The following is a 65,000-nucleotide window of genomic DNA, read 5'->3' as shown; positions in this document are numbered from 1 at the left end:
CCCGGGTGACGGGCTCCTGTCTCCCGGGGACGGGGAGGAAGCCAAAGCCAACCGGATCGCCACCATCCTGATGAGAGGGAGAAAATATGAACTAATAAACCAACACATAAAAGACTCCATATTATGCTAATTTCCAGGTTCATCGTGGGTATTTACAGGTTGTAAAAACACCATATATTTGTTGTACTGCACATTGCTGCAGCTCCTCTTTTCACCTCCTGTGTCCTGGTCTCTGTTTTAGCTACAGAGTGAGACATCTCACTGCTGGAACATCTTTTGTCAGTCTCAACATGCTCAGTAGCCTAGGTAAGACTACATGCTCAGTAGCTAGGTAAGACTACATGCTCAGTAGCTAGGTAAGACTACATGCTCAGTAGCTAGGTAAGGACTACATGCCTCAGTAGCTAGGTAAGACTACATGCTCAGTAGCTAGGTAAGACTACATGCTCAGTAGCTAGGTAAGACTACATGCTCAGTAGCTAGGTAAGGACTACATGCTCAGTAGCTAGGTAAGACTACATGCTCAGTAGCTAGGTAAGACTACATGCCTCAGTAGCTAGGTAAGACTACATGCTCAGTAGCTAGGTAAGACTACATGCCTCAGTAGCTAGGTAAGACTACATGCTCAGTAGCTAGGTAAGACTACATGCCTCAGTAGCTAGGTAAGACTACATGCTCAGTAGCTAGTGTAAGACCACATGCCCAGTAGCTAGGTAAGACACATGCTCAGTAGCTAGGTAAGACTACATGCTCAGTAGCTAGGTAAGACTACATGCCCAGTAGCTAGGTAAGACTACATGCCCAGTAGCTAGGTAAGACACTACATGCCTCAGTAGCTAGGTAAGACTACATGCTCAGTAGCTAGGTAAGACTACATGCTCAGTAGCTAGGTAAGGACTACATGCTCAGTAGCTAGGTAAGACTACATGCTCAGTAGCTAGGTAAGACTACACAGCTCAGTAGCTAGGTAAGGACTACATGCTCAGTAGCTAGGTAAGACTACATGCTCAGTAAAGCTAGGTAAGACTACATGCTCAGTAGCTATGTAAGACTACATGCTCAGTAGCTAGGTAAGACTACATGCTCAGTAGCTAGGTAAGACTACATGCTCAGTAGCCAGGTAAGACTCACATGCTCAGTAGCTAGGTAAAGACTACATGCTCCAGTAGCTATGTAAGACTACATGCCCAGTAGCCAGGTAAGACTACATGCCGCTCAGTAGCTAGGGTAACACGCTACGCTCAGTAGCCAGGTAAGACTACATGCTCAGTAGCCAGGTAAGACTACATGCTCAGTAGCTAGGTAAGACTACATGCTCAGTAGCTAGGTACGGTACTCACATGCCCAGTAGCTAGGTAAGAATTACATGCTCAGTAGCTAGGTAAGACTACATGCCCAGTAGCTATGGGTAAGACTACATGCTCAGTAGCTAGGTAAGACCACATGCCTCAGTAGCCAGGTAAGACTACATGCTCAGTAGCTAGGTAAGACTACATGCTCAGTAGCTAGGTAAGACCACATGCTCAGTAGCTAGGTAAGACTACATGCTCAGTAGCTAGGTAAGACTACATGCTCAGTAGCTAGGTAAGACTACATGCCCCAGTAGCTAGGTAAGACACAATGCTCAGTAGCTAGGCAAGACTACATGCTCAGTAGCTAGGTAAGACTACATCTCAAAGTAAGCTAGGTAAGACCACATGCCCAGTAGCTAGGTAAGACTACATGCTCAGTAGCTAGGTAAGACTACATGCCCAGTAGCTAGGTAAGACTACATGCTCAGTAGCTAGGTAAGACTACATGCTCAGTAGCTAGGTAAGACTACATGCTCAGTAGCTAGATAAGACTACATGCTTAGTAGCTAGGTAAGACTACATGCTTAGTAGCTAGGTAAGACTACATGCCCAGTAGCTAGGTAAGGACTACATGCTCAGTAGCTAGGTAAGACTACATGCTCAGTAGCTAGGTAAGACTACATGCTCAGTAGCTAGGTAAGACTACATGCTCAGTAGCTAGGTAAGACTACATGCTCAGTAGCTAGGTAAGACTACATGCTCAGTAGCTAGGTAAGACTCACATGCTCAGTAGCTAGGTAAGACTACATGCTCAGTAGCTAGGTAAGACTACATGCTCAGTAGCTAGGGTAAGACTACATGCCTCAGTAGCTAGGTAAGGACTACATGCTCCAGTAGCTAGGTAAGACTACATGCTCAGTAGCTAGGTAAGACTACATGCCCAGTAGCTAGGTAAGACTACATGCCTCAGTAGCTAGGGTAAGACTACATGCTCAGTAGCTATGGTAAGACTACATGCTCAGTAGCTAGGTAAGACTACATGCTCAGTAGCTAGGTAAGACTACATGCCCAGTAGCTAGGTAAGACTACATGCCCAGTAGCTAGGTAAGACTACATGCTCAGTAGCTAGGTAAAGACTACATGCTCAGTAGGCTAGGTAAGACTACATGCCCAGTAGCTAGGTAAGACTACAGCTAGTAGTAGCTGGGTAAGACTACATGCCCAGTAGCCAGGTAAGACCACATGCTCAGTAGCGCAGGTAAGACCATATGCTCAGTAGCTAGGTAAAGACTACATGCCCAGTAGCTAGGTAAGACTACATGCTCAGTAGCTAGGTAAGACCACAGCCCAGTAGCTCAGGTAAGACTACATGCCTCAGTAGCTAGGTAAGACTACATGCTCAGTAGCTAGGTAAGACACATGCTCAGTAGCTAGGTAAGGACTACATGCTCAGTAGCCAGGTAAGACCACGCCTACATGCCAGTAGCTAGGTAAGACTACATTCGTAGCTAGGTAAGACTACATGCTCAGTAGCTAGGGTAAGACTACATGCTCAGTAGCTAGGTAAGACTACATGCCTCAGTAGCTAGGGTAAGACTACATGCTCAGTAGCTATGGTAAGACTACATGCTCAGTAGCTAGGTAAGACCAATAATGCTCAGTAGCTAGGTAAGACTACATGCTCAGTAGCTAGGTAAGACTACATGCTCAGTAGCTAGGTAAGACTACATGCTCAGTAGCTAGGTACGACTACATGCTCAGTAGCTAGGTAAGACTACATGCTCAGTAGCTAGGTAAGACTACATGCTCAGTAGCTAGGTAAGACTACATGCTCAGTAGCTAGGTAAGACTACATGCTCAGTAGCTAGGTAAGACTACATGCTCAGTAGCTAGGTAAGACTACATGCCCTCAGTAGCTAGGTAAGACTACATGCTCAGTAGCTAGGTAAGACTACATGCTCAGTAGCTAGGTAAGACTACATGCTCAGTAGCTAGGTAAGACTACATGTTCAGTAGCTAGGTAAGACTACATGCCTCAGTAGCTAGGTAAGACTACATGCCCAGTAGCTAGGTAAGACTACATGCTCAGTAGCTAGGTAAGACTACATGCCTCAGTAGCTAGGTAAGACTACATGCTCAGTAGCTAGGTAAGACTACATGCTCAGTAGCTAGGTAAGACTACATGCCCAGTAGCTAGGTAAGACTACATGCTCAGTAGCTAGGTAAGACTACATGCCCAGTAGCTAGGTAAGACTACATGCTCAGTAGCTAGGTAAGACCATATGCTCAGTAGCTAGGTAAAGACTACATGCCTCAGTAGCTAGGTAAGACTACATGCTCAGTAGCTAGGTAAGACTACAATGCTCAGTAGCTAGGTAAGACTACATGCTCAGTAGCTAGGTAAGACTACATGCTCAGTAGCTAGGTAAGACTACATGCTCAGTAGCTAGGTAAGACTACATGCCTCAGTAGCTAGGTAAGTAAGACTACATGCTCAGTAGCTAGGTAAGACTACATGCTCAGTAGCTAGGTAAGACACATACGCTCAGTAAGCTAGGTAAGACTACATGCTCAGTAGCTAGGTAAGACTACATGCTCAGTAGTGTTGGTAAGACTACATGCCCAGTAGCTAGGTAAGACTACATGCCCAGTAGCTAGGTAAGACTACATGCTCAGTAGCTAGGTAAGACTACATGCTCAGTAAGCTAGGTAAGACTACACGCTCAGTAGCTAGGTAAGACTACATGCTCAGTAGCTAGGTAAGACTACATGCTCACAGTAGCTAGGTAAGACCCTACATGCCCAGTAGCTAGGTAAGACTACATCCTCAGTAGCTAGGTAAACTACATGCTCAGTAGCTAGGTAAGACTACATGCTCCGTAGCTAGGTAAGACTACATGCTCAGTAGCTAGGTAAGACTACATGCTCAGTAGCTAGGTAAACCGACAATATGCTCAGTAGCTAGGTAAGACTACATGCTCAGTAGCTAGGTAAGAATCTACAGTGCAGGTAAGACTACATGCTCAGTAGCTAGGTAAGACCACATGCTCAGTAGCTAGGTAACTACCATGCTCAGTAGCTAGGTAAGACTACACTCAAGTAGCTAGGTAAGACTACATGCTCAGTAGCTAGGTAAAGACTACGTGCTCAGTAGCTAGGTAAGACCTACATGCTCAGTAGCTAGGACGACTACAGCTCAGTAGCTAGGTAAGACTACATGCTCAGTAGCTAGGTAAGACCTTACGCTCAGTAGCTAGGTAAGACTACATGCTCAGTAAAGCCAGGTAAGACTACATGCTCAGTAGCTAGGTAAGACTATATGCTCAGTAGCTAGGTAAGACTACATGCTCAGTAGCTAGGTAAGACTACATGCTCAGTAGCTAGGTAAGACTACATGCTCAGTAGCTAGGTAAGACTACATGCTCAGTAGCTAAGTGACTACAGCTCAGTACTAGGTAAGACTACATGCGTCAGTAGCTAGGTAAGACTACATGCTCAGTAGCTAGGTAAGACTACATGCTCAGTAGCTGTGTAAGACTACAGCTCAGTAGCTAGGTAAGACCTACATGCCATAGCTAGGTAAGACTACATGTCATAGCTAGGTAAGACTACATGCTCAGTAGCTAGGTAAGACTACATGCTCAGTAGCTAGGTAAGACTATATGCTCAGTAGCTAGGTAAGACTAATGCTCAGTAGCTAGGTAAGACTACATGCTCAGTAGCCAGGTAAGACTACATGCTCAGTAGCTAGGTAAGACTACATGCTCAGTAGCTACAAGTACTATAACATGCTCAGTAGCTAGGTAAGACTACATGCCTCAGTAGCTAGGTAAGACTACAGCTCAGTAGCTAGGTAAGACTACATGCTCAGTAGCGCAAGACTACTACGCTCAGTAGCTAGGTAACTACATGCTCAGTAGTACAGGGTAAGACATGCTCATAGCTAGGTAAGACCTACATGCCAGTAGCTAGGTAAGACTACATGCTCAGTAGCTAGGTAAGACTACATGCTCAGTAACTAGGTAAGACTATATGCTCAGTAGCTAGGTAAGACTACATGCTCAGTAGCTAGGTAAGGACTACATGCCTCAGTAGCTAGGTAAGACTACATGCTCAGTAGCTAGGTAAGACTAATGCTCAGTTGTAGGTAAGGACTACATGCTCAGTAGCTAGGTAAGACTACATGCTCAGTAGCTAGGTAAGACTACATGCTCAGTAGCTAGGTAAGACTACATGCTCAGTAGCTGGGTAAGACTACATGCTCAGTAGCTAGGTAAGACTACATGCTCAGTAGCTAGGTAAGACTACATGCCCAGTAGCTAGGTAAGACCACATGCTCAGTAGCTAGGTAAGACTACATGCTCAGTAGCTAGGTAAGACTACATGCTCAGTAGCTAGGTAAAGACTACATGCTCAGTAGCTAGGTAAGGACTACATGCTCCAGTAGCTAGGTAAGACTACATGCTCAGTAGCTAGGTAAGACTACATGCTCAGTAGCTAGGTAAGACTACATGCTCAGTAGCTAGGTAAGACTACATGCTCAGTAGCTAGGTAAGACTACATGCTCAGTAGCTAGGTAAGACTACATGCTCAGTAGCTAGGTAAGACTACATGCTCAGTAGCTAGGTAAGACCACGCTCAGTAGCTGTGTAAGACTACATGCTCAGTAGCTAGGTAAGACTACATGCTCAGTAGCTAGTAATACAACTGCGCAGTAGCTAGGTAAGACTACATGCTCAGTAGCTAGGTAAGACTACATGATCAGTAGCTAGGTAAGACTACATGCTCAGTAGCTAAGTAAGACTACATGATCAGTAGCTAGGTAAGACACATGCTCAGTAGCTAGGTAAGGACTACATGCTCAGTAGCTAGGTAAGACTACATGCTCAGTAGCTAGGTAAGACTACATGCTCAGTAGCTAGGTAAGACTACATGCTCAGTAGCTAGGTAAGACTACATGATCAGTAGCTAGGTAAGACTACATGCTCAGTAGCTAAGTAAGACTACATGATCAGTAGCTAGGTAAGACTACATGCTCAGTAGCTAGGTAAGGACTACATGCTCAGTAGCTTGGTAAGACTACATGCTCAGTAGCTAGGTAAGACTACATGCTCAGTAGCTAGGTAAGACTACATGCTCAGTAGCTAGGTAAGACTACATGACAGTAGCTAGGTAAGACTACATGCTCAGTAGCTAGGGTAAGACTACATGATCAGTAGCTAGGTAATCCCAGAAAAAGTGATTTTTTTTCTAATATGGGCACTTTAATACTACATACTAGGACTACAGTTGAAAATTAGCCGACTGGCTAACACTGGCGCATTTACAGAAATGTTGATTAATGTGCATTAATGTCCTAATCAAAATAAACTTAACTTACTTAACCCTCCTCCTATTGTCCTCAAGTCAAGTCTGACCCCAAATTGCCCAAATATAACATGGACGGTTCAACGCAGCGCTCTTCGCAATTAAAATGTTTAAGAAAACGTCAAAGAATGCTGACTGAAATGACAAAAGCGCCAAAAAAAACATTGGAAAAAAAGCGACTAAAGGCATTGAAAAGCCTAGAAAACAGCAGAATGAAGCTTTGAATAAAGCGCCAAAACGACAAGGCACTAACAACGTTATAAAAAGAGACCAAAACGGTAAAAAGTGCATCGAAAAATGTGTCGAAAAAGGTGTCCTGCTTGTGCTCCTTGGCAACCGTGTGGAGGGAAGGGGGGTGTTGTGCACGATCACAGAAGGCTTGTATCATGTGGACATCGTCACGATGGACACTAACTGACACTAACTGACACTACTCTGGATCATCAGAGAGAAGCAAGGCCATGTCATCACTATCGCTGACACGTTGACATATTTTAGGGGTTAAAAAAAACTAATTTTGGATTTCTACTTTAGGGTCGAATTAGTCAGATCTGTGTGTGTGCATTCCTTAAAGCTGCCCTGCCATGCGAAACCGTTTTAACTTGCATTTTTTTTTTTTATATTTTAGGTCCATATGTGTGTGTGTGTTATGTGGTGAATGTGAAAATGAACTGCTGCCTCCTCTGTCAGCTCTAAGCAGAGAAATCGGGCCAATCACAACAGCCGGTCAGTCTGACATCATGCTGCCTGAGCTCATTACTATTCATGAGCTCGCCCAGTTGCGCTGGGGTAAAGGATTACTGACAGCCAGGCTCTCATTGGCTAGCTGTTAGCCCAATCGGATTCAAACAGCTCAGCTCGTTGAATATTAATGAGAACTGGCACAAATCGAGCCGAGTCTTCCCGCAGGCTTTCTATACGATGGCTTGAAACAAGGTAACCAAGGTTACAGAGTCCATGGTGAGAACTTCAGACATCACCATAAAGTCTGTGGATTCTTCCTCTGTGCCGAAATGTTCGCGGTGTGCCTCCCTGTGAGCCCACTGTCTCCTCCAGTTCGCCCTTGCTCCAGTAAAAGGTCTTTAACCTCCTCCGTTAGCACACTTTGGCTCCTTCCGATCCTTCCTTTTCGTGCTCCTAATTTGTCATTTTCATTTCCCAAGACATCTCCTCATTTCCTTCTCTGTCGGCTCAGTTTCGTGGCTTCCTCGGCGCCCTTAAATCTCCGCTGGGCCCTCGTTCATGTCGACGTGCACGCTGAACTGCCTACAGTGCAGTCGGATGGAGGGAGGGATGATAGAGGGAGAGAGGGTTAGGGTTAGAGGGAGGGATGGATGATAGATAGATAGAGGGAGAGATAGATAGAGGGAGGGAGAGATGGATGGATGGATAGATAGATAGATAGAGGGAGGGAGAGATGGATAGATAGATAGATAGAGGGAGAGATAGATAGAGGGAGGGAGGGAGAGATGGATGGATAGATAGATAGAGGGAGGGAGGGAGGGAGAGATGGATAGATAGATAGAGAGAGGGAGGGAGGGATAGATAGATAGAGGGAGAGATAGATAGAGGGAGGGAGGGAGAGATGGATAGATAGATAGAGGGAGAGATAGATAGAGGGAGGGAGGGAGAGATGGATGGATAGATAGATAGATAGATAGAGGGAGGGAGGGATGGAGGGAGGGAGAGATGGATAGATAGATAGAGGGAGAGATAGATAGAGAGAGGGAGAGATGGATAGAGAGAGGGAGAGATAGATAGATAGAGGGAGAGAGAGATGATAGATAGATAGATAGAGGGAGAGATAGATAGAGGGAGAGATGGATAGAGAGAGGGAGAGATGGATAGATAGAGAGGGAGAGATGGATAGAGAGAGGGAGAGATGGATAGATAGAGAGAGGGAGAGATGGATAGAGAGAGGGAGAGATAGATAGATAGAGGGAGAGAGATGATAGATAGATAGAGGGAAAGATAGATAGAGAGAGGGAGAGATGGATGGATGCAGTTTGTGGTTAGACTGATGGGTGGAGCTGCCCTTGACGGAGGAGGAAATGTGATCTGTTTTTCCTCATCAGTGTGTGAAAGCTGCCTCACCGGCCGATCGGTGTGTGAAAGCTACCTCACCGGGCCGATCGGTGTGTGAAAGCTGCCTCTACTGGCCGATCGGTGTGTGAAAGCTGCCTCACCGGCCCGATCGGTGTGTGAAAGCTACCTCATCGGGCCGATCGGTGTGTGAAAGCTGCCTCTACTGGCCGATCGGTGTGTGAAAGCTGCCTCACCGGCCGAGCCACTCCGGTTACTTCAGTGTCCCTTTCAGACCCGAGTTACTGTCTCGTCCTGCTCAGGGTTTAGTTTGGGGAGTTTTGGTCTGTCTGTCTCTCTCTGTCTTTCTGTCTCTGTCTGTCTTTCTTTCTGTCTGTCTTTCTTTCTTTCCGTCTGTCTTTCGGTCTTTCTTTCTGTCTCTCTGTCTGTCTTTCTTTCGGTCTTTCTTTCTTTCTTTCTGTCTCTGTCTTTCTGTCTCTGTCTGTCTTTCTGTCTGTCTTTCTTTCTTTCCGTCTGTCTTTCGGTCTTTCTTTCTGTCTCTCTGTCTGTCTGTCTGTCTGTCTGTCTGTCTGTCTGTCTGTCTGTCTTTCTTTCTTTCTTTCGGTCTTTCTTTCGGTCTTTCTTTCTGTCTCTCTGTCTGTCTTTCTGTCTGTCTGTCTTTCTTTCGGTCTTTCTTTCTTTCTTTCTTTCTTTCTGTCTGTCTCTGTCTTTCTGTCTCTGTCTGTCTGTCTTTCTGTCTGTCTGTCTTTCTTTCGGTCTTTCTTTCTTTCTTTCTGTCTGTCTCTGTCTTTCTGTCTCTGTCTGTCTTTCTGTCTGTCTTTCTTTCTTTCCGTCTGTCTTTCGGTCTTTCTTTCTGTCTCTCTGTCTGTCTTTCTGTCTGTCTGTCTTTCTTTCGGTCTTTCTTTATTTCTTTCTGTCTGTCTGGCTATCTTTCTGTCTGTCTGTCTTTCTTTCGGTCTTTCTTTCTTTCTGTCTGTCTCTGTCTTTCTGTCTTTCTGTCTCTGTCTGTCTTTCTTTCTGTCTGTCTTTCTTTCTTTCCGTCTGTCTTTCGGTCTTTCTTTCTGTCTCTCTGTCTGTCTTTCTGTCTGTCTGTCTTTCTTTCGGTCTTTCTTTCTTTCTTTCTGTCTCTGTCTTTCTGTCTCTGTCTGTTTTTCTTTCTCTCTGTCTTTCTTTCTGTCTGTCTTTCTTTCGGTCTTTCTTTCTGTCTGTCTGTCTGGCTATCTTTCTGTCTGTCTGTCTTTCTGTCTTTCTTTAACAGCCCGATTGAAGCACAAGTAGACACTCTCTTTGAGCCCCCTGAATGTTTGTTTTTTTTACCTCTTTTGGGGAGTGGGTTGTCTTTAATATGTTTTAGAGGGGAACAAATCTACCTCTTCCTAAATATTTACACCTAGCACTGGCCTTGGAAAAGCATGCCAGTGGAAGAAAGGCTCACCTGCCTCTCAAAATAAAAAATAAAAAAACAGAGAGAAAGAAAAGCCGCTTCTCGCAACGTGCAAATCACTGTTGTCACGGCTGCAGTATTTTGTATTATTTCCCACATAATTACAGAGTGCTGCCGCGCTCCGAACAACCCCCGGTACACAAATACCGTACGAGTAATTACAAGGCTGCGTGGAGGCGAGCTGAGCCCGGCACACAACGGGACGCAGCCAGGCGGCTCGTGGCTCTGAGTCCTCAAGGCCGATGCAGCGATGCAGCAAAACACGACACGCTTCTGCTTTTTCTTTCTCTCTTTCCCCCTTTTCTTTTCTTTTTTCGGAGCCGGCAGCTCCGCGCCGACATGGAAACGCTTCGGCCTGCAGCTCCCGTCTCGTTTCCAGTCGTCTTATCGTCCTCGTTTTCTTGCATCTTTCTCTCGTTTAATTTCACCTTCCTCCTTCCCAGCGCTGCAGTGTTAACTAATGCACTCCAGTACTGTACTTTTAAGTACATATTTAAGGGTACTTGTACTTTACTTTCAGTCTTTTTCTTTTCATTAATAATAATAATAATACATAAGTTTTATATAGCGCTTTACGTGGAACTCAAAGACGCTTTACAAACAAAAGAAAGAAAGAAACAAACAAACAAGATAATTAAATTATGGATAGGCCAATTGAAACAAGTGAGTTTTGAGCAGTTTTCATGCCTACTTTCTACTTCTACTCCGCTACATTTCAGAGAGAAATATTGTACTTTGCACGTTAAGATTCCTGCACACAGAACACATGTAGTTTATACAATCTGATGTTTTATTATGAATGAAACTAGCCGACAATATAACGGCCTACAAGGGCGTAACTGTGTGTGTGTGTGTGTGTGTGTGTGTGTGTGTGTGTGTGTGTGTGTGTGTGTGTGTGTGTGTGTGTAGTTTGAGATCTCCAACTATCTAGGGAGGTCCCGGGACATGTCTGCATGGATGAGAAAACATTACATTACATTACATGTCATTTAGCTGACACTTTTATCCAAAGCGACTTCCAATTTAGTGCTTTCAACCCCTGAAGGTGCAAACTCCAGACAACAAGTAGTAAGAGCAAGTACATTAGCTTTAAATAAGTAAAACTACAAAGAGCCAAATGAAAGTGCAGCTTCAAGAAATATACTTTTTTTAATTATTTTTTTATTTCGAGGTGTAGTCGGAAGAGATGTATTTTTAGCCTTCGCAGGAAGATAGGCTTGTAGGCTTTCGGCCTTTCCTGATGTCAATGGGGAGCTCGTTCCACCACTTAGGATTTTCGCGTTTATTTCGTGTACAGGTCACGATTTTCTCGTTTATTTTGTGTACAGGTCACGATTTTCTCGTTTATTTCGTTCACAGGTCACGATTTTCGTGTACAGGTCACGATTTTCTCGTTTATTTCGTGCGCAGGTCACGATTTTCTCGTTTATTTCATGTACAGGTCACGATTTTCTCGTTTATTTCATGTACAGGTCACGATTTTCTTGTTCATTTCGTGCACAGGTCACGATTTTCTTGTTTATTTCGTGCACAGGTCACGATTTTCGTGTACAGGTCACGATTTTCTCATTTATTTCGTGTACAGGTCACGATTTTCTTGTTTATTTTGTGTAAAGGTCACGATTTTCTCGTTTATTTCGTGCACAGGTCACGATTTTCGTGTACAGGTCACGATTTTCTCATTTATTTCGTGCACAGGTCACGATTTTCTCGTTTATTTTGTGCACAGGTCACGATTTTCGTGTACAGGTCACGATTTTCTCGTTTTTTTCGTGCACAGGTCACGATTTTCGCGTTTTATTTCGTGTACAGGTCACGATTTTCTCGTTTATTTCGTGTACAGGTCACGATTTTCGCGTTTATTTCGTGTACAGGTCAGGATTTTCGCGTTTATTTTGTGTACAGGTCACGATTTTCTCGTTTATTTTGTGTACAGGTCACGATTTTCTCGTTTATTTCGTGTACAGGTCACGATTTTCTCGTTTATTTCGTGTACAGGTCACGATTTTCTCGTTTATTTTGTGTACAGGTCACGATTTTCTTGTTTATTTTTGTGCACAGGTCACGATTTTCTCGTTCATTTCATGTAGAGGTCACGATTTTCTCGTTTATTTCGTGCACAGGTCACGATTTTCGTGTACAGGTTACGATTTTCTCGTTTATTTTGTGTACAGGTCACGATTTTCTCGTTTATTTCATGCACAGGTCACGATTTCGTGTACAGGTCACGATTTCGTGTACAGGTCACGATTTTCTCATTTATTTCGTGTACAGGTCACGATTTTCTCGTTTATTTCGTGCACAGGTCACAATTTCGTGTACAGGTCACGATTTCGTGTACAGGTCAAGATTTTCTCATTTATTTCGTGTACAGGTCACGATTTCCTCGTTTATTTCGTGCACAGGTCACGATTTTCTCATTTATTTCGTGTACAGGTCACGATTTTCTCGTTTATTTCGTGCACAGGTCACGATTTCGTGTACAGGTCACGATTTCGTGTACAGGTCAAGATTTTCTCATTTATTTCGTCTACAGGTCACGATTTCTTCGTTTATTTCGTGCACAGGTCACGATTTTCTTGTTTATTTCGTGTACAGGTCACGATTTTCTCGTTTATTTCGTGCACAGGTCACGATTTTCTCGTTTATTTTGTGTACAGGTCACGATTTTCTCGTTTATTTTGTGTAATACAGTAATGATTTTCGTTATTTCTCGGCACAGGTCACGATTTTCGTGGTGTTCAGGATACGATTTTCTCGTTTATTTCGTGCACAGGTCACGATTTTCGTGTACAGGTGACGATTTTCTCGTTTATTTCGTGGTAAGATGGGACGCATTTTCCGTTTATTTCGCGGTACACAGGTCACGATTTTCGGTATTGTATCACCGATTTTCTCGTTTATTTCGGTACAGGTCACGATTTTCTTGTTTATTTTGTGTACAAGGTCACGATTTTCGCTTTATTCCGCGCGTATCAACGATTTTCGTGGTACTAAGCACGATTTTCTCATTTATTTCGCGTAACAGGTCACGATTTTCGCGTTTATTTTGTGCACAGGTCACGATTTTCGTGTATTGGTCACGATTTTTCGTTTTTTCGGGTACAGGTCACGATTTTCGCTTTATTTCGGTAGTACAGGTCACGATTTTCTCGTTTATTTCGTGGTTACAGGTCAATGATTTTCGCTTATTTCGTGTACAGGTCAGGATTTCGTTTATTTTTGTACAGGTCACGATTTTCTCGTTTATTTCGTGCACAGGTCACGATTTTCGTGTACAGGTCACGATTTTCTCGTTTATTTCGTGTACAGGTCACGATTTTCTCGTTTATTTCGTGTACAGGTCACGATTTTCTTGTTTATTTCGTGCACAGGTCACGATTTTCTCGTTCATTTCATGTAGAGGTCAAGATTTTCTTTATTTTGCGGCACAGGTCACGATTTCGCGGTACAGGTTACTGATTTTCTCGTTTATTTTTGTGTACAGGTCACGATTTTCATTTATTTGGCGCTAACAGGTCACGATTTCAATAGTATCAATGATTGTACAGGTCAAGATTTTCTCATTTATTTCGTGGTACAGGTCACGCATTTTCTCGTTTATTTCGGTACACAGGTCACACTTTTTTGTAACAGGTCACGATTTCGTAGGTACAGGTCAAGATTTTCTCATTTATTTCGTGGTTTGCGCACAGGTCACGATTTTTTAATAGGTACTAGGTCTAACATTTTCGTTTATTTCGGGTACAGTCAACATTTTCTCGTTTTGTACAGGTCACGATTTTCCGTTATATTCCCGTACAGGTCACGATTTTCTTTGTTTATTTTGCGTAATAGGTCACGATTTTCGTGTCATTTCTGTCACAGGTCACGCATTTTCATGTATACAGGTCAATGATTTTCGTTTATTTCGTAGTACTAGGTCACGATTTTCCTTTATTTCTGAATACAACAATTTTTTCCTTTTGTTTATTCTGTGGTACAGGTCATGATTTCCTCGCTTATTTTGTGTACAGGTCACGATTTTCTCGTTTCTTTGTGTACAGGTCACGATTTTCTCGTTTATTTCGTGTACTGTATCACGATTTTCTCTATTATGCGTCACGGTCAACGATTTTCGTGTACAGGTCACGATTTTCTCGTTTATTTCGTGTATAGGTCACGATTTTCTTGTTTATTTTGTGCACAGGTCACGATTTTCGTGTACAGGTCACGATTTTCTCGTTTATTTCGTGTACAGGTCACAATTTTCATGTACATGTCACGATTTTCTCGTTCATTTTGTGTACAGGTCACAATTTCCTTGTTTATTTCGTGTACAGGTGACGATTTTCTCGTTTATTTTTTGTACAGGTCACAATTTTCTCGTTTATTTCGTGCACAGGTCACGATTTTCGTGTACAGGTGACGATTTTTTCGTTATTTCGCGTCCACAGGTCAAGATTTCGCGGTACAGGTCACGATTTTCCGCTTATTTCGCGTGTACAGGTCACGATTTCTTTGTTTATTTCGTGCACAGGTCACGATTTTCTCGTGCATTTCGTGCACAGGTCACGATTTTCATGTACAGGTCACGATTTTCTCGTTTATTTCGTGTACAGGTCACGATTTTCTTGTTTATTTCATGTACAGGTCACGATTTCCTTGTTTATTTCGTGTACAGGTCACGATTTCCTCGTTTATTTTGTGTACAGGTCACGATTTTCTCATTTCTTTTGTGTACAGTTCACGATTTTCTCGTTTATTTCGTGCACAGGTCACGATTTTCTCGTTTATTGCGTGCACAGGTCACGATTTTCGTGTACAGGTCACGATTTTCTCGTTTATTTCGTGTATAGGTCACGATTTTCTCGTTTATTTTTGTGCACAGGTCACGATTTTCGTGTACAGGTCACGATTTTCTCGTTTATTTCGTGTACAGGTCACAATTTTCATGTACATGTCACGATTTTTTCGTTCATTTCGTGTACAGGTCACAATTTCCTTGTTTATTTCGTGTACAGGTGACGATTTTCTCGTTTATTTTTTGTACAGGTCACAATTTTCTCGTTTATTTTGTGTACAGGTCACGATTTTCGCGTTTATTTCGTGCACAGGTCACGATTTTCGTGTACAGGTGACGATTTTCTCGTTTATTTCGTGCACAGGTCACGATTTTCGTGTACAGGTCACGATTTTCTCGTTTATTTCGTGTACAGGTCACGATTTTCTTGTTTATTTCGTGCACAGGTCACGATTTTCTCGTTCATTTCGTGCACAGGTCACGATTTTCATGTACAGGTCACGATTTTCTCGTTTATTTCGTGTACAGGTCACGATTTTCTTGTTTATTTCATGTACAGGTCACGATTTTCTCGTTTATTTCGTGTACAGGTCACGATTTCCTCGTTTATTTTGTGTACATGTCACGATTTTCTCGTTTTTTGTGTACAGGTCACGATTTTCGCTTATTCGCGGGTACAGGTCACGATTTTCGCTTATTGCGCGGTAATAGGTCACGATTTTGCGGTACAGGTCACGATTTTCTCGTTTATTTTGTGTATAGGTCACGATTTTCCTTTTATTTTTGTGCACAGGTCACGATTTTCGTGTACAGGTCACGATTTTCTCGTTTATTTTGTGTACAGGTCACAATTTCGTGGTATAGGTCACGATTTTCGTTCATTTCGTGGTACAGGTCACGATTTTCGCTTATTTCGCGGCACAGGTCACGATTTTTGTGGTACAGGTCACGGATTTTCCGCTTATTTCGGTGTCAGGTCACGATTTCCTCGTTTATTTCGTGTACAGGTCACGATTTTCTTGTTTATTTTGTGTACAATTCACGATTTTCTCGTTTATTTCGTGTACAGGTCACGATTTTCTTGTTTATTTTGTGTACAAGTCACGATTTTCTCGTTTATTATGTGTACAAGTCACAATTTTCTCGTTTATTTCGTGCACGGGTCACGATTTTCTCGTTTATTAAAGTTTACTTACCTACTTTCTACTTTACACTTTCTACAATGGGAGGATTCTTCTTTACTTTTAATACTTCAACTACATTTTTCTGATGATACTTACAGATTTTTACTGAAGTTACATTTTCAATACAGAGTATTTTTATAGTGTGGTATTTGTACTTTTACCGCAGTAATAAAGGATCTGAATACCTCTTCCACCTCTCTCTCTCTCTCTCTCTCTCTGTTGCTCTACTTTCTATCTCCTGCTACATTCTCTCGGCCTTTTCCCTTTTTTTCTGTTGATCCGAGCTACTTTCTTCTCTTCTTTTACTTTTGGCTCCGACACACTCATTCTCCCCCACTCCTTCCTATACATGCACCCTCTGCTCTCTTCTCTTCACCTCCTCCCACACTCGTTTCTTTCTCCTCTTGTTTTATCTCTTCTTCCCGTGCACTTCACCCTCTGTCAGCAGCACTTGGGTCTCTGGCAAAGTATTTTTTTTTTAAGGAAACCAACATGTTTTGGAAGTAGACAACATGAAGGGAAATCACATTATATAATCACATTATTATACGTTAAGATTTGGGCCAGTGTTGAAGCTTTAGTGCGGTAACTTTTTGATATTAAGGAACGTGCGTTACATTTGAGCCGTTGCCAAATGAGTTGCTAATTAGAGAAGCTAATTAAGACTATCGGCACAACCACACAGCTCTCTCTGTGTTTCTCAGTAGGACTATGTTCAGAAGATTGTGGCGTCCGGCAACTTTTCCCGCGCAGAAACTCGAGTGAAGATAATGACCTCTTCTGAAGAGTCCATCATGTTTTTTTAAGCTCCATCTAGCCTAGCTTAGCACAGATCCTGGAGGTAACCGGCTCCATCTAGCCTAGCTTAGCACAGATCCTGGAGGTAACCGGCTCCATCTAGCCTAGCTTAGCGCAGATCCTGGAGGTAACCGGCTCCACCTAGCCTAGCTTAGCGCAGATCCTGGAGGTAACCGGCTCCACCTAGCCTAGCTTAGCGCAGATCCTGGAGGTAACCGGCTCCACCTAGCCTAGCTTAGCGCAGATCCTGGAGGTAACCGGCTCCATCTAGCCTAGCTTAGCACAGATCCTGGAGGTAACCGGCTCCATCTAGCCTAGCTTAGCACAGATCCTGGAGGTAACCAGCTCCATCTAGCCTAGCTTAGCACAGATCCTGGAGGTAACCGGCTCCATCTAGCCTAGCTTAGCACAGATCCTGGAGGTAACCGGCTCCATCTAGCCTAGCTTAGCACAGATCCTGGAGGTAACCAGAGAACTATATTCTCAGAAGGCTACTCTCTGCTACTTGGGTGGAGTGATATGCTTGCAGCACCTGAGAAGCACCGAAGCTTCGCCTTTCTGAGAATATAGTTCCCAGTTTGTATACGGTTAGAAGATGGCTGTGTCACGCGGCCGTTAAGGGGGAAATACTCTGTCGCCATCGTTTGTTATGAGCCCGTTTTTGGGACCGAATGTTACGTAACGTTATGACTGCATCATCAGCGTAAAACGTGATGACGTGAAAGACCGAAGCCTCAGCTTTCTGCTGCAGAAAAATAAAGTCTCTTAAAGTCGCTGTTTTGATTTTTATTTAAAGGTCCCATGGCATGAAAATGTCACTTTATGAGGGTTTTTAACATTAATATGAGTTCCCCCCCAGCCTGCCTATGGTCCCCCAGTGGCTAGAAATGGTGATAGGTGTAAACCGAGCCCTGGGTATCCTGCTCTGCCTTTGAGAAAATGAAAGCTCAGATGGACCAATCAGGAATCTTCTCCTTATGAGGTCATAAGATACAGATACAGTATTAGGGGACCACTAAGGTCTATATAAAAGAGACTTCAGATACAGTATTAGGGGACCACTAAGGTCTATATAAAAGATACTTCAGGTACAGTATTAGGGGACCACTAAGGTCTATATAAAAGAGACTTCAGATACAGTATTAGGGGACCACTAAGGTCTATATAAAAGATACTTCAGGTACAGTATTAGGGGACCACTAAGGTCTATATAAAAGATACTTCAGGTACAGTATTAGGGGACCACTAAGGTCTATATAAAAGATACTTCAGGTACAGTATTAGGGGACCACTAAGGTCTATATAAAAGAGACTTCAGATACAGTATTAGGGGACCACTAAGGTCTATATAAAAGAGACTTCAGATACAGTATTAGGGGACCACTAAGGCCTATATAAAAGAGACTTCAGATACAGTATTAGGGGACCACTAAGGCCTATATAAAAGAGACTTCAGGTACAGTATTAGGGGACCACTAAGGTCTATATAAAAGAGACTTCAGATACAGTATTAGGGGACCACTAAGGTCTATATAAAAGAGACTTCAGATACAGTATTAGGGGACCACTAAGGTCTATATAAAAGAGACTTCAGGTACAGTATTAGGGGACCACTAAGGTCTATATAAAAGATACTTCAGATACAGTATTAGGGGACCACTAAGGTCTATATAAAAGAGACTTCAGATACAGTATTAGGGGACCACTAAGGTCTATATAAAAGATACTTCAGATACAGTATTAGGGGACCACTAAGGTCTATATAAAAGCGACTTCAGATACAGTATTAGGGGACCACTAAGGTCTATATAAAAGAGACTTCAGATACAGTATTAGGGGACCACTAAGGCCTATATAAAAGAGACTTCAGATACAGTATTAGGGGACCACTAAGGTCTATATAAAAGCGACTTCAGATACAGTATTAGGGGACCACTAAGGTCTATATAAAAGAGACTTCAGATACAGTATTAGGGGACCACTAAGGTCTATATAAAAGAGACTTCAGATACAGTATTAGGGGACCACTAAGGTCTATATAAAAGAGACGTCAGATACAGTATTAGGGGAACAATTTTGTTTTTTTATTTTAGACCGATTTTAAACCGGACCGGGTAAACCGAACGATGTGCCGCAGCTTGCTTTCTTCGGGGGAAATCTCATTCATTTGAAGTTTGCCTTTTTTTTTAAACAGTACGATGTACAGTACAGGCCAAAAGTTTGGACACACCTTCTCATTCAATGTGTTTCTTTATTTTCATGACTGTTTACATTGTAGATTCTCACTGAAGGCATCAAAACTCAGGCTCGACTACTGCAATGCACTCCTCATCGGGATTCCTGGCAAGAGCCTGCAGAGACTGCAGTACATTCAGAATTGTGCAGCCAGGGTCCTGATGAGGGTGCGCAAATTCGATCACATCACACCCATCCTCCATAAACTCCACTGGTAGCCCCCCAAGGACCACATGAGTAGCCCTCAGTCCTGTTCTAAAAATGAAAATTGAATATTGATATCATCTGTTTCCCACCTTGTTAAGTCATTGTTGATAATTATTGTGAGAAATCATTAACATGACCAGTGTCTTCACATAGATGAGTAGCATTAATCATTAATAACCATATATAACTATTAATAATCATATATAACCATCATTAATCATTAATAATCTTTTATAACTAAAGGCAAACTGAGCACATTTGTTGTTTCAGAAGAGTGTATCAAACTGGTAGCCCTTCGTATGACTCAATACCCATGAAGTAGCTCTCAGTTTAGAAAAGGTTGGTGACCCCTGCCATAGAGGTTTTTAAAAAAATTAAAACTAAAGACCCACTTATTTTCTTAATATAATCTTTGTTTTCTTGCTGTCTTGTTTTTAACTGTTTTAATGTATACTGTTTTTATCTGTGCACCTGTAGCACTTTGAGATGTGTTCCTCAAGTGCAATACAAATACAATTTATTATTATTATTATTATTAAAACTGTGAACGAACACATGTGGAATTATGTACTTAACAAGAAAGGTGTGAAATAACTGAAAACATGTCTTATATTCTAGTTTCTTCAAAGTAGCCACCCTTTGCTTTTTTCATGACAATAAAGGAAACGCATTGAATGAGAAGGTGTGTCCAAACTTTTGGCCTGTACTGTAAATGCATCTGATTTATAACACCGTAATTAGTTCAGTCTCGTTGCACGATGCAACTGTTTCAAAAACAGGACTCTGGATGCTCAGAAAATGTCTGAAAACAGTGTCTGTCGTGCCAGCAGTGTGAGAGCTGGAAATACAGTACAGGCCAAAAGTTTGGACACACCTTCTCATTCAATGTGTTTCTTTATTTTCATGACTATTTACATTGTAGATTCTCACTGAAGGCATCAAAACTATGAATGAACACATATGGAATTATGTACTTAACAAAAAAGTGTGAAATAACTGAAAACATGTCTTATATTTTAGATTCTTCAAAGTAGCCACCCTTTGCTTTTTTTGATAACTCTGCAAACCCTTGGTGTTCTCTCAATGAGCTTCATGAGGTAGTCACCTGAAATGGTTTTACCTTCACAGGTGTGCTTTGTCAGGGTTCATTAGAGGAAGTTATTCCCTTATTAATAAAAACGTCAGAAAAAGCCACAAAAATGTCGGAAAAAAACACGAAAATGTTGGAAAAAGCCACAAAAATGTCGGAAAAAGCCACGAAAATGTCGGAAAAAGTGACAAAAACGTCGGAAAAAACACGAAAATGTCGGAAAAAGCCAAAAAAACGTCGGAAAAAGTGACAAAAACGTAAAAAACAGCCACAAAAATGTAAAAAAAAGTGTGAAATAACTGAAAACATATCTTATATTTTAGATTCTTCAAAGTAGCCACCCTTTGCTTTTTTTATTAATAAGGGAAATAATTCCACTAATGAACCCTGACAAAGCACACCTGTGAAGGTAAAACCATTTCAGGTGACTACCTCATGAAGCTCATTGAGAGAACACCAAGGGTTTGCAGAGTTATCAAAAAAGCAAAGGGTGGCTACTTTGAAGAATCTAAAATATAAGACATGTTTTCAGTTATTTCACACTTTTTTGTTAAGTACATAATTCCATATGTGTTCATTCATAGTTTTGATGCCTTCAGTGAGAATCTACAATGTAAATAGTCATGAAAATAAAAAGGAAACACATTGAATGAGAAGGTGTGTCCAAACTTTTGGCCTGTACTGTGTGTCCAACATTAAGTGGCACCGGTGGACCAATAACAGCTTGCCCGCGATACTAATTAAATGTTGAAAAAAAGCTCAATATTTCTTTGGCAAATAAAAACCACCCCCTCTGATGAATTGGGACACCTTTTCAACTTTGCAGAAGAAGAAGAAGATGAAAAAAAAGCACAAAAAAATCTCCTTTTTAAATGACATTGTTTTCTGTTTAAAGCTTCTGTCAGTTGGAAATGCTTTCGTCTCTTTCGTCGGCCTCTTTTCTTCTTCTGTTCATCTTTCCTCTCTGTGCGCCTCTTTAAATACTCTGTTGTCCCTCTCTCCTCCTCCTCCTCCTCTTTATCTGCTTTCTTTCCTCCTTTTGTCTAGTTCTTCTCTCCTTTCCTTTCACTGTCTTCTCTCTCTCTCTCGCTCTCCTCTTCCTGTCTCTCTCTCTCCTTCTCTCCCTCTCTCTCTCTCTCTCTCTCTCTCTCTCTGTCTCTCTCTGTCTCTCTCTCTCTCTCCCTCTCTCTCTCTCTCTCCCTCTCTCTCTCTCTCTCTCTCTCTCTCTCTCTCTCTCTCTCTCCCGCTCTCCTCTCGCTCTGTCTCCCCTCTCTCTCTCTCTCTGTCTCTCTCGTCTCTCTGTCTCTCTCTCTTTCTCCTCTCCTTCCTCTCTCTCTCTCTCTCTCTCTCTCTCTCTCTGTATCTCTCTCTCTCCTCTCTTTGTCTCTCTCTCTCCTCTCTGTCTCTGTCTCCCTCTCTCTCTCCTCTCTCTCTTCTCTCTCCCTCTCGCTCTCTTTCTCTCTCCTCTCTCTGTCTCTCTCTCTCCTCTCTGTCTCTGTCTCTGTCTCCCTCTCTCTCTTCTCTCTCTCTTCTCTTTCCCTCTCGCTCTCTTTCTCTCTCTCTCTCTCTCTCTCTCTCTCTCTCTCCTCTCTCTCTTCTCTCTCCCTCTCTCTTCTCTCTCTCTCTCTCTCTCTCTCTCTCTCTCTCTCTCTCTCTCTCCTTCTATCTCTTTCTCTTTCTGTCTGCCGGGCCGTGGCCTAGTTAAAACGTCTACTGCTTTGTGCCCATTCTCTTTCATCGGCGTGGAAGTTTTTAGACTATCCCCTCTTTCTCTTTCTCTCTCCCTCTCTCCCCCCATCCCCTCCCCCCCTCCTTTATCTCTGTGCTTCTTCCCCACTGTCTCATTCTCTTTTTATATCACTCTTCCTCCCTCTTTCTCTTCCCATTTTACCTGCTTTTGCCCTTTTAATTTTAATCCTGTCTCTCTCTTTTCCTATATTTATTCATACCTGTTATTCTCTCTCTCTCTCTCTCTCTCTCTCTGTCTCTCTCTCTTTTCTCTCTCTTCTCTCTCTCTCTCTCTCCTCTCTCTCTCTCTCTCTCTCTCCTCTCTCTCCTCTCTCTCTCTCTCTCCCTATCTCTCCTCTCTTTCCTTCTCTTTATGTCTCTCGCTCTCCTCTCTCTCTCCTCTCTCTCTCTCCTTCTCTCCCTGTCTCTCTCTCTCCTTCTCTCCCTGTCTCTTTCTCTCCTTCTCTCTCCTCTCTCTCTCCTCTCTCTCTCCCCCCTCTCCTCTCCTCTCTCTCTCTCCATCTCCATCTTTTTTCTCCCTCTCTCCCTCTCTTCCATTGTGTGGATGATAGCTGTCAGGAGATCTGATCACTGAGTCTCTCTTATTACATGATTACAGGGTAATTATCCTATGAAAAGATGCTTAATGTCTTTTTAATGGGGTTTGGAGACTTTCTTCTTCCCTTCTTTTTTTTTGTCGTTTGTAGTTACTTTGGACTCTTCACAATTTATTGCATTAGCACGTGATTGGCCTGGAACAGCGCGTCCTGATTAAGTGGCACTCAAAGTGGATTCAACTTAATTTTCGTCTCGCTTCCAAGTTGTCAGTCAGTCAGTCGCCCATGGCTTCATTTTTCACTTTTGGCCTCGGCTTTGCAGCAGTGGAATGTAACTAAGTACATTTACTCAAGTACTGTACTTACTACAAATGTTAAGGTACTTGTACTTTTACTTGAGTATTTTTCTTTTCATGCCCACTTTCTACTTCTACTCCGCTACACGACCCTACTGGGTCTTCTTCTTTTTGCCTGAAGAAGACCCAGTAGGGTCGAAACGTTGCAAGTATATGCATTTATATTAAATATGGGAGTTTAAGCAGTGTTGTGGACATTACATTTTCTTCATAGAAAGCTACATGAGACGTGCAATGATACAAAGTTAATTTACTTTTTTTTGTTAAATAAAAGCATGTCGATAAACTCAACGTGTCTGGCCCTTATTGTGACGCGAGGACGGGGGGTAACAAGCGAAGGAAACGTGGACGCAATCTGCACCCACAGAAAAACCTGACGCGGACTTTAGAGGAAGAGGGGAGAGGAACGGGCCTGCAAAATGTCATGTTGCTTATCAAAATAAAAATCTTTGATGTGGAGTTGTGTAACAGCCTGAAAAGCTCCACGGGGTGTATTTGTGTTATTATAGTCAATCCCTTTATCAATATCTGTCTCATCTGTGCTCTCTGAGCCTCTCTCCCAAAACATGGGACATACTGTGTATATATATATCTCCAAAAAACAATAAATAGGTTTCACATTTCCCAGATTTTTCCACATTCGTGACCATCTGAAATGAAAGCATACACACAATTTATCAAATGTACCCTCGCGGGTGCATAGACGAGCTAATATTATGGACTATTACACAGTAATTCAGTCGGGTTTTGGAGACTTTTATTTTGAGAGCTTTTTTGCAGTTTAGGTTTAATATATTGTTGTTGTTGTTGTTGTATTTCTGGTTTTGTCTGATCAGTAGTCTAAATAAACCCAAATATTTGTACAAAAATGTACATATCAAACAAATGATTGTCGTCTTGATCGGATCATCAGCAAATCATCAACATATTTCAGAAGCTGAAATGTAATTTCATAGCTCAATTTTACTGTCGATTGACTGATTGATTACATTTTGATTAGTTTTCTACGCTTAAGGAAACGCCTAAAGTTGCAGTATTCAGTCATAAATATTTCAGTTTGCTTCATACCCAACTTACTGTCGTCGAAAAGGAACATTTGATCCAAAGCGCACAATAGTACAACGCTGCATATATTTTCAGAACAAGTGACCCCAGCGAGAATGAGAATCTGTTGATGTTGCCGTCTTTTATCCTCGACACCGTGCTGATCTCACATCTCTCAAACAAATTGAACCAAAAGCATAGTTTTGCCTGTTTACAAAAAGTGCAAATTATCTTCTATTTTTTACCCTTCTGTCATTGCCCATCATGCATTCGTCTCGTTCTTTGTCTTATTCTTGGTGAATGCAGCACATCACTTCACACACACACACACAAACACACGCACACACACAAACAATATCAACATGACTTCTCTCTGTGTTTTTCCTAACATGTATTTTTCTCTGCTTTTAGTCTTTTCCCCCAAGTGGCTGCTGCGCAGCTTGCTGAACACAAACAATATTAACATGCCATTTTCTCTCTCTCTCTCTCTCTCTCCCTCTCCCTCTCTCTTTCTGTTTGTCTCTGCGCAGCTTGAGCGCCCTTGTTGTCTGTGATGCCCTCCCATGACGCCCAGGTCGGTAGCTGACACTGCCAGTGAGCGGGAGACGCCACTGCACAACCGGTCCTCGGCCGGCACCGTCAGCCGGTTATCGCCCTCCCTCTCGCACGCTGGAGACTCCAACTCCACCCACCTACCAGTATCCACAACCATCAGCTCTGATCCACCCCAGTGAAGCCCTTTTCAGAAAGCACCAGCACCAGCAGCAGCAGCAGCAGCACCCAAAACCTGCACTATCTTCAAGGCAATCAGCAACACCAGCACCACAACTATCACCAGCATGTCCAGTCGAAGAAAGTCCTCCACCCCTTGCATGGTGCGGGTCGTCAGCGACGTTCCCGAAGAGCAAGACGACCCCGAGGAGGTGATGGACGCGGGAGTATCGGCGGACGACGATGCGACGGAGAAAGAACAATCAGAAAAGAGTCAAGACCCCCAGCGGGAGCCTTCAGAGAATCCAGACCAGCAGACGTTTCGAAAACCTGTGGAAAATCAGAATCCTGAGCCATTAGAACAAGAGGATCGGTCCAGCGACATAGACCAACCTTCTGTCGTTGAACATGTCGAAGCCACGGAGGAGAAGGACAAGAACAGGGAAGGGGTCGAATGTGACCCCGCGTCCCAGAAACAGCAGCCCAGAGGCTACGAGTGCAAATACTGCCCGTTTTCAACGCAGAACCTGAACGAATTTAAAGACCACGTGGACTCCAGCCACCCTAACGTCATCCTCAATCCGTTGTACCTCTGCGCGGTCTGCAACTTCAACACCAAGAAGTTCGACTCGCTCACAGAGCACAACGAGAGCCGGCACCCGGGCGAGACGGACTTCAAGTTCAAGAGGGTAAAAGTGAACAATCAGACTATCTTAGAGCAGACAATCGAAGGCAAGGACAATTCAGTCGAATGCGACGCGAGAGGCGAACGGGACGAAACGCTTCCGTCTTGCGTATCGACCGCAGTGAAAACCGCGGGCAATACCCAGTCGCCCTATCAAGGGAGCGAACTGAAAAGCAAGCGGGACGGCCTGATCCAGAAGAATCAAATCACAGCGGTGAACGTCAATGGAACGGTCATCATCCCCGAACCGACCATCCTCCAAGGGCTCTCACATGTCACCCCGATGCTCCAGCGCCCGCCTAACTTTAACTCTGTACCAAAAATAGCTGTTCCCTTGAACACCACCAAATACAACCCTTCTCTAGACGACAATTTGACGTTGATCACCTCCTTTAGCAAGTTCCCTTACCCGACGCACGCTGAGTTGTCGTGGCTGACCGCTGCCTCCAAGCACCCGGAGGACCAGATCAAAGTCTGGTTCACCACCCAGCGGCTTAAGCAAGGCATCACCTGGTCCCCAGAGGAGGTGGAAGAAGCCAGGAAGAAGATGTTCAATGGCTCCATCCCTCCCACACATCACACGTTCACCGTCCTGCCTGACAACCCCCCAATCTCGCAACCGTCAACCGCCAAATCCTCCCAGCAGTCCTTTGTCCACACTACAGTCGGGCATGCGAGTTATGTCCGGACATCCGCGTCCAATGGGTTAAGTGTAGTCGCCACCACGAACTCTCCAGCGATTGGCTCCATCTCTTCCCTTAAACGGTCCCTGCCAACACACCTGACGACGGTGTTCGGCCCGGAGTCTAAGCGGCCCATCATGGCAGTCGCCCCTCATTCTGGCGAGGCTAAAGACAGGGGCCTCATGGCTCCTCCGCCCCCTCCTCCCCCGAAAGACCGCCTCCCAATGGCTCCACCTCCTGTTCCCATGGAGACAAAGAGACCTGTAGCAGTCCCTCTGGTGACCACGGAGCTGAAGAGGCTATGCGCTACTGTGCCTTTAATGCCGCCGCCATCGTCGCCGTTATCACCGTCTTCGTTGTCCAAAGGGAAGGTTCTCTCGACGTTGGGAAACCCCAAAACGAAGCCGGTGGTGTCGCTGCCCTCCATAGTCTTTCCAGAGTCTTTAACAAGGCCGCTGATAGTTCCCCCGCCTATTTTTGCCCCGCCGTTTAAAAACACGTTACTTTTTCCTCTTAATTCGCCCATCACTTCCAAAGAAAAGCACCCGAATACCCACGCTTTGTCAGCTGCTGATCTGAAGCTGACGAACTCCCCACCGCTTAACGCCCCACACATAAGGAGGCCGACCATTATCCAGTCCATTCGTGCTCCGGCTAAAGCCCCATCCCAGATTCCAGGGTTTCCGTTGGATAGCAAGAAGCTAAAAGAGCAGCAACGAGTGGAGGTGAAAGCCAGCTACCCCAGAGGAGATAAGGTGCTCACTCCTCTAGCGGAGGCCAACGGGACATCTCGCAGGGATGGGAAACGGCCCCACAATCAAACCTCTCTCGCTCACAACAATGGGGTCATGCATTTGGATGGCAGCGAGCTGCCAGCAGCGCTGAAAACAGACTTTCAGCAAAAGTCCTTGGTGCTTACCCAATTCCCCTTGCTGGAGAGGATGAAAGGAAAGACGGCAGAACAGCTAAAGATCTTGGAGGAGAACTTCTTGAGGAACAGCTTCCCTACACTCAGCGATGTGGACAATCTGGCCGGCACCACCCGACTGTCCCACCAGGAAATCGACAGCTGGTTTGTGGAGCGCCGAGCACTGCGCGACAACCTTGAACAAGCTCTTCTGAACTCCATGGGCACTAAGAGGATGGACGCCGGCGACGTGGCTGCCATCGCCAAGAAACGACTACATCAGCAACAACAGCAACACCAAACTCTACAGCTGAATGGGATTCACAAACCAAGCGCTGGTGTCAGCCATCTTAAAAGCCTTCTTCCACCCTCTTCCACCCTGCCCATCATTGCCCCCTCTATCCCTAACCCAAATTCCTGCTCAGTGCCTCCAGACAGCCGATCCCTGGCACTCCTCAAGGACAATTTTGCTCAAACGCGGTGGCCTTCCCCTGAGGAGTTCAGCCAACTGGAGGGTCGGACAGGACGCGCCGAACTCGCCCGCTGGTTCACCGACAGCCGGCTGCAGAGCGGCAGCATGGAGCTGGCAGAACTTTTTCACAACAATGGCGTGAACGGAGGGCAGGGGCTGCCTGTGTGCTCCCCCAAAATCGCTCCCCCCAGCAACAACAGCAGCAGTAAGGTGTTGGAGGTTGAGTTGGGCTGGCTAATGGAGCAGCGCGCTAACAGCCTCAGCAGTCAACAGCATGATGAGATCCAAGACCGGTTTGCTGGCAGGTACTGTATTCATATTCAATATTAGAAGTTTTGTATTTTCTCATACTGTTAAAAGGGGCTTTCGGTTGCATTAGTGAAGACGTTTTAAAGGAATACGCCACCTGTTTGTTGAAATAGTTCTTATCACGGTCTACCCTGGCTGTAGATAGGTCGGCCAACGCATTTGTTGTCTCAGTGCAAGTTATTAGGTTTTATTGTCTTTTGTCGGCTCACTTTTACTCACAACATGCTAACCGGCAACATAGGATTCCATTCACTACGCTAAGCTAACTAGAGACACACACAGAGACACACAAAGAGACACACACACACAGAGACACACAAAGAGACACACACAGACACACACACACACACAGACACACACAGAGAGACACACACACACAGAGACACACAAAGAGACACACACACACACAGACACACACACACAGAGACAAACGGCCTATTTCTCACGTAAAATGCTTAAACCTATTTTAGAACAATATGAGATCGTATTCTGAACGAGCCGCCATGACCCATGTGACGCGTTCGTCCAATCAGCTGCTGGGTTTTCAATTTTTTGGCTTAGGTAATTAAAGGGTAACTCCGGTATTATTCAACCCTAATTTTCCATGTTTTCTTACTTCTAAGTGACTGATGGGAACATATTAAGCTAGACAAGCAGCAGTAGGCAGTCAACTGACCAGCTCAGGTTATTCTGAGGTTTTTGTGGCTTTTTTGGCTGACAACATTATGGAAAGGATCCCTACAGAGATAGACCTTTTAGTTAAAGAGTAAGATCCTTTTTGTTTAACATGAAACAGCTCAGAAATTGCCATCGCCAAATTCCACCATATGCTGGCTCTATACACGCTAAAAGTCCTGATTATTTACATGGAGTTTTGTGGAAATATGCTGGCTCTATACACACTAAAAGTCCTGATTATTTACATGGAGTCTGGTGGAAATATGCTGGCTCTATACACACTAAAAGTCCTGATTATTTACATGGAGTCTGGTGGAAATATGCTGCTCTATACACACTAAAAGTACTGATTATTTACATGGAGTCTGGTGGAAATATGCTGGCTGTATACACACTAAAAGTCCTGATTATTTACATGGAGTCTGGTGGAGATATGCTGGCTCTATACACGCTAAAAGTCCTGATTATTTACATGGAGTCTGGTGGAAATATGCTGGCTCTATACACACTAAAAGTCCTGATTATTTACATGGAGTCTGGTGGAAATATGCTGGCTCTATATACACTAAAAGTAGTGATTATTTACATGGAGTCTGGTGGAGATATGCTGGCTCTATACACACTAAAAGTACTGATTATTTACATGGAGTCTGGTGGGTTTGGCAATGGCAATTTTGGCACTGTTTCTGGTTTAACAAAAAGGATCTTACTCTATAACAAATAGGTCTATCCCTCTCCTCTCATAAAAAGTGCCACTGAAATTGTATTTCATCTTAAATAACAAAAATTAAATAAAAAAAATAATAGATTTCTAAAACACATCAAAATAACTAAATAAATAGAAAATATATATCTTCAAATAAATTAACTAAGAAGACGTAGTGACATCTGAAGTCAAACAAGTGAAATCTAAAGTAGAGTACGCCCTAGGCTGTTTGAAAAACTGCATCACGATTCATTTCTCATCCCAACCGATTGCAGTCATTACTAATTTGTCGATTTTTAACCGATTTAATCCCTAAGATTGAGCGCATCTCACGAAAAGAGGCATTTACATTTCTATGAAGGGTATTTCCATCCGTACAGCATATAACCTCCCCTATCCCCCCCCCCACCCTAACCAAAACTAATTTCTGCTTCCTCTCAGCGGGTTTGTGTTGTTATTTTCTGGTTGCCACATTAACGTTATTTTCAGGACATTAACCCACAAATCTACAGGACTCTATTTAGTCAGCCTTCCCTTTCCAGGAGCTTGGGAGATCTTTGGCTAAATAACAGAGCCATTAGGTGGGAAACCAATATCTCCACAATAATTTGGGCAAGAGTTTTATTCTTCCCGTGAGTCAGCTCTGTGGTTTGGAAAAGCACCGCAGTGCGAACCTGCACTGACGGCACACCGAAATCCTTCTGCTTCTCGCTCCAGTCATTCGTGCTGCTTATTCACAGTAAATGCAGTGTAAATACGCTGAAAGTTTCTGAAGAAAGAGCTCCGATTGGGAGGGTTTTGACTCTCAGAACGGTTAAAAGTGACCTTTTTTTTAAGCAGCGAAATAGAACTTGATTATTTTTAGTTTCCCTCCACCCCCCCCCCTCCCTCCCATCGTTTTCATCAGTGTCTGACACAGTTGAGGCGCGCATGAAGAGAATGGCTTCCTTCAGAATTTAATTATTTTTTGATTACTAGTTTCTCATCATTATAATCAAAAACATATTCCCCCCACTTATGACCCACTTGTGTTAAATCTGATTGTGAGCCGCCTCAGTAGCTTAAATATCCCAAAAATTGATTGACAGTTCTGAAATATAAAACTGATTTCAGAAGTGATTTGGCAGATTTCTTTTCGTCTTCTTCTTTCATCCGTGAGATCTAAATCAATGCTAGATCTGTGTCAAAACAAAAATATTTTATCAATATTTAATTCAATAAAAATATAGGACGTATTTGTATATACAAAATGGGGGCGGCCCTGCAGAAAAAGTTTGGGAACCACTGTATTAAAAGATGGATTATCGGGGATTTTAATAATTGATATCAGATCAGTCAAACAAAGATCCATTTTGCGATGAACGACCGAAGAACTCTTGAAACTAGTTTTTGTTAAAAATAATGTGGAAAAAGATTGATTTTAATTAGATAATTGATTATTTTAACCCTAACCCTAGACAGAGTCCAAATGAGAGACAGTCAAGACCGAGTCCAAATGAGAGACAGTCAAGACCGAGTCCAAATGAGAGACAGTCAAGACCGAGTCCAAATGAGAGACAGTCAAGACAGAGTCCAAATGAGAGACAGTCAAGACAGAGTCCAAATGAGAGACAGTCAAGACCGAGTCCAAATGAGAGACAGTCAAGACCGAGTCCAAATGAGAGACAGTCAAGACAGAGTCCAAATGAGAGACAGTCAAGACCGAGTCCAAATGAGAGACAGTCAAGACCGAGTCCAAATGAGAGACAGTCAAGACAGAGTCCAAATGAGAGACAGTCAAGACAGAGTCCAAATGAGAGACAGTCAAGACCGAGTCCAAATGAGAGACAGTCAAGACCGAGTGCAAATGAGAGACAGTCAAGACCGAGTCCAAATGAGAGACAGTCAAGACCGAGTGCAAATGAGAGACAGTCAAGACCGAGTCCAAATGAGACACAGTCAAGACCGAGTCCAAATGAGAGACAGTTTAAGACAGAGTCTAAATGAGAGACAGTCAAGACAGAGTCTAAATGAGAGCCAGTCAGACCGAGTCCAAATGAGAGCCAGTCAAGACCGAGTCCAAATGAGAGACAGTCAGACAGAGTCCAAATGAGAGACAGTCAAGACAGAGTCCAAATGAGAGACAGTCAAGACCGAGTCCAAATGAGAGACAGTCAAGACAGAGTCCAAATGAGAGACAGTCAAGACCGAGTCTAAATGAGAGACAGTCAAGACCGAGTCCAAATGAGAGACAGTCAAGACCGAGTCCAAATGAGAGACAGTCAAGACCGAGTCCAAATGAGAGACAGTCAAGACCGAGTCCAAATGAGAGACAGTCAAGACCGAGTCCAAATGAGAGACAGTCAAGACCGAGTCCAAATGAGAGACTGTCAAGACCGAGTCCAAATGAGAGACAGTCAAGACCGAGTCTAAATGAGAGACAGTCAAGACCGAGTCCAAATGAGAGACAGTCAAGACCGAGTCCAAATGAGAGACAGTCAAGACCGAGTCCAAATGAGAGACAGTCAAGACAGAGTCCAAATGAGAAACAGTCAAGACCGAGTCCAAATGAGAGACAGTCAAGACAGAGTCCAAATGAGAAACAGTCAAGACCGAGTCCAAATGAGAGACAGTCAAGACAGAGTCCAAATGAGAGACAGTCAAGACAGAGTCTAAATGAGAGACAGTCAAGACAGAGTCTAAATGAGAGACAGTCAAGACCGAGTCCAAATGAGAGACAGTCAAGACAGAGTCTAAATGAGAGACAGTCAAGACCGAGTGCAAATGAGAGACAGTCAAGACAGAGTCTAAATGAGAGACAGTCAAGACAGAGTCCAAATGAGAGACAGTCAAGACAGAGTCCAAATGAGAGACAGTCAAGACCGAGTCCAAATGAGAGACAGTCAAGACCGAGTGCAAATGAGAGACAGTCAAGACAGAGTCCAAATGAGAGACAGTCAAGACAGAGTCCAAATGAGAGACATTCAAGACAGAGTCTAAATGAGAGACAGTCAAGACAGAGTCCAAATGAGAGACAGTCAAGACCGAGTCCAAATGAGAGACAGTCAAGACCGAGTCTAAATGAGAGACAGTCAAGACCGAGTCCAAATGAGAGACAGTCAAGACAGAGTCCAAATGAGAGACAGTCAAGACAGAGTCTAAATGAGAGACAGTCAAGACAGAGTCTAAATGAGAGACAGTCAAGACAGAGTCCAAATGAGAGACAGTCAAGACAGAGTCTAAATGAGAGACAGTCAAGACCGAGTCCAAATGAGAGACAGTCAAGACAGAGTCCAAATGAGAGACAGTCAAGACCGAGTCCAAATGAGAGACAGTCAAGACAGAGTCCAAATGAGAGACAGTCAAGACAGAGTCCAAATGAGAGACAGTCAAGACCGAGTCCAAATGAGAGACAGTCAAGACAGAGTCCAAATGAGAGACAGTCAAGACAGAGTCCAAATGAGAGACAGTCAAGACAGAGTCCAAATGAGAGACAGTCAAGACAGAGTCTAAATGAGAGACAGTCAAGACCGAGTCCAAATGAGAGACAGTCAAGACCGAGTCCAAATGAGAGACAGTCAAGACCGAGTCCAAATGAGAGACAGTCAAGACAGAGTCCAAATGAGAGACAGTCAAGACAGAGTCCAAATGAGAGACAGTCAAGACAGAGTCCAAATGAGAGACAGTCAAGACAGAGTCCAAATGAGAGACAGTCAAGACAGAGTCCAAATGAGAGACAGTCAAGACAGAGTCCAATCCCTTTTGATAACTTTTCATCTCTAAGGTCTTTAGATTGCACGGAACCAATTTGAAGTCGATCGGCTGAAATCTCTAGGAGTTCGTTAATGTACGACGCCTAAATAAATGGCCAAAAAAATGCAGTAATTCCACACAGTAAATTCAAAAATGGCGAATTTCCTGTTGCTTTTAGGGTATGGCTCCAAGAAGCTTTTCTGTACGACTTAACATGTTACGTATGTGTACCGATTTCCGTTAGTCTACGTTAAACTTAACTCTCGCCAAAATGCAACAGAGGGTCTTTTTTGTGAATGTACCAGAGTCAAACTTTCATTTAAAAGCATATTTAGGACGGAAGCGCCAATTTTAAGATGTACCATATTTTCATTTTCGGTCAAATGGCCTTTTGAATGGGAGAGCTAGGGGCACTTTTATGCTATAGCCTCAAAATAGCTATTTTTTAAAACACTAAGAAGGCTCGACACAACATGAGACTTTGCTCTAAGTATCACCAGGGGCTCTACACATGAACAACACCGATGCACAAGCGATATACTAAATCTGGGGCTACTTGTTTTGATATCGATTCGTTTTGAGAGCTACGGTGAGTAGTTGAAAACCTTTCTTTTTAGTAAACTCTGGGTACACAACCAATGTTGTCAATGCTTGAGTTCATGTGTAGAGCCCCTGGTGATACTTGAAGCATAGTCTCATGTTTTGATTCGATATAGTGGTTTAAAAAATAATAGTTAATCTTGTCGCGATAAAAGAACCTAGGTTGCATTTTGGCGAGAGTTACACTTTAAAGGAGGGGGCTTCAACTTTTGAAATGTGTAATGGTCGCTTGCAAGCCATTGTTGCGCGCCTATTTACGATTTTACTATAACTGGGCTGCTTTTCGAGTGGGATAGTTGTGAAATTGATTGTTAGGGGTAAAGTAGTCTGCAGATGTCCCTCATTTCCGTCACCTTCCTCTTTCTTTGTGTTGGCGTTCTAACATCCGGTGGATTTCTGAGGTTTCATACGTTTTGAAAAAACCTGGAAAAGTTATGGAATTTGACCAAACCAAAAAGGTTTTGGAAACATAAAAAGACCCAGAAAGTTTTGGAAAAGTCCTGATTATTTACATGGAGTCTGGTGGAGATATGCTGGCTCTATACACGCTAAAAGTCCTGATTATTTACATGGAGTCTGGTGGAGATATGCTGGCTCTATACACGCTAAAAGTACTGATTATTTACATGGAGTCTGGTGGAAATATGCTGGCTCTATACACTAAAAGTCCTGATTATTTACATGGAGTCTGGTGGAGATATGCTGGCTCTATACACACTAAAAGTCCTGATTATTTACATGGAGTCTGGTGGAGATATGCTGGCTCTATACACGCTAAAAGTACTGATTATTTACAAAAGTCATGGAATTTAATAAATGTATTTTCACATCGTCTTAACCTCAGCGTTGTATTTGGGGAGCGATATTACGACTCCCACTATGAACCACATACATTATTATTAATTTTATAGTCAAACCTCTGAGGGGAAACTTTAACACAGATTGGTATTCTAATTGTATAATGTCGACTGACATTTTCAGGAACACACAGTCATGGAAATTTGCCAAAAAGTCATGGAAAAGTATTGGTTAAAATGCGTATGAACCCTGACTGTGGTTAACTGCTCCTCAGATCTCTGCAGGATAAATCCAGACAGCTAGCTAGACTATCTGTCTGTCTGTCTGTCTAACTGCTCCTCAGATCTCTGCAGGGTAAATCCAGACAGCTAGCTAGACTATCTGTCTGTCTGTCTGTCTGTCTGTCTAACTGCTCCTCAGATCTCTGCAGGGTAAATCCAGACAGCTAGCTAGACTATCTGTCCAATCATAGGTTTCTGTCGCACGACTAAAACAACCTTTGAACCTACACACGTTCCACCAAAAACAAGTTCCTTCCCGAGACTATTTAGCAGAGGCTTGACCCAAGACAAGACCAAGACTGTGGAGTGAAGGAAAGGAAGGATCTGGCCAAATAAAAAGCGAGACTAGGGGTGAATAGATTTGCAAAATAAACTGAATGAATGACTTCAACAGACTGGCGCAGCAGAACGCGGGGGAGATGAAGAACGGAGGACGCAAGGGGGCAGTGGCGGTGGTGGGAGGAGCTCGGGGGGTGTTCGGCAGCTGGCTGGAGGACGGACACTCGAAGACAGGACGGGAGCTGCTGCTGGACAGAGACAGGACGCTAGCGGAGGACGCGTCTGGGAGGCTGACTGGATAAACGGTGAGAGAGAGCTGCCGTGGTTGTTTGATGTATTCTGTCAGCTGTCCTCGGTTTAGAGGGCTGTTTTTGGTAGGGCAAGTAGTAAGGGTGTGACGAAATTAAAACGTGACGAGATTTCTCGTCGAGGTGAAAAGTTGTCTCGTGAGGCGATGTGATGTCACCGCGATGGAGCGTGAAATTACTGTTGAAGATCCCCCTGCCACTTTTAAATCATTTGTGTGGCAACATTTTGGTTTTCCTGCGGAAATAATAAACGGCCAAAGAGTGACAGACAAGACGAACACAATATGTAAACATTGTAAGAAAAGAATGCCGTATACCGCGGCTAACACGAGCACTACGCAAAAACACTTACAGCACCACCACAGCTCTCTGCTAACTACTGCACCCGCGACGAAAACATTAAAAGGGCAAACAACTCTAAAAGCCTTAGCATCTCTGCCACCGGTAAGTGCAAGAGCCACGGCAATAACGAGGGACATAGGCGCTTTCATTGCAGCTGATATGAGGCCATTTTCTGTGGTGGAAAATGTCGGATTTCGGCGAAATTTCTTTAAATTTTTTTTAAAAATCTCGTCTCGTCTCGTTCTCGTGAACCCAATCTCATGATGTGTCTCGTCTCGTGGAGTAAGCGTCTCGTCACACCCCTAGCAAGTAGTAGTAGTAGGTAGGTAAATAGTACCGGGACTTACAATCTTCGTTCCCAGGATCTTTTCCTTCTGTCTGGCCCCAAAGGTTAGAACTGAGCTGTGGGGGAAAAAAAAAGGCCTTTAAGTTTGCAGCTCCCTCTGCCTGGAACAAGTTACAGAAATCCATGAAGCTTACTGAGCTGTGCTGTCATTGGTCGCTTTTAAGAGGATGTTGATTGACTTGGAGGCGGCCACATCTGGCTGCAGATGTTTTGCCTGATGTGTTTAGGAGTGTGGTTGACTTTGAAAGATTTGCTGTGTCAGTTGTGTTTATATTTTTGGTGTTTTTTTGCGTATTTTGTGTTTGTATGTACTGTATGTGTGGTTGTACTGCTGCCAGGACACTCTAATCTCAGTGAGTCTCTTCCTGGTTAAATAAAGGTAAAATAAATAAAAAATAAATAGGGCTGCACAATCAGTGGTGTAGTCTAGTACCGTATACCCATTCACAAAAGCGCCAGGATAACGCTACGTAACAACGATTGATTGATTGATAAATTCACCCCGTCTGTGGTGCGAGTCACTTAGGACCAACAACACAGTTGATTGGCCGTCTTTCTCTGCGCAAATATGAAATTAACGTTCATTAACGTAAATCTCTAAAGGAGAACGGAAAGCGAATTTAAACTACACTCTTTCAGTGTTTTTTCGTATGCAGCGTACAGTGCAGTGTGCAGTGCAGTGCAGTGTGCAGTGCAGTGCAGTGTGCAGTGCAGTGCAGTGTGCAGTGCAGCATACAGTGCAGCGTGCAGTGCAGCATGCAATGTGCAGTGCAGTGTGCAGTGTGCAGTGCAGCGTACAGTGAAGTGTGCAGTGCAGCGTACAGTGCAGTGTGCGGTGCAGTGTGCAGTGCAGCATACAGTGCAGCCTACAGTGCAGCATGCAGTGCAGTGTGCAGTGCATCATACAGTGCAGCGTGCAGTGCAGAGTACAGTGCAGAGTACAGTGCGGCGTGCAGTGCAGCGTGCAGTTCAGTGTGCAGTGCAGCGTACAGTGCGGCATGCAGTTCAGTGTGCAGTGCAGCGTACAGTGCGGCATGCAGTGCAGCGTGCAGTGCAGCGTACAGTGCAGTGTGCAGTGCACAATATTTCCCCATGGCCACGCCAAGATCCGCCCTTCAATAGCTACTATTGGCCAGGCGTCCATGCTTACGCAAGGCAACGTAACCTGATTTGTTCAGGTCCTATCCCCTGACCAATCGGCTATCCTAATCTTAACCACTCGCGGTCAAATGCCTAACCCCCAACCAAATCGACCACTATGGTCACGCCATAGTGGTCGATTCGTAATTTTGCGTGCAGCCTGGAGACGACAAAGAGCTTCACAAACAAAATATCGTTATCGCATGCTTCCCTCACATCGTGCAGCTCTAGTTTCTGGCTGTTTTTTTCTGTCGCCCCCATGAGAAATTCTAAGTTATGACGACAAAACTGTTGGCGCGTCCACATGATACAAGCCTTCTGTGATTCCTCCACACAGTTGCTAGGAGCCATGATGGACTCTTCAGAAGAGGTCGTTATCTTCACTCCAGTTTCTGCGCGGGGAAAGTGACCGGACGCCACAATCTTCTGATTATAGCCACACTGAGAAACCCAGAGAGAGTTGTGTGGAGCCGAGAGTCTTAATTAGCTTCGTAGCAACTCCTTTGGTAACAGACGTTCTGTTTTGATTAATATCAAGAAGTTACCGCACTAAAAGCTTTAAAATTGTTCCCGAGTCCTTTGAGAAAATGTGCGATGAAGGCTGCGAGCTCTCTGAGAAGGTGCCATCCCGTCAGAAAATACAATATTCTGTACACGTTAAAATTCCGATATCTTTTAATTAATTAGAGCTGCAACTGAATTACATTCACTATCAATACAGGCGCCAGTTATTCCTTTTTAGTTAAATGATTAATCGCTGACTCTATCAAATGTCAAAACAGGACTTCTGTGTAATTAAGTTTAGCATGAGTTACATTTCTCACTGAGGCGTCTCGCAGTAATATTTCTGTAGAGAAAGAAGTGAGATGTCAGAGGTAACCCGTGTGTTTATGCTTGACCTTCTACGAACATGTTAACTGCAGTTTCTTTTCTTCCTAAACAGACTTTTGCAAAGTAGATTTACTCCAGTACATGTTGAAGCCAGCACCTCCCTCCCTCCCTCCCTCCCTCCCTCCCTCCCTACTGTCTGTGTGTGTGTAGCTGTGTGAGTTTTGGCTTCAAAAATGGAGACATGTCCCGGGACATGTATTGCAAAAAAGCGACACAAAAAAATGAAAAAATTTGACGGAAAAACTCGAAATAAAAACGTGACAAAAAGCAACAAATGTTGCAAAAAAGAATTCGACAAAAAATTGCAACAAGGCAACGTTTTTATCACTTTTTTCACCATTTTTGAAGTTTTCCTTCAACTGCCTCTCCTCTCCTCTCGTCTCCTGTTCACTCCTCCTCTCCTCTCTTCTCCTCTCCTCTCGTCTCCTGTTCACTCCTCCTCTCCTCTCTTCTCCTCTCCTCTCGTCTCCTGTTCACTCCTCCTCTCCTCTCTTCTCCTCTCCTCTCGTCTCCTGTTCACTCCTCCTCTCCTCTCTTCTCCTCTCCTCTCCTGTCCTGTTCACTCCTCCTCTCCTCTCTTCTCCTCTCCTCTCCTCTCCTGTTCACTCCTCCTCTCCTCTCGTCCTCCTCTCCTCTCCTCTCCTCTCCTCTCCTCTCCTCTCCTCTCATCTCCTGTCCTGTCCTCTCCTCTCATCTCCTCTCATCTCCTGTCCTGTCCTCTCCTCTCCTCTCATCTCCTCTCATCTCCTGTCCTGTCCTGTCCTGTCCTCTCCTCTCCTCTCATCTCCTGTCCTGTCCTGTCCTCTCCTCTCCTCTCCTCTCGTCTCCTGTCCTGTCCTCTCCTCTCCTCTCCTGTCCTCTCCTGTCCTCTCCTCTCATCTCCTCTCCTCTCCTCTCCTCTCCTCTCCTCTCCTCTCCTCTCCTCTCCTCTCATCCCCCCTGGTCAGTTCATGTTGAAGCCAGCACCTCCCTCCCTCCCTCCCTCCCTCCCTCCCTCCCTCCCTACTGTCTCTGTGTGTGTAGCTGTGTGAGTTTGGCTTCAGCTGCTCCGCAACAAACACTTAACTTCTGGAAAATGTATTATTAGAAGCCTAAAATAGCACCCGCCCGCCCCCACCCCCACCTCCCACACCCACGGTGTGGTAAAGTTTGATAGATGAAAGGCTCCGCCTGGGGCCAAACAGTGACGAAGGAGTCTGCCTCCTCCTCCTCCCTCTCTCTCCTGTCTGCTCTGACAGAAGAGTGAAAGTTTTTTTGGTCTTTTTTTGCGCTCATCAAAATAGAAATCTGTTCAGTTGATTTTGACTTCTGACATCGTCGCTCTGGAAAAGATTGTCGGCACTTTTTCATCAAGGCTTGACAGATGAAATCAATAATCAATATGCAGCGGAGACAGGCGCTCCTGTCAGTGATATCTGATCACACACTTTCATTTAAAAATGCTTCATTCCTCCAATAAGGGAATCTGGTTTGTAAAAAAAATAAAAAAATATATATATATATATATATATAAATACAGTACAGGCCAAAGGTTTGGACACACCTTCTCATTCAATGTGTTTCCTTTTTATTTTCATGACTATTTACATTGTAGATTCTCACTGAAGGCATCAAAACTATGAATGAACACATATGGAATTATGTACTTAACAAAAAAGTATGAAATAACTGAAAACATGTCTTATATTTTAGATTCTTCAAAGCTTTTTTTTATTAATAAGGGAATAACTTCCACTAATGAACCCTGACAAAGCACACCTGTGAAGGTAAAACCATTTCAGGTGACTACCTCATGAAGCTCATTGAGAGAACACCAAGGGTTTGCAGAGTTATCAAAAAAAGCAAAGGGTGGCTACTTTGAAGAATCTAAAATATAAGACATGTTTTCAGTTATTTCACACTTTTTTGTTAAGTACATAATTCCATATGTGTTCATTCATAGTTTTGATGCCTTCAGTGAGAATCTACAATGTAAATAGTCATGAAAATAAAAAGGAAACGCATTGAATGAGAAAGTGTGTCCAAACTGTTGGCCTGTACTGTATATATATATATATATATATATATATATATATATATATATATATATAAACACAGATATTTCTGCATTTACTTAAAATACATGGAGTTACAGCCAGGTCGAGGACAGTTGAAACAGCTGTTTCAACCGTCCCGACATAGACATGTGCCATTATAACCTGTTTTGCTTTCCATGTAAACGAGCATGCAATATGAAAGTCTGGGATTGTGGAGAACACTAAATGGTCTCCCGAATAAGCACGTAGTCGAGCCTTTAAACGAAAAACAGTCGACCGTTAAAATGTATCGTTTATGGCCTGTAACTCCGTGATAAAGGGAACTAACGGGAACATATCTGGCTGATAGGAGGAGGTTAACAGGCTCTATGTTGGGACCTAAGGAAGTCTGTCTCTCATCCCGCGCTCTCCCCTCGAGTTTATTTTCATGCTTTTTTACTTTGAAAAAGTCAAATATCTTTGGACTGTATTATTCCACGTATCATATAGTCTTCTCACTTACAGTTTGGTCCACATAAAGGCAGCAAATAGGTCCTTAAAAATCTTAGAATTCAAATCAAATCGAGACAAAACAAAGATTACATTTTTTAAAAGTGCTGTTTCCTGTTTCCCAGCTTTGATTTCGAGAAAAAAACTCTCTCCTTCTCTGGGAAAATGTGATGGCTACGGACATTTCTGTGTCGGGTCTGTCTGTCTGTCTGTCTGTCTGTCTGTCTGTCTGTCTATCTGTCTGCGTGTGTATGTGTGTGTGTGTGTGTGAACGATTCCTGCATAAAGCGGAGCGAAGACTTTCCCACACAGCTCCGTTCGGCTCTGTCTTCTTCTGTCTCTATTTCACCGAAATTAAATGTCTCCTTTTTTTTTTTTTTTTTTTTTTTTTTTTTTAACTTGTGTACTCTGGATTTTCGTGGGATCTCTGCGTGTGTTATATTCTTTATTAAATTACTACTCTGCCATCCAACACTGTTTTATTCCGCATACTGTACACATACTGTACACATACTGTACACCTGCAGTATAAAAGAAACTCCATCATCGTTTGGATCAAAAGTAAATCAGGACACTTTTCCTTAGTGGTCCCCTAATACTGTATCTGAAGTCTCTTTATATAGACCTTAGTGGTCCCCTAATACTGTATCTGAAGTCTCTTTTATATAGACCTTAGTGGTCCCCTTATACTGTATCTGAAGTCTCTTTATATAGACCTTAGTGGTCCCCTAATACTGTATCTGAAGTCTCTTTATATAGACCTTAGTGGTCCCCTAATACTGTATCTGAAGTCTCTTTATATAGACCTTAGTGGTCCCCTAATACTGTATCTGAAGTCTCTTTATATAGACCTTAGTGGTCCCCTAATACTGTATCTGAAGTCTCTTTTATATAGGCCTTAGTGGTCCCCTAATACTGTATCTGAAGTCTCTTTATATAGACCTTAGTGGTCCCCTAATACTGTATCTGAAGTCTCTTTATATAGACCTTAGTGGTCCCCTAATACTGTATCTGAAGTCTCTTTAGACCTTAGTGGTCCCCTAATACTGTATCTGAAGTCTCTTTTATATAGGCCTTAGTGGTCCCCTAATACTGTATCTGAAGTCTCTTTATATAGACCTTAGTGGTCCCCTAATACTGTATCTGAAGTCTCTTTTATATAGACCTTAGTGGTCCCCTAATACTGTATCTGAAGTCTCTTTTATATAGACCTTAGTGGTCCACTAATACTGTATCTGAAGTCTCTTTTATATAGACCTTAGTGGTCCACTAATACTGTATCTGAAGTCTCTTTTATATAGACCTTAGTGGTCCCCTAATACTGTATCTGAAGTCTCTTTTATATAGACCTTAGTGGTCCCCTAATACTGTATCTGAAGTCTCTTTTATATAGACCTTAGTGGTCCCCTAATACTGTATCTGAAGTCTCTTTTATATAGACCTTAGTGGTCCACTAATACTGTATCTGAAGACTCTTTTATATAGACCTTAGTGGTCCTCTAATACTGTATCTGAAGTCTCTTTATATAGACCTTAGTGGTCCCCTAATACTGTATCTGAAGTCTCTTTAGACCTTAGTGGTCCCCTAATACTGTATCTGAAGTCTCTTTTATATAGGCCTTAGTGGTCCCCTAATACTGTATCTGAAGTCTCTTTATATAGACCTTAGTGGTCCTCTAATACTGTATCTGAAGTCTCTTTTATATAGACCTTAGTGGTCCCCTAATACTGTATCTGAAGTCTCTTTTATATAGACCTTAGTGGTCCCCTAATACTGTATCTGAAGTCTCTTTTATATAGACCTTAGTGGTCCCCTAATACTGTATCTGAAGTCTCTTTATATAGACCTTAGTGGTCCCCTAATACTGTATCTGAAGTCTCTTTTATATAGACCTTAGTGGTCCCCTAATACTGTATCTGAAGTCTCTTATATATAGACCTTAGTGGTCCCCTAATACTGTATCTGAAGTCAAGTTTGGTGAGTGGAGCAAATAAATCATAAAATATATCACTGTGTGTCTGTGTGTGTGTGTGTGTGTGTGTGTGTGTGTTTTCTGTGCGTACGTGTGTGTGTGTGTGTGTGTGTGTGTGTTCTCTGTGTGTGTGTGTGTCTCTGTGTGTGTGTGTGTGTGTGTGTGTGTGTGTGTGTGTGTGTGTGTGTGTGTGTGTGTGTGTGTGTGTGTCTGTCTGTCTGTGTGTGTGAGAGTGAAAGAGAGAGCGAGAGAAAGAGAGAGAGTGGTTATTCCCCAGCGTGTCCCATTGTCCCAGCAGTGCCGGGCCACCGGGAACACGATTGCTTTTTCATCCCCCTTTCTCTTTTGTCCTCTTTTTTGTTTACTCCTTTTTTTGGGGTCAGTTTGATCTCTTGTGAAATGTTAAAGAAAAACCTTCTTCTAACACTTCTCTCCTCTCTTCCTCTCTCTCTCTCTCCTCTCTCCCTCTCTCTCCCTTTCTCTCTCTCTCCCTCTCTCTCCTCTCTCTCTCTCTCCTCTCTCCCTTTCTCTCTCTCTCTCTCCTCTCTCTCTCTCTCTCCCTCTCTCTCTCTCCTCTTTCTCTCTCTCCTCTCTCCCTCTCTCTCCTTTCTTTCTCTCTCTCCTCTCTCTCTCTCTCTCCCCTCTCCTCTTTTCTCTCTCCTCTTTCTCTTTCTCTCTCTCCCTTTCTCTCTCTCTCTTTGTCTCAATCTCTCTCTCTCTTTGTCTCAATCTCTCTCCCTCCCTCTCTCTCTCTTCTGTCCATCTCAGGTGTGAATAGGATTCGCTGTCGTCGTCGCCGCTGCTGGAAACTCGCCGGAGGAGGAAAGAAACCAAGTTGGACGGAGAATGGAGCAACGAAAAGAAGAAGAGTTTTTTTTTTTTATTATTATTTCTTTTTTAAATCATCAGATTTTTATTTCTCTGATTTTTCACGGATTGTTTTATTTTTTTTAAATTCTCTTTTGATTGTCGCATCTCAGATCACGCACAACATCGCCCAACATCGCACGCTGCAAGGAACCGATCCTGAGAGGAACTACCAGGATACCTTTTCACCGTTTTTAGTTTACGGACATTTATCTTCATTCAAAAACGAACAGAAACATACCGAAAAACACCGAAAAACACCGAAAAACACCGAAAGACTTGTGAAAAACCCTCCTATTAACACTGAATATTAGCAGTCATCTCTGCGTCTGCAAAGACCGCTCTACTGACGAGGCGTTCACGTTTTGTAGTTTCATTTTTATTTAAATTTGTCGCTTTTTTCCCGATATTTTTGTCGCTTTTATTTTCAACTTTTCTGGCGTTGTTGTCGACTTGAAGCCCTACTACGAAAAGTCCCTCAGCCTTCGTAGAACAGCGAGCAAAATCAATGAAAACCTGTGTGAAGTTCACTTTATGAAAAAAGTCCCAGTTCTTTAATGAAAAATCAGACCAGAAGTGAATCTAAAAAAAAAAAAAAAAAAACGTATGAAATTATAACAGCTTCTGTCAACACGTCCATCAATTAAATCAGCGATTTAAAAGCTCTTTTATTTCTGTTGAATGTTGCATTGTGGGACGATCGAGTCCTTGAACGACGGAGACAAAAACTGAGCAAATTTGACAATTTTTGTTAATTTTCTAATGGAACAAAAAAGAAAAGGAAAAGGAATAAGAAAAGAAATGAGTGTGTACTGTGAACACTGGGACACCGTGCTGGTTAGTAATCAGTCTGAGTGCCGAGCTGTGTCAATGGATCCAATAATTGCTTTCACAAAACCTTTTTATAACCGTACGCTAAAACCTTTCCTTCTCCCGAGCCTACTTTATTAAAATCTTAAAGGTCCCATGACATGCTGCTCAATGGATGCTTTTATATAGACCTTAGTGGTCCCCTAATACTGGATCTGAAGTCTCTTTTATAGAGACCTTAGTGGTCCCCTAATACTGTATCTGAAGTCTTTTATATAGGCCTTAGTGGTCCCCTAATACTGGATCTGAAGTCTCTTTTATATAGGCCTTAGTGGTCCCCTAATACTGTATCTGAAGTCTCTTTTATATAGACCTTAGTGGTCCCCTAATACTGGATCTGAAGTCTCTTTTATAGAGACCTTAGTGGTCCCCTAATGCTGTATCTGAAGTCTTTTATATAGGCCTTAGTGGTCCCCTAATACTGGATCTGAAGTCTCTTTTATATAGACCTTAGTGGTCCCCTAATACTGGATCTGAAGTCTCTTTTATATAGACCTTAGTGGTCCCCTAATACTGGATCTGAAGTCTCTTTTATATAGGCCTTAGTGGTCCCCTAATACTGGATCTGAAGTCTCTTTTATATAGGCCTTAGTGGTCCCCTAATACTGGATCTGAAGTCTCTTTTATATAGGCCTTAGTGGTCCCCTAATACTGGATCTGAAGTCTCTTTTATATAGGCCTTAGTGGTCCCCTAATACTGGATCTGAAGTCTCTTTCCCGAAATTCAGCCTTGGTGCAGAATTACAGCCACGAGAGCCAGTCCCACAATGAGCTTTCCTTAGGATGTGCAATTAAATTCTCTCTCTGGGCAGAGAAAGGGGGGGTAACCTTGCTCCTTATGACCTCATAAGGAGAAGATTCCTGATCGGTCCATCTGAGTTTTCATTTTCTCAAAGGCAGAGCAGGATACCCAGGGCTCGGTTTACACCTATCGCCATTTCTAGCCACTTCGGGGACCATAGGCAGGCTGGGGGGACTCATATTAATGTTAAAAAATAAATAAATAAAGTGACATTTTCATGCCATGGGACCTTTAACATTAACGTTCACAGGCCTGTAGGCAGCCTAGTGGAAGGTGGGCCTTTTTTGCAGTTATTCCCTCATTTTTGTATTTAATTATGAGGTTCATATCCTTCATTTTTTGGGGAAGTTTTATGCACTAATTTGTGCTGGATTGGGGTGTTTATTTTTTTTTTTTATTGCGGCTGAAGATGTGATGTTGTGCGTGACCTGTGTTGCCGTGGAGACGCGAAGACGAGGAAGAGAAGGTGCCTGCAGCGGCAGTCGGACCGTATACACACACACACACACACACACACACACACACACACACACACACACACACACACACACACTACAGGACAGGGTGGATTAGTGCCAAAGCTGGACCTGCTGCATTCTCACTAAAACTTTTTGAAGAAAAGAAAAAATATATATATATAAAAAAAAAAGGGTTCTTCTCCTCCTTCTCCTTCTTCTTCTCCTCCTTCTCCTTCTTCTCCTCCTTCTTCTTCTTCTTCTCCTCCTTCTCCTTCTTCTTCTCCTCCTTCTTCTTCTTCTTCTTCTTCTTCTTGTAAATAGGATATATATGTTTTGTTTTTCTGTACTGCTACAGATTTGTAAACTTTTGCGGACAATTTTTTTTTAACATTTTTTAAAAATGGGAGCAAAATGTTCCACCCAAAACTCTCCTTTTTTTTGTTTTTTAGAACTCTCTCTCTTTCTTTCTCTCTCTCTCTTTCTCTGTCTGTCTCTCTCCATCTCTCTCTTTCTCTCTCTCTCTTTTTCTCTCTCTCTCTGGCTCTCTCTCTCTCTCTGGCTCTTTCTTGGTTTTATTTGTTGACAGACTTTTGGAGAAAAAGGAAGAACTAAGCCGTGCCAGCAATGGTATGCATGTCTTTCTTTTTTCTACGTCTCTCTCTCTCTCTCTCTCTCTCTCTCTCTCTCTCTCTCTTTTCTCTCTCTTTTTTGTACTGAACCAGAGTGGAACCACTACAAAAACACACACACACACACACAAAAAGAGACGGACCGGTTTGGCAATACTTCAGACATTTCTTCTTCATCTCACCGGCTCTGGACGTCCGCCCGCCACTTCCCCGCTGAGAGAAGGGGGGAGGAAGAGGAGGAGGAGGAAGAGGAGGAGGAGGAGGAGGAGGAGGGGGGACATCGCTTCACATTAAATCAAATTTAAAAATCGAAACACACGGGGGAAAAAAAGCACCTTTGGACCTTCTTCCGTTTTTCTTTTTTCATTTTTTTTTTTTTTTTACAGTGTTGAAGTGAAGTCAAGTGCTATTATATTATTATATTATTATTATTATAGTATTATTATTGTAGCCACTCTGTCTGGAACCCTTTTTTGAAGAAAAAAAGCAAAGGATTAAAAAAAATAACACACACACACAGAAAAAAGAAAGAAACTTACAGCCAATCGGAACTTCTCGTTCCGAGGTACGGAAGATGTTTTTGTTCAAAACTAAATGTAAAAGTCCAAAGAGCAAAATGAAAAGAAATTTAAAAACTAATTATTATTTTTACTACAAGCTACTGGGAATGATCAGGCCGTCAGTAAACTCAAACATTTAATATAAAAAATGTAATTAATAATAATAAATAATATTATTGTCATTTTTACGTTTGCTTTTTTTACAAAAGTTTAGAGAAAGTCCCGCACGCACTGACCATTACGCAAGCAGTAATTAATTTACAAAAATACAATTTTAATATGAAAATACAAATTTAATTTTCCTGATGAAAGTCTAAGACTGAAACTTAGACTTAGACTTCTCTTTATTGATCCCTTTGGGATGACTCCCGCAAGGAAATTAGATTTCCAGCAGCAGATTTTAGCATCTTACAAAAACACTTTAAATAGAAAAAAGATAGAAAAAATACAGTATAAGAATAACAATAAACTTTTAGCTAAATATTTTTACAAAAGTAAACAAACAGTAAAACAACAATGAAGTACAGATAAATAGGGATAGATATATAGATATATAGGACTGTGTATGGTATTGTTATTATACAGTTAATAACTGTATTTTTCTAAATAAATTATTGCTTGCGTAATGGACTTTCTCTAAACTTCTGATCTGCTTCTTTTGATCATATCCTAACGCACCTGCCCCGACAAAAGAGGTGTGCAAAAAAAAAAAAAGCTTTCCTACATTGGGCAAAAGTTTAAAATGATCATTTGAAAATGTAGTTTAATTAATTATGGGTGCCTGATTTATAACCCTAGTAGTAAAATAATAAAATCAGAAAAATCTTTTATTTTTATTTTTTTTTATTTTCTATCTGGACTTTTTGTATTTTATAATTTTAAATTATGAATAATAATTTCCTCCATACCGACGAACATGCTTGTAGGACTAAGTGACTGTCATGGATCTTTGCTTAACAAAAAAAAAAAAAAAAAGAACAAAAAGGAACAAATAAACGACAACAACAACGTGAAAAAGAAACTGTCAAAATGGTGGCAAAGAGCAGAAGGATTCACACACACACACAGATACACACTCGAAAGTAAAAAAAAATTATAAAAAAAATCCACATCCAGAATCATACCTTAATCTCTCTCTCTCTTTCTCTCTCTCTCTCTGTTTCTCTCTCCCTCGCTCTATCACTTTTGCTATGTTTACATGGCTGGTTATTTTTTCATAAACTGACATTTCAACCTCTTCGTTTTTATAAAAATAACATCGTGCACAGCTGTCAGTTTTCAGAAACCTGTAGGTGGCGGTGTAAACGAGAAGCTCAAGCCCACGTTAGCCAATCAGAATCCCCGAAAATAGCAACAACAGCAACCAATCACGTCCTCTCTTTCTCTCTCTCTCTCTCTCTCGGCTGCCTGAACCTCCGTTTGTAAAAAAATAACCACGCACGTGTAAACAGGGTCTTTGTTACTTTCCATCCTCTCTTTGCCTCTCTATCGTTCGCCCCTTTCTTCGGTTTCCCTTTCTTTCTTTCTTCTCTCTCTTTTTTGTCGCACCATCATACACCACCTGTGATAAAGAAAAACCAGAAAAAAAAAGATAAAAAAAAAAAAAAAAGATAAAATAGCCTTTTTATTCAACGCATAAACTACATGTTGGCTCGGTAGGCTTTAGTCGAAAACTAGTTCCATTCCGACAGAAAAGATTAATAGTGAAAAACACAATATGAGCTTCTTTATGTATTTGCTTCTTGCCGCTGTAGTGTCCTGGTCAGAGTTAAAGATGATAAGACTACATATATCTGAAATACTGTATTTACAAATGCATATCAGGGCTGGCCTCAATCAAAACAACTTGTGAACAACGCATTATGTAATCAATATTCACTTCATTGTGTAATACTGTAAACACCGACATTAGGTAACACTCTGCCGCAAACCCTGAACGCAATATGTGATGCATTTCTCCGCATTTTTGTTATAACTTAATACATATTACGGCAGTACGCATTATGTAATCAAATGTCAAAATGTAATAACACTCGCACCATGTAACAATCTGTCTGATAAATTTGTGTGATAAATTTCTCCGCATTTTGTTATAACTTTCTACATAATACGGCTAAATTACCATATAATATGCCTAATTTACCACATAATACTGCAGTACCCATTATGTAATCAAACGTCAAAATGTAATAACACTCGCACCCGCATTATGTAACAATCTGTCTGATAAATTTGTGTGATAAATTTCTCCGCATTTTGTTATAACTTTCTACATAATACGGCTAAATTACCACATAATATGCCTAATTTACCACATAATACTGCAGTACCCATTATGTAATCAAACGTCAAAATGTAATAACACTCGCACCCGCATTATGTAACAATCTGTCACATTTTGTAATAAAAATCTGAATGCACTGTGATAAATTTCTCATTTTGTGATAAATTTCTCCGCATTTTGCAATAAATTTCTCCGCATTTTGCAATAAATTTCTCCACATTTTGTCATAAATTTCTCCACATTTTGTTATAACTTTCTACATAATACGGCTAAATTACCATATAATATGCCTAAATTACCACATAATATGCCTAATTTACCACATAATACTGCAGTACGCATTATGTAATCAAACGTCAAAATGTAATAACACTCGCACCCGCATTATGTAACAATCGGTCACATTTTGTAATAAAAATCTGAATGCACTGTGATAAATTTCTCATTTTGTGATAAATTTCTCATTTTGTGATAAATTTCTCATTTTGTGATAAATTTCTCCGCATTTTGCCATAAATTTCTCCGCATTTTGCAATAAATTTCTCCACATTTTGCAATACATTTCTCCACATTTTGCGATAAACGTCTCCGCATTTTGTTATAACTTTCTACATAATACGGCTAACTTATTACTAAATAATACGGCTAAATTACCACATATTACAGCAGTACGCATTATGTAATCAAACGTCAAAATGTAATAACGCATTATGTAACAATCTGTCATGTTTTGTTATAAAAAAACGCATTTTGCGATAAATTTCTCCGCATTATGTGATAAATTCCTCCGCATTTTGCGATAAATTTCTCCACATTTTGCAATAAATTTCTCCGCATTTTGCAATAAATTTCTCCGCATTTTCGCGATAAATTTCTCCGCATTTTGCGATAAATTTATCCATAACACTCGCACCCGCATTATGTAACAATCTGTCACGTTTTGTAATAAAAACCTGAACGCACTATGTGATAAATTTACTGATGACCGTATGTTTTCAAAATGTAATTACGAGTCGCCATGATTCACGCTAGAATTCACAAAACAAAGCAATGTTATAAATTAATTAAATGAAGATTTCGGTCGGTTATTACATAATGCACCGTATTACATTTGTACAAAGTCGCCGCGTTATGTTATTATGTATATGTTATAGACATGTATTACATATTGCATTTACCACATAATGCAGGTGTTACAGTATTGGATAATTAGGTGAATGTATGTTACATTTTGACATGTTATTACATAATGCCTTGTTACAAACTGGGGAGGGATTTCAACTCCGTCCATTGGGGGGATGGGTTAGCAGGTTTTTGTACCGCTGGTTTGACTCAAAATGTTTCTTCGCTTAAAGTCTGCATAGTTTTTTAAACTTCTGCTCCTGCCGGGAAGCACAGCCTTAGAAAGCTTTTCAAGAGACTTTATTTTTGCAAGTGTAAAGTTGTAAGTGAATATTTTTCTGGTTGATGATTGAATGTATCTTTGCTTTTTTTTGGGGGGGGGGGGGGGGGGGAGGGGAGTGAAGGGAATGTTTTCTGGGGTTTTACTGTCTGAATGTTTGAAGAGGAACGAGTCGAGCACACTAGAGTACTTCGCGGGTGTTTAACGGCCAGCGATTAAGATTAATAACCAAAAAACGTCAGTTGGCTGGTGGAAAAAAAAAGGGCAAAAGCAGCCAGTGGATTTTAAAGTAGCTGCAGCAAAGTTATCTGTAAATAAAACCCACAAACTGTGACTTAATCTGTACAAAATGGTCCCTGGCGTCGAAGTAAACGTTCAACCCTTTACCTTCGAAACAAGGTAACGTTAAAAAAAAAGATGGACCGTCTTTGTTTTTGTTAACGCTGATATTTAAAATGGCAAGATAAGTTTGTTTTCATGGTATCAGTGATCAGTGATCGTGGATTTGAAAAACATTCAAATTGAAAAACCGCTACAAGCTTTGCAGCTACAAGAGAAATTTAGCCGTATTATGTAGAAAGTTATAACAAAATGCGGAGAAATTTATCACACAAATTTATCAGACAGATTGTTACATAAATTTCTACGAATTTCTCCGCATTTTGCGATAAATTTCTCAGCATTTTGCGATAAATTTCTCAGAATTTCTCCGCATTTTGTGATAAATTTCTCCGCATTTTGTGATAAATTTCTCAGCATTTTGTGATAAATTTCTCAGCATTTTGTGATAAATACAAGAGCTGTAAAGAAAATCAGCTGTTAATGTGTTTTTTTGGGGGCGGGGGACCCCCCAATGTTTATGGCGCCTCATAATTCTGGCTCAAAAATATCCGATTGGACCGAAAATCCATTTTTCTGACAGCTCGTTATCGCCTAAAACAGACGCACGTAGCATCGTTGGTTGGGGTGGTTTAGTTTTAGGCACGAAGAGGGAGAATTGTTAAGGTTAGGGTGAGCAGGTTTGGGTTCCTACGCAAACCGGTAGGAATCAGACCGAATTAGAACGCAAATTTCGGTTCCTCATTTCGGTTCCACTTAATGGTGTCGACTGAAATATTAAAAAAATATCCCACTTTCTCTGTAGTCTACCATTAGCTAGCTACCGTAAATGTAGAGCTACTTTTAAAATGCCATATTTTCCCCATCTGGGCTCACCAAAAGCGGACGTAAAAGCATGTTAACCGTTCACTGCACATGATCGCTAGTAAACCTATGACATCTTTGATGTCATTTTACAGTTTTTCAAGAATCGGTTTAGGAATCTGAATCGTTTTAAAAGTACCGCTTCGGCATCGGAATCGTAAAAATCAAAACGATACCCAACGCGATTAGCCCCCTCGTTTTCAATGGCAAAACACTGCTACAACACACACTAGTTCACCATAATCTACAAAAGACCTACTTGCGTGTCCCTGTTCTGCAGGTATTCCACGCAAAGTTAAATAAATATGATAAAAATATACCTTTAATGTAGAGCTACTTTTAAAATGTCGTATTTTCCCCATCTGGGCTAACCGAAACAGATGTAAAAGCATGTTAACCGTTCACTGCACGTGATCGCTATATATATATATATATATATATATATATATATATAGAGAGAGAGATAGATAGATAGATAGATAGATAGATAGATAGATAGATAGATAGATATTACACTTGCTCTGCTAGTCTATCGTTAGCTAGCTAGCTTTTAAAATGCCTAAAATTATTGTAGTTGTGCGTTAGGTGACTTTGGTTTACTTATTATATATTTAAGTACTTTAAAACGTTAATATATTGTTAAATTTAAATAATTTTCAAAAAAAAAAACTATAAAGAGCCTTTCTTTGAATCGTAAAAAACCCAAAACGATACCGAACCCTAAGGGTGATTCAATTCAATTTCAATTCAGTTTTATTTATAGAATCAGTTCATAACAAGAGTTATCTCAAGACACTTTACAGATAGAATAGGTCTAGACCACACTCTATAATTTACAAATACCCAACAATTCCAGTAATTGATTGGGTGAGCCAATCAGAGGCAGAGTTTGAGCGGGTCGTGCCTTGTAGAAAAGGTCCAATAATCGTAATCATGCATAATAATTAGCCATGTGCTTCTGTTGGGGAAAATGACCTCGAAATAAAGGCCCTTCGAAAACAATGCACGTTTAGTTTTTGGGGATAAGTTGCTGTCGTACAAATGGCCATTCACTCCAATGGGACATTTTTCAGACTATCGGGACTATCTATGCGTCAAGTTCAACTTTTCGTGACTTACACGCGAGACTTTACACCGTTGACTGAGTGCAAACTGTTTCGGTCTTTCTCTAAGGAAAGTAAACTCCTCTACAGAAGAGAAACGGTGTGTAAACCTAAAATGCGTGAACTTAACCGTACCGTTAGCAACCGAGCTAACTAGCTTAAGAGCTGTTCACAAGCAAGCGTGTTTTAGGGAGCTATTCCAGGTCGGAAGTAGCGTTTAGCTTCGAAGGCTAGCTGGTCGTCACCAAGCTTCTAGCTCTGTCTGGTCACAGTTTGGGGATTTTTTTTATTCCCAGTAGAACCAAAAAACTCAGTGGTTGAACTCTGCCAAGTTTTGTTGCTACATCGTGGCTCCATTTTTGGAGGGAAATACAGTCTGACTAGTGTGCTCGAGTCCTTCCTTTCTTTCATTTAAAGCTCTCTGTTTGCTCACTTTGAAGTTTATCCGTTGTGTGCGCCTGGTTTCCCCACCAGCCAGTCCCTCCAGAAAAAACGCGATTATGCGATCGCCTATTTCAACGCATAATCAGCCAAAGTCTGCATATTGAAAAATTCAAATACTTCGCACTTTCGCCACATAAATTGCAGATTTCGGGTTGCAAAATATGCGCAGGCTTGCATGATTTCATAAATCCCCGCATTTCGTTGCAAAGAAAGTCCCGTAATATATCTTAACAGAAAGGTGAAAAATTTTGCGTTTACTTCACACACGAGCAGCCATTTTCCCCTGTTGCCATGGGAACGTTATGAAGTGACGTCATTACGCGACGTGAACATCATGGAAAAGCAGGGTGTTGGGGGTGGGGGGGGGGGAATCACTTTCTTTTTTCTCTTTTTCATCAAACAGCAGTTTTTGCAAGTTCCCACAATTTCATTGCATAAAATTGCATAAATATCATATAGCATATTCCATCAGCATTTTTTAAGAAAACGTGCCGAATAATTAAGGATTTTTGCACGCAACAATCACAAAAAAACTCAAATGCATTTTTCTGGAAGAAAATCCTTTAAAAAATCCTTTAAAAAATCCTTTAAAAAATCCTTTAAAAAATCCTTTAAAAAATCCTTTAAAAAATCCTTTAAAAAATCATTAAAAAAAATCCTTTAAAAAATCCTTAAAAAATCCTTAAATAAATCCTTTTAAAAATCCTTAAAATATCCTTAAAAATCCTTTTTAAAAATCCTTAAAGTATCCTTAAAAAATGCGATGGAATATGCGGGATATTTACACAATTCTATGCGACGAAATTGCGGGAACTTGCAAAAACTGCATCTTTGATGAAAAAGAGGAAAAAATAAGTGCCGTTCCCATGGCAACAGGGGGAAAACGGCTGCTCTTGTGTGATAATAAACGCAACATTTTTCCACTTTCTGCTACGATATATTACGGGACTTTTTTTAACGAAAATGCAAATGCATATTTTGCGCTGGAAATCGGCAATTTATGCGGCGAAAGTGCGACTTATTTTAAAAAATGCGCCCCTCCCACCCACCTCCCTGCATAAATATGCAGACTTTTGGCTGATTATGCGATGAATTATGCGATCGCATAATTGCATTTTTCTGGAGGGACTGATACAATATAATCAAACTGGACTCCAATGTGCGAGCTGGAGCACAGTTTCTAAATTAGTTTTGGGGAAGTGGAAGGGGGGGGGGGGGAGGGGGGGGGGGGGCAGAAAAGGAGAGAGACGCGAAAGGAAAAAAGGGGGAGCCAGCAACTGAATGTGTTTTTTTGGGGGAGTTGAGGCCAGCCCTGCTTCATAACTAAAAGGTTCTGCTTCTTCTACGATCGCTACTGTCAAACATAGAACAACCCCCGGGGCACAAAAACAGGCCAGAACGCCGATTCAGATCTTCGTATACCAGCATTTTTAAGACCCTAAAGTGGAAGTGAGACACTTCTTTTGAATCGTGCTTGTGGCCCCAAAAATGAGGCTTCGTTTCCTCAGTTTTTTTTGGGGGGGGGGGCGGCGCCAGGTTGTGAGAGTGAGCGTCTTTGACTTCTTATATAACAAAGAAGAAGTCGTCTTGTTTGTCTCTTAAGTCGATTTGAGAAGTGTTCGATGCTCTGTTTCTGTGGCCCGGGTCAGCAAAACAACCTGTTGATGTCTGCTGTATTTCAATAAAACAGCCTTTTATTAAAGGGTACCCTTCTTCACTCTGAGTGTGTGTGTGTGTGTGTGTGTGTGTGTGTGTGTGTGTGTGTGTGTGTGTGTGTGTGTGTGTGTGTGTGTGTGTGTGTGTGTGTGTGTGTGAGAGAGAGAGTGTGTGTGTGTGTGTGTGTGTGTGTGTGTGTGTGTGTGTGTGTGAGTGTGTGTGTGTGTGTGTGTGTGTGTTTCTGAGTGTGTGTTACAGTATTTGGTTTACATGCACCTACACCCAATGCACCCACATTATTATTATTATTATTACAGTTTGCCCAGTCTGGATCGATGTGTGTTGCTGGTGAAACGACGACAAACTTCGAGCTAGCGAGCTACATGCTGAAAATATCAAGTTTAGAAGAACATTTGGATGGTGCAACAAGGCAGGCCTGCTTGGTTGTTTCGGGGGAATGATTGTAAAGATTTACAAAGAATATGTTGAGGGCATTTCCTCTCTAACTGGGACGTTTTGGGATTCCCAAATTCCCAGCGTTGAAGTTCACGGGGGTTGTCAGGTTCGCTAAATACACAACGTCCCACAATGTCAATGTTAGCTTGATCGTAGTCTCACATTGCTGGACATCACCAAGGGGGGTAAGTGAGCATCCACAAAGCGTAGCTCCTATGGCACCATTTTATTGCCACCAAGCCATCACCTCCCGTTAGCATCCCACTGACTCCCATTCATTTTGGCGCCAATTTGACAGCAAATAACTTTACATCTGAAGCGTTTAAAGACTCTTAATTGTCCATTGTTTATTTCTAAAGAAACATGACAATGTATAAAAGGCTCCATTACCTTGTATACCACATTATGGCTCCGTAGCAGACGCTTTTATAAAAACAGAAGGATATTTGGCCAGCTTTTTGGACGCGCAGCATTTCCAATTCCGCCCTCCCAGGATGCTTTGCAGGTGCGTTGAAGTCGTGTGACGTCATCCATAGGAATAAAGTGGAGCGCGGCGCGACATGGTTGCTCTCCGGGAACCATCACCTTATCGTGGTGGAGAGGTGTGTGTGTCCTTATGAACCTGAGGGGCTGTGTTGTCTGGAGCTTTGTGCTCCTGGTAGGGTCTTTCCAAGGCAAAGTGGTCTCAGGCAGATGTGTATAGTCCAGGTGCCAGAAAGTAAAAATCCTGCCATGTTTTTGGATCTGCCTCTACATCTAGAACAGGTGTTTTCACTAACGAGCTCATCTACCTGGTAGAGGAGCTGGTTTAGTGATGGTTGGGGACAGCTGCTGGACAGGATTTCTACTTTCTGGCACCTGGACTATACACCTCTGGTCTCAGGTGAGGGGCCAGACGAAGAATGGTTCAAAAACCCTATGAAACAACGAGGTAGAGATAGAGAGACCTTGCCCGGAGGAAGCCCGGGGCCCCCGTCTGGAGCCAGGCCCAGATGGAGGGCCTTGCTCACAAGCCCCCGGCTGAGCGCCGCTACATTGGAGTTTACCCCGGTGGACGAGAGGGTCGCCTCCCTACGCCTGCGGGTTGTGGGGGGGAAACTCTGACTGTTGTTTGTGCATATGCACCAAACAAGAGTTCGGAGTATTCGGCCTTCTTGGAGACCTTGACTGGAGTCCTGCATGGGGCTCCCGTGGGGGACTCCATTGTTCTGCTGGGGGACTTCAACGCACACGTGGGCAATGATGGAGACACCTGGAGAGGCGTGATTGGGAGGAACGGCCTCCCTGATCTAAACCAGAGTGGTTGTTTGTTGTTGGACTTCTGTGCTAGTCATGGATTGTCTATAACGAACACCATGTTAGAACATAGGGATGCTCATAAGTGTACTCGGTACCAGAGCACCCTAGGCCGAAGGTCAATGATCGATTTTATAATCGTTTCATCTGATCTGAGGCCGTATGTTTTGGACACTCGGGTGAAGTGAGGGGAGTTGGGTCAGGGGGTGGGGGAAGACTCTGGACAGACCTGGTAAGCCCAAACGGGTAGTGCGGGTAAATTGGGAACGTCTGGAGGAGGCTCCTGTCCGACAGACTTTCAACTCACACCTCCGGCGGAGCTTTTCGTGCATCCCTGTGGAGGCTGGGGGCATTGAACCCGAGTGGACAATGTTCAAAGTTTCCATTGCTGAAGCTGCGGCGAGGAGCTGTGGTCTTAGGGTCTTAGGTGCCTCAAGGGGCGGTAACCCACGAACACCGTGGAGGACACCGGTGGTCAGGGAAGCCGTCCGACTGAAGAAGGAGTCTTTCCGGATATGTTATCCCAGAGGACTCGGGAGGCAGTTGCAGGGTACCGGAAGGGCCGAAGGGCTGCAGCCTCTGCCGTGAAAGAGGCAAAGCAGCAGGTGTGGGAGAAGTTTGGAGAAGACATGGAGAAGGACTTTCGGTCGGCACCAAAGTGCTTCTGGAAAACTGTTCGCCACCTCAGGAGGGGGAAGCGGGGAACCATCCAAGCTGTGTACAGTAAGGATGGGACACTGTTGACCTCAACTGAGGAGGTAATAGGGCGGTGGAAGGAGCACTATGAGGAAATCCTGAATCCGACTAATACGCCCTCTATGTTAGAGGTCACTGATGTAGTCAAACAACTCCACAGTGGCAAAGCTCCGGGGATTGATGAGATCCGTCCAGAAATGCTCAAGGCTCTGGGTGTGGAGGGGCTGTTCTGGTTGACACGCCTCTTCAACATCGCGTTGAAGTCTGGGACAGTGCCAAAGGAGTGGCAGACTGGGGTGGTGGTTCCCCTTTTTAAAAAGGGGGACCAGAGGGTGTATGCCAATTACAGGGGGTATCACACTTCTCAGCCTCCCTGGTAAAGTCTACTCCAAGGTGCTGGAAAGGAGGGTTCGGCCGATAGTCGAACCTCGGGTTGAAGAGGAACAATGCGGATTCCGTCCTGGTCGTGGAACAACGGACCAGCTCTTCATTCTCGCAAGGATCCTGGAGGGGGCCTGGGTGTATGCCCAACCGGTCTACATGTGTTTTGTGGATCTGGAGAAGGCGTATGACCTGGTCCCCCGGGAGATACTGTGGGAGGTGCTGCGGGAGTATGGGGTGAGGGGGTCTCTACTCAGGGCCATCCAATCTCTGTACGACCAAAGTGAGAGCTGTGTCCGGGTTCTCGGCAGTAAGTCGGACTCGTTTCAGGTGAGGGTTGGCCTCCGCCAGGGCTGCGCTTTGTCACCAATCCTGTTTGTAATATTTATGGACAGGATATCGAGGCGTAGTCGGGGTCGGGAGGGGTTGCAGTTCGGTGGGCTGGGGATCTCATCGCTGCTTTTTGCAGATGATGTGGTCCTGATGACATCATCGGCCTGCGACCTTCAGCACTCACTGGATCGGTTCGCAGCCGAGTGTGAAGCGGCTGGGATGAGGATCAGCACCTCTAAATCTGAGGCCATGGTTCTCAGCAGGAAACCGATGGAATGCCTTCTCCAGGTAGGGAATGAGTCCTTACTAGGGGTGTGACGAGACACTTACTCCACGAGACGAGACACATCACGAGATTGGGTTCACGAGAACGAGACGAGACGAGATTTAAAAAAAAAAATTTAAAGAAATCCTCAATGATGAAATATATGAATGGAAAATAATTTTTTTATTCAACTGAAAAATCACAAAATGCAAAACAATTTAGGTGCATTTTGAAATCAACTATTAATGATGAATGTTATTTAACTTTTTTTTTAAAACTATTTTAATGAATTATATGCAGTAAAGGACGTGCAAACACTGCAAAATGTTTTTTTCCACCACAGAAAATGGCCTCATATCAGCTGCAATAAAAACGCCTATGTCCCTCGTTATTGCCGTGGCTCTTGCACTTACCGGTGGCAGAGATGCAAAGGCTTTTAGAGTTGTTTGCCCTTTTAATGTTTTCGTTGCGGGTGCAGTAGTTAGGGTGACCACCTGCTAATAAGCCCAAGAGGGGACAAGGGGTATGTTTCTGAGGGACAATGTGGGACACTGCTTGGCGCGGTGCCCCCCACCCCACGGGCAGTAAAATGACTTAATGTGTTTTTACACCAAATGGGCTCTTTCCGTTTTAATGTTAATGCGGTAGGGTTGCATAATAACTGGCCTGGCAACCCCAAAGGCCAAGGTTTTGCTTCCAGATTTGTTTGGTGACTTATGATGTGGGGGTCTGTGGGTCCTCCCCCAGAATTATTTTTAGCATTAAGCACTTCATTTTCTGCATTTTGGTGAATTTTTATGCACCTATTTCTACCTTTATCTTTATGTAAAGGAAAACATTAGGCTACAATCCAAATATAACAACATAATGGAAAATATTGCAGTAAGGCTGTCAGGAATTCTGTATTGCTTTCATCTATTTATTCTCCTTTAGATTGACTTTTCTAATTATATCTGAGTCAGCACACATGTAGCTTAGGCATCATTTATTCTTCCATTTTTTGCATCTTTTGTTGGGGAAGTAACCTCCTTAAATGTGCATATGACAATTATTCACCTCAGTGATACATTATTCATTTAATTTATTAATAAACCTCTTGATTGTAATATTTCAGATGATTGAGCAAGATTTCTGCTCATGTCCAAAACTTTGTGCACATTCAAAATATAACTCATCCCATCTGTGCTCTCTGAGATTTGAAGGAGTCGTGATATTTTGTGAAAAAAATAAAGTTATAATATAGGCTATTACGAGAATAAAGTCACTATATTTTAGAAAATAATCTATAGGCTACCTGCACCGTAGTCTGCTGTGCATTACGTGATTGCTCTGCTGATACGGTAGATCTCAGACCTCCTGACAGACACAGAGCCCCGTCTGAAACACAGAGCCCCATTTGAGACGTTTAGGGAAGTGGCTGTAGCCTACGCTGCTAAACATCGGAGGTGGAAACCCGAAACTTCTGGCAGAAATACACGGAGCTCAAACGAGACACATCTGCCGCAGCATGTCCACAGCAGAGCGCATCCATAAACCTGAAGCTGCGCAGCTTTTTACAGCGAGAATGGACATTAAGCGACGTCCGGTTTCATATTTGTCAGTCAACTTTTCAAAATACATTTGGGGTTACACTCAAAACATTCGGGGCTGAACCCCCGGCAAAATGTTTGATGCTGAAGGAGACGGAGCTGAGCTCCAGCAGGGTGTGTTGTGGACCTGAGGAGGGGAGCTCGCTCCGGTCCCGCTCCAATAATTAACCTCTGCCCTCAACACCTTTCAGACACAAATATTCATTTTCCCAGTCTTTCTTGTACCCACACCTTCTCTTTTAATTGATGGCGGTGCCTCAGAGTCAGACTCAGTCTCTTTCTCAATTTTTCGAATTGGCGCCGCGCATCTAAAGTTCCTTCCCAGTGTGTCTGTATGCGATGCGTGGCTGCGTCGCGCTGTCATGACAACAACAAAAAGTTGACAACAACCTAGTAAGCAGTTCAACTGAGGGGTGGGTGTGGCAACAGTAGCGTGCTGAACTGTCAAGTAATGTTCGTTTGGCTGCCTTGGGCTCGAGGATATAGAGCGACCAACTTTTTTTTTGAGCAAGCATTGATTATGCGTGACACGGTCTCAATTTGCGGGACGCATGAATTGGGCTTCAAACGCTGTGCGCGCACGCGCTACGCGGGACGGGTGGCCACCCTAGCAGTAGTTAGTAGAGAGCTGTTGTGGTGCTGTAAGTGTTTTTGCGTAGTGCTCGTGTTAGCCGCGGTATACGGCATTTTTTTCTTACAATGTTTACATATTGTGTTCGTCTTGTCTGTCACTCTTTGGCCGTTTATTATTTCCGCAGGAAAACCAAAATGTTGCCACACAAATGATTTAAAAGTGTCAGGGGAATCTTCAATAGTAATTCCACGCTCCATCACGCTGACATCACATCGCCTCACAAGACAACTTTTCACCTCGACGAGAAATCTCGTCACGTTTTAATCTCGCGAGATCTCGTAAAACGAGATCTCGTCACACCCTTAGTCCTTACCCTAAGTGAAGGAGTTCAAATACCTTGGGGGTTTTGTTCGCGAGTGAGGGGACAATGGAGCAGGAGATTGGTCGGAGAATCGGCGCAGCGGGTGCGGTATTACATTCCATCTATCGCACCGTTGTGACGAAAAGAGAGCTGAGCCAGAAGGCAAAGCTCTCGATCTACCGGTCAGTTTTCGTTCCTACCCTCACCTGTGGTCATGAAGGCTGGGTCATGACCGAAAGAATGAGATCCAGGGTACAAGCGGCCGAAATGGGTTTCCTCAGGAGGGTGGCTGGCGTCTCCCTTAGAGATAGGGTGAGAAGCTCAGTCATCCGTGAGGAGCTCGGAGTAGAGCCCCTGCTCCTTTGCGTCGAAAGGAGCCAGTTGAGGTGGTTCGGGCATCTGGTAAGGATGCCCCCTGGGCGCCTCCCTAGGGAGGTGTTCCAGGCACGTCCAGCTGGGAGGAGGCCTCGGGGAAGACCCAGGACTAGGTGGAGGGATTATATCTCCAACCTGGCCTGGGAACGCCTCGGGATCCCCCAGTCAGAGCTGGTTATCGTGGTGACAGCCACCTTTTTGTGGTTTAACGTCACAGCAATAGCCACTATAAAGAATGCGACATTGCAGCTGTCCGTACCTGCAGGGCACAGTCATGGCGATACACCGGTAAATGAAGTTTAACCAGCTAATATCACCCTTGTCCTCGGCTCAAATTTGGTCCGTTTTCAAAGTTTTTAATATCAGAAATATGGGTTTCTTTCAACCAAATTACCGGAAAATAATTTGAAGGCATGCATGTAAAGTGTATGGCAGCCATACAGCATTCTTCGCAGGTAAAATTAATGATTACTTCCATTGCATTTTGGGGTGTTTTATTCAATTTTGAGAAATGTGACTCTCGGAGGAGAGCGCGTTGCCGTGGTATCTGGTCGGTACCCTCGGAGGAGAGCGCGTTGCCGTGGTATCTGGTAGTGCCGCGGAAAAGCGTTGCCGTGGTATCTGGTCGGTACTCTCGGAGGAGAGCGCGTTGCCGTGGTATCTGGTCGGTACCCTCGGAGGAGAGCGCGTTGCCGTGGTATCTGGTCGGTACCCTCGGAGGAGAGCCCGTTGCCGTGGTATCTGGTCGGTACTCTCGGAGGAGAGCACGTTGCCGTGGTATCTTCCGGTACTCACCGAGAAAGCGCGTTGCCGTGGTATCTGGTCGGTACTATCGGAGGAGAGCGCGTTGCCGTGGTATCTGGTCGGTACTCTCGGAGGAGAGCGTTGCCGTGGTATGAGAGCACGTTGCCGTGGTATCTGGTCGGTACCCTCAGAGGAGAGCGCGTTGCCGTGGTATCTGGTCGGTACCCTCGGAGGAGAGCACGTTGCCGTGGTATCTGGTCGGTACTCGGAGGAGAGCGCGTTGCCGTGGTATCTGGTCGGTACCCTCGGAGGAGAGCACGTTGCCGTGGTATCTGGTCGGTACCCTCGAGGAGGGAACGCGTTGCCGTGGTATGAGAGCACGTTGCCGTGGTATCTGGTCGGTACCCTCGAGGAGAAACACGTTGCCGTGGTATCTGGTCGGTACTCGGAGGAGAGCACGTTGCCGTGGTATCTGGTCGGTACTCTCGGAGGAGAGCGCGTTGCCGTGGTATCTGGTCGGTACTCTCGGAGAGCGTTGCCGTGGTATGAGAGCGCGTTGCCGTGGTATCTGGTCGGTACCCTCAGAGGAGAGCGCGTTGCCGTGGTATCTGGTCGGTACCCTCGGAGGAGAGCACGTTGCCGTGGTATCTGGTCGGTACTCGGAGGAGAGCACGTTGCCGTGGTATCTGGTCGGTACCCTCGGAGGAGAGCACGTTGCCGTGGTATCTGGTCGGTACCCTCGGAGGAGAGCACGTTGCCGTGGTATGAGAGCACGTTGCCGTGGTATCTGGTCGGTACCCTCGGAGGAGAGCAGGCGTTTGCCGTGGTATCTGGTCGGTACTCTTGGAGAACACGCGTTGCCGTGGTATCTGGTCGGTACTCGGAGGAGAGCACGTTGCCGTGGTATCTGGTCGGTACTCTCGGAGGAGAGCGCGTTGCCGTGGTATCTGGTCGGTACCCTCGGAGGAGAGCACGTTGCCGTGGTATCTGGTCGGTACTCTCGGAGGAGAGCGCGTTGCCGTGGTATCTGGTCGGTACCCTCGGAGGAAAGCGCGTTGCCGTGGTATCTGGTCGGTACCCTCGGAGGAGAGTGCGTTGCCGTGGTATCTGGTCGGTACCCTCGGAGGAGAGCGCGTTGCCGTGGTATCTGTTGCCGGGGTTAATTTCAGATAAGCTCTGCCTTTGGAATCACAACGAGAAGGAAGGGGGCTGTAAAACAGAAATTAAAATGGATGAGAATGAAGGTGAGGAATCATATTCTGGGATGATAGCAGCACACAGCGGATTTAAAGCTGTGTGTGTGTGTTGAGTGTGTGTGTGTGTGTGTGTGTGTGTGTGTGTGTGTGTGTGTGTGTGTGTGTGTGTGTGTGTGTGTGGGTGCCTGTGTGTGTGTCTGCGTGGGTCTAAATATTTGTGTGTGTGTCTACATGTATTTGTGTGTGTATGTCTACATGTGTGTGTGTGTGCATGTGTATGTCTAAATATTTGTGTGTGTCTACATGTGTGTATGTGTGTGCGTGTGTGTGTGTGTGCATGTGTGTGTGTGTGTGTGTGTCTATGTGTGGAGTGCGTGCGTCTGTCTAAATATTTGTGTGTGTCTACATGTGTGTATGTGTGTGTGTGTCTAAATATTCATGTGTGCGTGTGTGTGTGTGTGTGTGTGTGTCTAAATATTCATGTGTGTGTGTGTGTGTGTGTGTGTGTGTCTCTAAATATTCATGTTGGGTGTCGAGTGTCTCAGCAGATAAATCGACCTGCGAAAGAAGAACATTTCGACAGGAAACACTGTTTTTTGTGTAGCCTGCGATGCCGCGTTCGAGCCCCATGGGAAATCAGGTAAATATGAGTACTCTCTGCTTGAAAAGGCTCTCCGAGTGAAAACGAAATACAACGTGGATATTCAAAGCATTGATCGCATTTGCAAAGAAACTTGTATTTATTATATGTTATATGTTTTATATATTAAATAATGCTTTTATTTTTAATCTCACAGGTGAGTTTTACACTCATAAAGCTTAAAAAATATCTTTAATGTTGTTATTTTTTAATAAGTTTTTTCATGTTGTGTAGTTGAATGTGTTTGTGCGTGCGTACATGAGATACTAAGACACACAGAGGGGATGTAGATGTGTTCTAGTTTGCACAGACTGAGCTCTGGTGTCCATTATTTAAATTATTTTTCCAATAACTTAAGCATTCTGGGATAGGAGAAAAAGAGACTTCAGATACAGTATTAGGGGACCACTAAGGCCTATATAAAAGAGACTTCAGATACAGTATTAGGGGACCACTAAGGTCTATATAAAAGAGACTTCAGATACAGTATTAGGGGACCACTAAGGTCTATATAAAAGAGACTTCAGATACAGCATTAGGGGACCACTAAGGCCTATATAAAAGAGACTTCAGATACAGTATTAGGGGACCACTAAGGTCTATATAAAAGAGACTTCAAATACAGTATTAGGGGACCACTAAGGTCTATATAAAAGAGACTTCAGATACAGTATTAGGGGACCACTAAGGTCTATATAAAAGAGACTTCAGATACAGTATTAGGGGACCACTAAGGTCTATATAAAAGAGACTTCAGATACAGTATTAGGGGACCACTAAGGTCTATATAAAAGAGACTTCAGATACAGCATTAGGGGACCACTAAGGTCTATATAAAAGAGACTTCAGATACAGTATTAGGGGACCACTAAGGTCTATATAAAAGAGACTTCAGATACAGTATTAGGGGACCACTAAGGTCTATATAAAAGCATCCTTTTTCTTAGCTGTGCCGAGAGAAATCTCAATCATTCCCAATCTTACAGAGACGGAGAGCGTAGGTATATGTAAGGAGATAACATAGGCACAGGCTAATTACTGATCACTAACATGCTAGTTAACATTAGTAATTAAACTTAAACAGCTAATGGAAGTCCAAACTGCCTGTGAGCTTCTCCTGTACTATACGGTAATCCCTCTACTGTGTGACAATAAGTCTCGTGGTTATGACCCAATCGTTAGCCTATTGTTATAAAAGCGTCTGCTACGGAGCCATAACGTGAGGTACAAGGTAATGGAGCCTTTTAAATACATTAAATTAAAATTCGTAATCACCACACGAAAAAAAAATGATCCTGTCCTGTTCACAAATCAATAGATTA

At 43.0% G+C, this 65,000-nt stretch overlaps 1 protein-coding gene across 1 annotated transcript; it reads left to right on the top strand.

The window, feature by feature from the left end:
* Positions 1-22,711: 22,711 nt before the first annotated feature.
* Positions 22,712-43,964, top strand: LOC120571985 (zinc fingers and homeoboxes protein 2-like). Its single transcript, XM_039821162.1, has 4 exons — positions 22,712-22,791; positions 24,659-27,891; positions 35,085-35,274; positions 43,263-43,964. Exons 2-3 carry the CDS (start codon positions 24,968-24,970, stop codon positions 35,269-35,271), a joined length of 3,111 nt encoding a protein of 1,036 aa, XP_039677096.1. The 5' UTR covers positions 22,712-22,791; positions 24,659-24,967; the 3' UTR covers positions 35,272-35,274; positions 43,263-43,964.
* The last annotated feature ends 21,036 nt before the right edge of the window (positions 43,965-65,000 follow it).

The sequence above is a fragment of the Perca fluviatilis genome, chromosome 13, assembly GCF_010015445.1.
Source record: "Perca fluviatilis chromosome 13, GENO_Pfluv_1.0, whole genome shotgun sequence".
Classification (NCBI taxonomy): Eukaryota; Metazoa; Chordata; class Actinopteri; order Perciformes; family Percidae; genus Perca; species Perca fluviatilis.
Note: the sequence above shows the minus strand (reverse complement) of the source record. Positions and strands in the feature narration are given on the sequence as shown.

What these genes read in the sequence shown, in the direction of transcription:
- LOC120571985 (XM_039821162.1), top strand. Translation starts at nt 24,968, where the DNA reads ATGTCCAGTCGAAGAAAGTCCTCCACCCCTTGCATGGTGCGGGTCGTC. An exon ending in CAAGACCGGTTTGCTGGCAG is followed by an intron (nt 27,892 to 35,084) that starts GTACTGTATTCA and finishes TGACTTCAACAG; the next exon opens with ACTGGCGCAGCAGAACGCGG.